Source organism: Delphinus delphis, chromosome 8, assembly GCF_949987515.2.
Source record: "Delphinus delphis chromosome 8, mDelDel1.2, whole genome shotgun sequence".
In the NCBI taxonomy this organism is placed as follows: Eukaryota; Metazoa; Chordata; class Mammalia; order Artiodactyla; family Delphinidae; genus Delphinus; species Delphinus delphis.
In genome coordinates, this window is record NC_082690.1 from 74,969,763 (window position 1) to 75,040,596 (window position 70,834).

General features: G+C 48.7%; 2 protein-coding genes across 4 annotated transcripts in view; both read left to right on the top strand.

Annotated features, from left to right (window-relative positions):
• The first annotated feature begins 353 nt into the window (after positions 1-353).
• On the top strand, positions 354-52,890 carry SLC6A5 (solute carrier family 6 member 5). Its single transcript, XM_060019686.2, has 15 exons — positions 354-869; positions 3,462-3,600; positions 6,165-6,296; positions 6,645-6,818; positions 14,614-14,755; positions 17,877-18,009; positions 26,352-26,486; positions 28,429-28,532; positions 31,955-32,079; positions 37,371-37,483; positions 38,222-38,353; positions 39,309-39,408; positions 46,061-46,161; positions 50,152-50,319; positions 52,735-52,890. The coding sequence occupies exons 1-15, from the start codon at positions 354-356 to the stop codon at positions 52,888-52,890; spliced, it is 2,370 nt and encodes a 789-aa protein (XP_059875669.2).
• Positions 52,891-70,031: 17,141 nt separating this feature from the next.
• Positions 70,032-70,834, top strand: part of NELL1 (neural EGFL like 1) — an 872,742-nt gene continuing 871,939 nt past the window's right edge. For all 3 annotated transcript variants that reach the window (XM_060017348.1, XM_060017349.1, XM_060017350.1), the window contains exon 1: positions 70,032-70,086. In XM_060017348.1, the coding sequence (XP_059873331.1) occupies positions 70,032-70,086 (55 nt within the window). The remainder of the gene's footprint in view (positions 70,087-70,834) is intronic.

Genomic DNA, 70,834 nt, shown 5'->3' on the forward strand with positions numbered 1-70,834 from the left:
AGGGCAGGGACCTCATGGCTGTAGGGTGATTTCCGCCCTCCGCTTCTCCCCCCTCCAAAAAACATTTCTGCCTCTTTCCTTAGTTCACCTTCTATCAGGGAGGAGAATATTAGTTTCTTTATGTCATCCAGTTATCCACAAGACGGACAGACTGAGAAATAATGATTACAGTTTTTCTTGGAGAAGGAAAAAAACAATCCAGATTCCAATTTGTTCTCTAGATATTATGTCTGGACCTGAGTTGTGAACATCTCTATAGGTAGATACAGGTATTTTTAAAGCTGCCGTGACTTTTTTTTTTTTTTTGCACGAACTTCACATTATGTTTGCAGGATTGCGGTGCTCCCAAGGAAATGAATAAACAACCAGCCAACAGCCTGGAGGCGGCGGTGGCGCTGGGCCACCACGATGGCTCGTGCGCACCCAGGACGAGCCCGGAGCAGGGGCTTACCGCGGCCGCCGCCGCGCCGCCGCCGCGTGTGCCAAGGTCCTCTTCCACCGGCGCCCAAACTTTCCATTTCCCCGACGCGCGAGCCTGCGAGGCCGAGCGGCCGGGAGTAGGGGCTTGCAAACTCGGTAGCCCGCGGGCGCCGGCGGCCTCGGCGGCTCTGCGGGACTTGAGCGAGGCGCACGGCGCGCAGGCTGCCCCTCCTTCAGGGGGCGCCGGGCCCGGCAACGCGCTGCATTGTAAGATTCCGGCCCTGCACGGCCCGGAGGGGGATGCGAACGTGAGCGTGGGCAAGGGCACCCTGGAGCGGAACAATACCCCGGCCGTAGGCTGGGTGAATATGAGCCAGAGCACCGTGGTGCTGGGCACGGATGGAATCACGTCCGTGCTCCCGGGCAGCGTGGCCACCTCTGCCGCCCAGGTAAGCAGGTCGCGCTCGAGCCGCGCCGCCTTCTGCTCCCCAGCCGCGCGAGAGGCGAGCCAGGCCGAAGCGGGTGCACGTGTGCTGATGGGGAGACCGGATGGCAGAGCCAGGTGATGGATGCGGGAGGCAGCTTTGGGGCTTCGGAAACTCGCACTGCGCTGGGGTCACTAGTTCAGGGCGCGAGGGCTGCAGCGAAGCTGCCAGAGGAACTGCGACCTCAGGACCTGCCGCTACCTGCCCCCTCCCAGCCTCAGTGGTAGCGGAAATCCAGGTGCAGACTCATTAAGCAGTTGAGGCATTTAGATTCTTGCCCCTTTCTGCAGACAGAACCCCGTCTTGCTAATGACTGGGTCTTTGTTTTTTTCCAAAACAATTCTTAATTTAAAAAAGGAGAAGAAAATACAGAGAAAAACCTGGGGGAATAATCACTTAAGTCCTGTAGGCTTTGCACTGCGAATTACATTTATCACATGAGAGCTCATTTGATGAGAGGTGGCTTACATGAGGCCAGTACTGAAGTTTAAGCCTCAGAGCCTATATTTTCCAAAACCTGGTACCTAACTTTGTGTGTATATATATATATTTTCTTAGAGTACCTCTCTCAATTGTATGAGCCTCAGGCCCCAAAAACCTGGATTCACCTGTGCATTTGATCCTTTACGCTCAACCAGAAGCATGAAAAGCCCACAAAGCAAATCCCAGTCCTGAGTTAGGGATGAGGCAGCTATTCCTGGAGGCCCCCCTCCCATATGGACTTTTGTCTTCTTCCATCTCCCTCCAGTTTCTCTCCCTCCTTCCCTGATTTCTTTCCTCCATCCCCTTTCACATACTTTAGCTCTTCCTTTCCCATTGCCTGCCTCTACTGCTATCTCCTCTCCTCCCCTGGGCTCAAGGGCTAAGTGTGTGTAGCCAGTGGTGGACTCTTGAACCAGAACATCTGCCTGTGTGAGATCTAGGGTATGTATAGCCCTTCTCAGTTACTCTAGTGTTTGTACACACACACACACACACACACACACACATGCCCACACAGCAAGAGCTCAGCTGTTACAATAACTAGAAATGGACATAAACTTAGGCTTTCCCGCTCGCCCTTGCTTTTGGGGTTCACCTCTGGAGCGTTTGACTGTGTGCATTAACAGCAAGTGACAGCATGTGCCCAAGAGTGTGACCTCAGGTAGAGGCAGAAAATTTGTTCCGCATGCCTTGCTTAACCTCCGCACTGCGGCAAAAGGGCTGGAATCCCCACCCTTCGTAGCCCCGGAAGAATTGAAGTGGGGTGGTGGTGGCTGGAGGTGGTCTGTGTGTGGGAGGAGTGTAGTGGGGTTATTAAAGATGTTCAGTATAGATCAAGCCCTGCCTTTGCCTATTTTCAGCTCTGCCCATCTTTCGGATTCTCGCCTTTCTGACACCCACCTCGACCCTCCTCCTCTCTCCCCAAGACTTCCTTCCCATTTGGGCAGCTGCTTCTTTACCCTCCATGGCCTGTGGAACAGTGTGGACGTGCCAGGTTGCTAGAATGAGGTGGAGGGTGACTGAGGAGGTGGAAGCTGTGCGGTGACTTGGGTCCCTGGCAGCTTTGTGTGGTGTCCAGGTGTCCTGAACATTTCCCAAGTTTATTTGAGGTGGCTTCACCTCCAGTTTTTTCTGCTTTCCAGTGAGGCATTCCAGAACCAGGGACTGCCCCAAGAAAGCATCTTAGTGTGAGCTTGGAGAGGTGAGCTCCAAAGATCCAGAGACTGCGGGAGCTGGGGGGTGCCTCAGGGGACAGTGATTCTGAGCCCCTCAGTTTACAGATGGGGACACAGAAGCTCAGCAAGGGCCAGTGGCTTGCCTGGGGTTATCCAGCTGGGACGATAAAGTTTCGACCAGAACTCAAGGTTTTCAATGTCCTGTCTCTTTGCATGTCTGTTTCTCCATTCTTCCTGTTGTTTCACCCCCGCGTCCCTCTCCTTCCCACCTCCCTTGCCCCACTGCTGAAAGGTGCCCCCTTCAGTGAGCTGACCAGGCAGGTCCTGCCCGTAGGCTTTAGAGAAAGTGAGGCAGGGGCTCTGGCTGGCTTCAGGCATTGCAGCTCTCCTTCTGGCCTTAGCATGGGGTCCAAAAAAAGAAAGGGCTGAGTAAGGGGTGTGAGGAATTTTGGGAGGAGGGGCTGGTTAGGGACCTGCTTGCTGGGGACTCTAGGCATGATATTGGGGGCCTGCTTGCCAAATGAACTCTTGGTCATGGGTTGGGGATGGAGGGACCTGCTTGCAATCCACCTACAGTTCAAGGTTTGAGGAAAGCTGCTTGCTGGTGTGATTTGACTGCAGGGAGAGAGGGGTTCAGGAGTCTATTTAGGATGGCTCTTCTGATCAGAATTGGGAGCCTCCTGCTGACAGACTCTCTGCAGGGTTGAAGGGTCAGGGCCCTGCTTGTAGATGCATCCTCTCTTCAGAATTGGGGTCCTGCTTGCCGATGCATCCTCGGTTGAAAAGTGGGGGCCTGCTTGCTGGGAAGGATCCTCAGCAGTGGGGGAGGGGCGGAATGGGGCCTGCTTGCAGACCTTCCCCGGGGCTGGTATCCGACCATGTGCTTTTCCGCCCCCAGGAGGACGAGCAAGGGGATGAGAATAAGGCCCGAGGGAACTGGTCCAGCAAACTGGACTTCATCCTGTCCATGGTGGGGTATGCAGTAGGGCTGGGCAATGTCTGGAGGTTTCCCTACCTGGCCTTCCAGAACGGGGGAGGTATGGCTTTTCCGCTCTTTCCGCCTGCGGCGTGGCGGGGCGGGCACTTGTGGGTTGGGGGGTGACACAGAGCCCTGGGACGGGGACCGAGGCTGAGAGAGGAGGCTCAGAGCAGCCTCTTCACACTCCAGTTCGTCCCCTGTGGGCATCCGTGTGAAGCCGGAGGGCAGGAGCTATTGAAAGAGGTTGGCACTAGATCCAGGAGGCTTTTGTCTGGAGATGGAGCTCAGAGAAGAGATGGGTCCGCACGCTTCCTCACTGGTCCAGCTTGGGGGGCTGAGCCCTGATTCAACTGAGCCTTGGTGCAGGGAAGTTCAAATCCTAATTTAGCCCACAGGTATTTCGGTACCCGACACACTCCCCACACTTAAACAACTTTAGAGCCAGGAGCTGTGCGATCCTGGACGCTGAATTAAGGAGGCTTTAAAATCATAACCTGGAAATCCGAGCCTACATAGGAGACTTTGGGAATGGGCGCTTGGGTCGTGCAGAACGCAGGATGCAGGCGAACCAGGAGTGGGGAGAAGAGAGGGGCTGGGGGTTGTGCTGTTGAAAATCTATTAGAAGCACCCCGCCACACACATCCTCATGGGCACAAGCAGGGCATATTCTGACTTTAGCAAAAATCGTTTTGCAAAAACGGTTTCCGTTTCATTTGTCCTCACTGGGTGGAAGGAAAACCGTTTCTACAATGGGGAGGACGCCAGTTAGGCCTCTAGGATCCTCTCCCCTGCCCACCGAGGAGGGACCCGGCACATTCACGGTCTCCTTTGCAAAGCGGGGCTAAAGTGACAAGTCAAACCCCCTCTAGGAATAGGAATTTGCACCCAGGATTCCCTTTCACAGCTTCTCAACTGGACCAAGGAGACCAGAGCTGCGCCCCTCACTCCATCGGGTTAGGCAGCTTAAGTTTGTTTGTTTGGTTGGTTTTGTTTTTTGATTTTGGTCTCTCGGTGCACTCCAGGCACAGGGACAAGGGACAGATGCAGCCCCACGTGATGATGAAAACGGAAAAATATGTTAATACCCTCCCCCTAATTCCAAATTAGGACACGTTGACAAGTATTTATGAGGAGCGCAGAGCGTTCGCAATCAGGGGTGCCCCGGAAACAGAAGAACGCATGCTGGCCACACACATACGGGCGCCCCAGCCGTGTTACCCCTTGGTTCTCTGCAGGGAGTCCCCAGACCAGGGTGCCGTGTTAAGCTTTACAGTACCAGGAAAGGGGGCGGGCACTCAGGTTGAGGGTGGGAAGGGAGTTCCAGTCCAGGGAGTGCGGCAACTTTGCAGCCCTGCTGCTCTCCCTGCTGGACAAGTCAAAAGGGTCCGTGCTTTGCTCGCCCGGGATCTGCGATCTGCAATCTGCGAAGTGTTGGGCTGCGCAGGGAGCCGGACGCTGGGAGGGTAGGCAACCTCGTCCGCACTGCAGCTCCGGGCCCCTTCGCGGCGCGGGTGGAGAGCTCGCTTCCTCCCTCCCAGCAGCAAAAGAGAAAGATTGCGCAATCTACATCTTTCTCGAAAACCCATTCAGGAGAGGATAAAGCAAGAGCCCTGGTTTAAAGCAAGAGCCCTGGTTTTGCCCCGACAGGAAAGGCCCTTCCAGCAGGAGGAAGAGACTAGAGAAAGATCAGCTTTCCTTCAGTGGAGCCCAGTGTTCTGGACTCTGGCATCTCGAGTCTGAATTGGTTCTGACTCTGCAACAGCACTCCCTCGTCCAAAGATCATGGCTATTCCCCAAGCCTCTACCGAACAACCTCAAAGAATCCTTGAGGATAAAGAACCCCAGAGAACCCTCAGGAAGTCTGCGGAGGCCTGCCAGCTACTGGTGCCCTAGACTGGGCGTTCTGGGGAATAGACGTGAAGGGTCAACATCAGGGGCCCTCAGTCTAGACGAGACGCCCACATAAATAGTGTCAAGTGCTTAGCGCCTGGGGAGAGGTACTGTGGGAGGACAGAGAAAGGAGGCTTCCTGAAGGAGGAAGCATTTGAGTTGACCTTGAAGGATGGAAGGGACTTCTAATGTGGAGAAGGAAGTTGAGACGTGTGTGATGGCTGAGGTAGTGGGGAAAGGGATGTCCCTGCCACCCGTCTGGCAGAGCGGGTCCAACCCTGGTTGGCAGAAGGTATGCAGGTAACAAGTTGAGGGCTCCTGGAGTCCTAGCTTAGAAGATTTTAAGGTTTTGGAGGGCTAAGGTGCCAATGAGATTTCACCAAATCTGACTCCAGTAGTGAATCAAAGGTGCGGATTTGTTGAACATTAGAAGAGCTTAATTTGGAGACACTGAGGTACTAGAATAAGGAAGAGAAAAGAAGAGAAAAGAAAACTCACCCAGTATGCAACCCCTAGCAACCCATCCAATGGGGAACTGAAAAAAAGAATGTGTTTGCAGGGTACCCTTGTACATTTCAGAGGAGGGCTCTTAAATGTCCTGGGTACCTGTGGTTGAGCTGGAATATCGAAAGCTTCCTAGAGAAGGCAAGGGAGCTTCCTCCTTGAGGGGGAAGGTGGAGCCAGCTGGCCTGGGCCTCCCTGGCCTCTCACCTCGCACTCTCTCTTTCCAAGGTGCTTTCCTCATCCCTTACCTGATGATGCTGGCTCTGGCAGGGTTGCCCATCTTCTTCCTAGAGGTGTCTCTGGGCCAGTTCGCCAGCCAGGGGCCGGTGTCTGTGTGGAAGGCCATCCCAGCCCTACAAGGTGAGTCCCCCGTGCCTTCCAGCTCCCTCAGCCCTCCCCTGCCCTCCGTGGCACCACGTGGCCCCGGGGAGGGAGACCTGCTTCTGTGATCAGGAGAACCCGCTCCTTCCTTCTCCGTTTGATCAGTTTCACCACTGGGGCCCTCTGGAGAATGGCCCAAGATCACCTCTGGCATGGTTCCGTTCCTGGCAGAATGCCTTAGTGTTCCTGGTAGACACAGAGTCTTTTCCACTATTAGTGTATCCATCTGTAAGAGAGAGCCAAGACCTAGGTCCCCACCCTGTGCCCAACTGTAAGGATTCCGCAGGATTTGGAGGGAATGAATCCCTGGAACTTTTGCTTCCACAGGCTGCGGCATCGCAATGCTGATCATCTCCGTCCTAATAGCCATATACTACAACGTGATTATTTGCTACACACTTTTCTACCTGTTTGCCTCCTTTGTGTCTGTGCTGCCCTGGGGCTCCTGCAACAACCCTTGGAACACGCCAGAATGCAAAGATAAAACCAAACTTTTATTAGGTAAGTTTGGATATACCTACACTAGGTGAACTATTCATTCATTCAATGAGGACGAATTGAGCACATATTATGTTTGCCAGGTTTTGTGCTGGGGGCACAGAGATTAAAACCAACATCAAATGTACTTAATTCTAATATTTAAGGAACTCATGGCCTAGAGGAGGGGTAATCAAATTTTTGTTTGCTCATGAATAGCTAGAGTGTTTGTTTAAAACGTAGAATTACAAGTCCACCAAATAGTCTGATTTACTAGCTTTGGCTGGGGTCAGGTCCCCAGGTGACTCACATGCACGGTACAACTTGTAAAGCAATGGGGTCTAGCATCTAGGGGAGCGATGCTTGTGATCCTGGGTCCACACTTCACAAAATGCTGCCCAGTGCATGAGGTAAACATGAGAAGAGACACTTAAACTGAGGACCTGTGATAGAAGACCTAACCTAGAAGAGGGGAAGGCTGCCCAGGGAGGCAAGGCGTGTGCCTGGGGGAAGGCTGGTTCGGGCCTGAAATCCACTGGGACTTGAGGACTTGGGGGAACTGTCAGCTTGTTGGGTCAAGGACAAGGGCGTGACGGTGAGGAGGAACAGCAGAGTGGCTGGCAAGGCTTCTGATCTGTAAGACGTTTTGCCCCTGATGGTGCATGTGTTTGTGTCAGGTAACTTCTCTCTGGATCTCAGTTTTCCTCATTTGAAAAATAGAACTACTAACAACATTCTTCATCCTACTTACCTCTGTAAGGAGAAAAGAAACGGAGGATATGATCGTAGTTGGAAAAACATACAAATAGAAGGTGCTAGTATCAGTTGCCTTTGCAGGTGCTCATCATTTTAATGGGCACCAATAAGCAAGTAGTTTCTTCTCTCCCCAGCGGAGCTGTTATTCCCTTTAAGCTGGATCTGGCTGAAGTCAGAATCTTGTGGTCTCTGTATGATTGGCTTTTAGTGTTGGTCCCCCAAACCAGCACTTTTGCCCTGACAGCCTGCACACTGCAGAAGTAGGAAGTTACTTAAATGCTTTGAGTGTGTAAGAGAGAAAGATGACCCATCCCTCCCACACCCCAGAGAGATGCACATCCCTAAAGGCAGTAATGCACACTGGAGTATTTTTCCACACATGTGCATGTATGCACACAACACGTCCAGCCTCCACCTTGAGAGGCTTTGAACGAGACTGCAGGAAAGCTGAAACCGGAAACGTGCGCCCATCAAATTCAAACCCAGTGCACCTGAGTGCTCAAGAATGGGAGGATGGGGATTTGTGGGGTTCCCAGGTGTGCGGCCCAGTGGAATGACCAAGAGTAAGTGCCTCTAGACTCTCTGGGCCTCAGTGCCCTCATCTTTACAATCTCCACGTGGACGGATTCTTAACTTAGCGCAGTGGTTCTCAGCCCAAGCTGCTACACAGGAGAATCACCTGGGGAACTAGCAAATCAAGACATCACTTAGGGTCCAGCCCAGACCAGCTAAGTTGGACTCTCTGGGGATGGAGCCTAGGAATCTATTTTTACAGTTCCCCAGCTGCCCCCAAGGGTAAGAACCACCAGGTTGGTGTTTGCCCACATCCCTTAATTAAGCTGCCCTTAACCATGTTTGGAATGGAGTGCCCAGCTTCTTTGCCCTGGAGTCCCTACCAACTCAGGGTCACCTCTGCAAAGCTGCTGTCTGAGAGAACCCCACTCAGATACCCCACTTAAGGTAGCTGTTCTCAGATTCACAACCAATAATCTGCTGCTGGAATGGATTCCCAAAAATGTCGTTTTGGCAAAGTGCATTTTCTAGGATGTGGGGCTGGAATGGAGAAAAACCTCAAGGTCATCCCAGTGCCCTGCCTGTCTTTCCCAGATTGTGTCTGGGACGGAAGTTACTTTCCAAGGGAGTACCTCTTCCAAAGAGAGCTGTTGCCTTGATCCAGCCTCCAAGGAAGCTTCCCTGGACACTTCCCTCAGGGGGTCACGTGTGTCCCACAGCTGTTCCTCGCGAGGGATAGGAGTTCAGAAACACGTTCTCCTCTGCCAAGAATATCCACTAATATGTGCGCAGCACCTTAATAATAATAGCCAGCATTACTTACTACACACCAAGCACCATGTTAAACCCTTTAACTCATATTATCAATGTTAAGATGGACAACAGGGGCTTCCCTGGTGGTGCAGTGGTTGAGAGTCCACCTGCCGATGCGGGGCACACAGGTTCGTGCCCCGGTCCGGGAGGATCCCACATGCCGCAGAATGGCTGGGCCCATGAGCCATGACCGCTGAGCCTGCGCGTCCGGAGCCTGTGCTCCGCAACAGGAGAGGCCACAAGAGTGAGAGGCCCGCGTACCGAAAAAAAAAAAAAAAAAAAGATGGACAACAAGCCAACATATGGTTTAATTATTATTTCCATTTTACAGGTGAAAAATCTGGAGCTCAAGTTTATAAAGCGAGCTCTGTGGTAGACCTTAGATTTGACCCCAAGTTTGCCTGCCTCCCAAGGCCACGGTCCTAACGACCAAGTTAAATGCTTCTCAGTCTACAAAGCAGCTTCATAAATGATGTCTCTGCTATTCCTAATAAGAGCTCTATACGTCCCAAGAGGCAGGTGACGTGATCACTATTTCACAGGTGACAAAGTGGACTCTAAGCCTTAGAGGGTGGAAGTATCAGGCCACAAGTCTCAAGGTAGAGCCAGCACAAGGATTTGGGTCTCATGACCCCTGATTCTCTGCTCATCCAGGGTTCCTGAAGGTTCTATTCTATCAGCCCTGGCAGAGTGACATCTGTCCAGTTGTTCCCTAACTGATGTTTTTAGCTGAGATTCTGTAGGTTTAAAAGAAAGCTCATTTAGGGGCTTTCCTGGTGGCGCAGTGGTTGAGAGTCTGCCTGCCGATGCAGGGGACACGGGTTCGTGCCCCAGTCCGGGAAGATCCCACATGCCGCGGAGCGGCTGGGCCCGTGAGCCATGGCCACTGAGCCTGTGCGTCCGGAGCCTGTGCTCCGCAGCGGGAGAGGCCACAGCAGTGAGAGGCCCGCGTACCGCAAAAAAAAGAAAGCTCGTTTAAACAGTAGTCTGACTTAGTAATTCCACTTCTGGGGATCTATTGTTAGAGGAAAATCAGAGACACAGGTAAGGACTATTCGAGATTGTTCATTGCAGTCATATTTACAATCTAGGAAAACACCGGAAACAGACGTGTAACAAAAATTCAATAATTCCATGGTTCAAATAAATCATAGTGCATCCATAGGATGAAGTATTCTATAGTCTTTAAAGGTGAATATTCATTAAACATAGGGAAATCGTCAGCATATCCTGTTAAATGTAAAAGCAGGATACCAATTTATAGTATAATTTCATTTTTACTAACAATATGTGCTGGCTAGAAAACATATAGGAAGGTGATATGCAAAATGTTAACTGGTAAACTTGGGGCCATTCTTTTTTTTCTACATTTTCTATCAGGGATGTGTATTTATTTTATAGTCAGAGAATATATATGTATGTGTACATGTATATATATATACACACACATATATATAGTGTGTGTGTGTGTTTTTTACAGCAAGCTGAGCACAGTGACAGGGCCAGGCGTGTGGGTGCAGGCCCCCCCGGGTTTTGTGGAATTTTTTGCCTGGCTCACAATATCCCAGGGAACATGAAAGGCAGAGTGAAGACATTAGACAGCTAAGCACCTTGTCGACTGGTATAAACCGTAAAAACGATGCAAGCTCTGAGCAGAGAGAGACAATGGACATTTTTCACTCTGTTCCCTGGAAACATATGGACAGGCTGGGCAGATCTTATTTCATTCTTAGCCAGTGCTTTAAAATTTTTTGTTTGTTTGTTGAAAATGGAGGTATCAATCCTTTCCCCTCTCTTAGTGGAGACCCTCAATCTGTCCTTCCCTGGGTTATCCTCACTTGACTGGGGCCAGGTATCCTTTGTGTAAGTATTGATCCTTTGGGGTCCTGGGGTGTCTTGGAAAAGGGGATGATGGCCTGACTTATAGAGACATGGATGGCTTTGTAGCCCCACTGCTCTGCTGGACAAGACCAGAGTCCAGACAGTCCCAGGCTGCCTCCCAAGTGGCCATACTGAGAGAAGCTTGTTTAGGAAATGGAAAAACTCCCTCCCCCAGGGCGGTGTTCCACAAATGACCTTCCAGGCTCACCCTCCCCCTTACAACCCCATAACCACCGTACCCTGTGTTAGTGGGAAGCTTGTCCCAGGAGATGGGGGTAGATTCCCACGCCATTATGACCTTCACTCATAGCAGGGAGGGGTTTATCCCATGGCCCTTCAGCTCTGCTAGGGACATACTGCCTGGGAGCCCTACCTCATCATTCAGATGCCAGGACCCTGTACCTGCTCCGGCCATGGGCAAAAGCCCTGGCTCCGTCCACCGTGGAGGCTGAGCTTGCAACACATTTCTCAGGTGTAGATTGTGAGAGAGGCTGTCTTCCTTAGGGGCATTCAACCCTCCAGGTATTTGTAATGTTGAAGGGCTAATCCATGGCCTGCCAAGTAAGACCAGCAACGGTTCTTTGAAATTGGGAGCTAGCTGGGTCATTTAAAATGCGAAGTGCACAAATATCATTTCTGTTTCTGGAATGGCTTAATTTTCATTAGAACCTTAATTCAGTGATTCCTTTTCTCCCCAGTCTTTCACATGCTTTCATTTATTCATAATTGCCCGCGTAAGGAGAATCTCATTCGAACAGCTTCCAATTCAGCACGATCCTTATCGCTGTTCTTTGTTCAGGGTTGCTGGGCCGCAGAGCTAGCCGATGACACGGCCCATCGTTTCTTCCGTTGCTGGCCGACCTGAAGGCGCAGTGTGCTGGGAAGCGCGCCTCTGCCGCCCAGTGGTGGGAAGGGATGTTGCAGGAGGCTTGAGGCTGCAGGGAGCCCTGCTGCAGTGCCTCAGGGACGCTGTGACCTTGCACTGCAGGGGAGAGCGGTGATCCAGAGACGCCCAGAGACGCTCTGTAGGGAAGCTGTCCATGTGCTTCTCAGTGCCAGTTTTGGAAGCAAGCGATTTGGCGTTTGCCCGTGTGTTAGCGATCTCGTCTGTCTTAGGGGACGTACTTTTGGGCAGGAGGGCGAGAAATAACTTCTGTGCTTGCTTACAGAAAAGGGCTATGGATGGCCCTTTAATTGTCTTCATTCTGGTGCCTGCTGGGGGAGACAAATGCTTCCTCGGTAAATAGTTGATAATTATGAGGTGAGATTCCCCCTGAAAGTCTCTGTTATTTGACTAAAGAAGATAGTTTTGAGTAAGAAGGTATTTTGAGGACTCTAATAGTGGTTGGTGGTTCTCAAACCTGGGAGATTTTGGCAGGAGACATTTGACAGTGTTCATAGACAGTTTTGGTTGTCACAACTGGGCTGGGGTGGGGTGGGGTGGACGGATGTTCCTGGCAGCCAGTGGGCAGAGGCCAGGGATGTTGCTAATACCCTGCAATGCATGGACAGCCTCCCACAGCAGAGAGTTTTCTCATCCCAAGTGTCAGTAGTACTGCTGTTTAGAAAAATTCTGGTCTAAAGGACTCATCAGAGGGAAGGGATTCTTTTAATTACTCTTTGCAGTTTTATCCAGTATTCTGAGATATTCTGGGGGATGTGTGGGAGGTAGTAGATCATTTACGGCTGGCAAGTGGGATTGAGAGGCGACGCTGAGGATTAGAGATGCTCACCCCATGCAAAGGTATAACAATGGCGAGTGCATTGCGCCTAAGTTTTACTGAATCCAGCTGTGTGCTAAGCATTGCATGAAATTTTTCCATTCATGATCTATCTCACTTAATTTGGTTCTTGGAGCAACCTTCAAACTAGATACACTATTATCAGAAAATGGAGGCTTGGACAGATTAAGGACTCATCCAAGCTCTCAGGGCTAGTGGAACTCCTGAACCCATGGTTTTACCCACTTTGCTGTTCCACAGAGGGCATAAATTGGGAGTCCATGCACCAGATCTAGGCTGCATGTGCTTTTTTTTTTTTGGTTTTGTTTTGTTTCGTTTTGGTCCACAGTGCTTAAAGACAATTTGGCCTTATTTCCAATGTTTTAAAAAGGAGAGATTTCATGTAAATATCCGGATTTTCTGCGTCTTTTATCAGGACACCTAGCAAAGCATGGCACTGATTGGCTGGTAAGTCGTCCCTCAGTATTAATGGGATTGGATCCAGGAGGCCTTTTGGATACCAAAATCTGCAGATGTTCACGTCCCTTATATAAAATGGTGTAGTACAATGAAAACAGTATTTCAGCCAGCCGCCATCGAAATTTCAATCCGTGGTTGATTGAATCCATGGATGTAAAACTGCGGATACGGAGGGCAGACCGTACTCTCTGTTTCGCCACCCCTTTTTACCCTCCATTTTATATCTTTCTAATTTGTGTCACCAGCCTGGCTTCTGAAGGTGTTTGAGTTTATGTTCCCTGCTCTCTGTTTCCCAGTAAAGTGGTTAAGAGCATGGCCTCCAAAGAGAGAGTGACTGTTTGCCTCCTGATTCTGCTGTGTGACCTTGGCAAGCAACCGCACTTCTCTGTGCCCAGTTTCTTTACCTGTAACATACAGATAATAACAATACCTACCTCGCAGGCGTGATGTGAGGCTCAAATTAGTTAATGCATGTAAGACATTTAAAATAGTACATAGTAAGTGCCATATAAGTGTTAGTTATTGTTGTTATTGTTACTTTTCATCTCTTTATAAATTAATATCCTTTGGCATTAATCCCGGTGGACTCTTTATCTAAAATGTCCATCAAGTGATCATAGAAACATTGTAATGTGGTCAGGAAGACTTCAGTATCTTCCTATTTCAAATGAGGATCATCATAGGCACCTCCCAGGTCTTCTGAGGCTTCCACAAGATAATAATTGGTAAAGCGTCCAGCACGGTACCTGACATGCTAAGACTCACCTGATTAGTTCCCTGTTCCCATCCCAGCCTAGATCAGGCATTCTCAACCTCAGCACTATTGACATTTTGGGCTGGATAATTCTCTGTCGTGGGACTGTCCTGTGCATTGTTGGACGTTTAGCAGCATCTCTGGCCTCTGCCCACTAGTTGCCAGTACCACCCTTTTCCCCAAATATGACAACTAAAAATGTCCCCCGACATTGCCAAGTGCCCCCTAGTGGACAAATTCGTTCGCAGTTGAGAACCACTGTGTTCAGTCCTGTTGCAGACTCACGAGCACATGCGAGTGTGCAGAAAGCGCGTGGCACACGTATCTTAGGGAACTTCTGTATGTCGGCCGTTGTGCCAGGCAGTAGGTTCAAGGTGGGCTTATTAGTGAGCCTTCTGTGGTAGAGCCCTTCAGAAGTTTTACTTATGTCTCATTAAAATTCATTTCTGCAAGCCATTTATTTTTTGTGGAGTCATAACGACCCGGCTTTGAATCCTGATTCTCTTCCTCATTAGCTGTGTGATTTTGGTAGAATGACCTAACCTCTGAGGCTTTTCCCTCATCTGAAAGACGGAGGCAGTCGTACCCACAGCACAGGCTGTTGTGAGCCTTACGTGAGATAATGCATGTAAAGTGCTTGGCGTGTAGAGAGCGCTCCAGAAATGAGAGCCATTGTTGCCAGGACCGGGCACTGCTGGGGGGTACTGGGGGCTCTGGGATGAATAGCACACAATTTGGGGGTTCATCTGCGTCTAGCTTTGCTCGGTTAATACCCTCGCAAAGCTACTCTCCAACATTTGGCAAATATGTTTGGCTTTTATTTTTAAGTTGCTAGAGAGATACACGTGTCTACTGTCTGTACAGATTTAACTGTGTTTTCGTTCCATCCTCTCCTGAACAGATTCCTGTGTGATCAGTGACCATCCCAAAATACAGATCAAGAACTCAACTTTCTGCATGACGGCTTATCCCAACTTGACAATGGTTAATTTCACCAGCCAGGCCAACAAAACATTTGTCAGTGGGAGTGAAGAGTATTTCAAGTAAGATTTTTAAAAAACTTTTCTAAGAGAAACCCAGTGAATTAGTGACTATCCAACTTGTAGACTAGAGGGATGGGTTGCCTCCCTCTGTACCTCCCTACCTACTCAGATGCTCAGGGAGGAAGATTTTTTTCCCTGGTCTGGCTTCTGGGAGCAGGTTACTGTGCCCTGTGGGCCTGGAGAGGAGAGTTGGCTGAATGCTGGTGGGAACAGAATTGGTGCTGCTGTAGTTCATGACGCTGATGCCAAAAACATTGCAAAACTTTCCTCCGATGCGATCTAAGCAGACCTTCAGTTGACTAGGTTGTTTTTTGTTTTTACTTGTTTTATTTTTTTCCTTCTGCACTTGTGAGGGGAAGAGAGACAATAATTCAGGAAAGTCAGGAAACAAATCATGATCAGTGATTTGGTTTAAAGAAGAACTAATTCTTTCCTTTTTTTTCTCTTTTAAACAGTTCTGTCTTAGTTTTCTACTTTCTTCATCCATTTTGCCAGACACTGGGGATTGAGGTTTGGGGATTGAGGAAATCCTCAGCCACCACAGGAAGATTTAATAACGTTCAGGGAATTATTTCATAAGGGAGGTAGATGGAGACAGAGTTCAACAGAGAGTAGATAATGTTCTCTAGCTAAGCCTTAAGTCGGGGCTTGTAAACTCAAATGTACTTGGGGGCTTGGTAGGGAGGTAGAGGTAAGACGATAGAGAATGGTGGGGACTGTGGCCAACGGGAGGGGAGGTCTGCCCAGTGGAAGGGAGGCTGCTGATGCTCAGCTCCAACTGGCCCCTGTCTTATGGGAATTGTGGGCAGTGCTGCCAGAGCTTCCATTTTACAAGAGAAGTTGGAAATAAAGTAGGAGTTTTTATGTGTCTCTCCCACTTTAAATGTTAGCAAACGAATTCAGATGAAACTGGGGTCACGTAAAATGCATGTGTCAGGGGGCCCCTGGTTTGTGGCCTTTACTTAGATAATAGGAAGTGGTTACTACTGTTCCCACTAGTTCTTCCAAGCTTTCTGTCTTGTGGACTTAGAGGGCACATGGATGTTTCCTGTAGAACAGAAGGGGCGCTTAGGCTGAATGAAGAAATAATCCCCTTTGAAGAAAACATAGGACCAGTGAGGGTGGGCCTTGATTCACCCTGAGCTCTGAGAAAGGAGTCTGACCTCGTGGTGGGCTGAAATCTGATCACATAATCCATGTGGTCAGGTGTATTATGAAGTGTTTTGCAAATCTACTTTTGGTGGCTTTGCTAATCCTCTGGGACCAGTCTTAGTTTCCAAGAGGGAATGTTATCAGGAGCTTCTTGGGGCCCATCCAACATCCCTTATTAAATCATGGAGTAGTTGAGATGGCCGTGGAATTGTTGGCTAGATGGCCTGCCCATTGTGGGGTTGGGGGTCCTTTTCAGTGTTTAGAAGTATGGTCCCTAAGGTTTGGAACAGGCTGGTTCCACCCTTGGTGACTTCTACTCTACTCTAGAGCCCAGGTTGCCCCAGGAGTTGAGACTAAAAGAGCTCCGGGTTGCTCTTGTGAACCGCAAAACAGCCTCTCACAGTGTCGCTGGCTAGCTGGCCAGAGGGGTGCTGTCCCCTTCACTTCCCTCAGCAGGTCAGGACACTCGGCCGTCATGTCTGCAGTCCAGTAGAGTCTGGATGCTGGCTGGCCCTTGATTCAGGTCACAGAAAGACACCCACCTACACGCACAGCACTTTCATCCAGGCTGTGTGACTTTATCACAGAGTTGAGGGGATTGTCCCATCTGGCGTCATGACTCATGGTCTCTGAAGCTGCTTCCTGTCCCCAGGGATGAGGCTGCCTGCTCGCCCTCTAGCCAGGGATGTGGGCGTCGCCACCTTCAGCTTACACACAGGTGCCAGCAGCCGCTACAGATGAGCGCCAGCCCCCTTCTGTGTGCGGCTGGTTGTCTGTCTTCGAATACGTTCCTTGAGTAAGGCCCAGCCAGCCCTGCTTTTACATTTCAGCCAACCTCAGCCCTGGGACATGCTCATCACAACCTGAACTGAAATGCACAGCGGCATTTTAAATTCTTTTACCATAATGACTCTGTACTGATTTTTTTAAATTTAAAGTTGTACAAAAACTATTGGGATACGTTCCCACAAAAGAGTAGAACAATACAGAAACACACAAAAATCATCCTTGACAGTTTAGAGTTTCTGTTACTGATGTGTCCTTATGTAAAGACAACAACCTCCATGATGCCCATTCCAGGGGCTGCTACACCAGGACCCCCGACGCTGTTGGATTTGTTGCACTGCTCCTGGGGCAGCTCCAGATGATGGTGGAGCTGACATAGCCTTGTTCAGAGCCCACCCAGGGCCATAAATAATTTTTTTTAAGTCGAAGTATAGTTGAATTATAATATGGTGTAAATTTCAGGTATATAGCAAAGTGATTCAGTTACACACACACACATATTCTTTTTTAGATTCTTTTCCCTTACAGGTTATTACAAAATATTGAGTATAGTTCCCTGTGCTAATACAGTAGGTCCTTTAGGGCCATAATTTTTTTTTTAATTTATTTATTTTTGGCTGCGTTGGGTCTTTGTTGCTGCGCGCGGGCTTTCTCTAGTTGCGGCGAGTGGGGGCTACTCTTCATTGTGGTATGCAGGCTTCTCATTACGGTGGCTTCTCTTGTTGCGGAGCACGCGGCTCTAGGCACGCGGGCTTCAGTAGTTGTGGCACGCGGGCTCAGTAGTTGTGGCTCACGAGCTCTAGAGTGCAGGCTCAGTAGTTGTGGAACACGGGCTTAGTTGCTTTGCGGCATGTGGGATTTTCCTGGACCAGGGCTCGAACCTGTGTCCCCTGCATTGGCAGGTGGATTCTCAACCACTGCGCCACCAGGGAAGCCCCTTTAGTGCCCTAATTAATTAAAAGCAGGGTAAATTCAGTTGGTCTCACCGCAGACAGCTGTGGGAGGGAGCCCGGATCAGCAAATCCCTCACAACCTGATCTGATCAGGTCCCTGATGGGGAGGGTGGGGATGCTGGGATTTTGTCTGAGGCTCTGCAGGAAGATAAAGCCTGCAGACTGTCACCTCCGCCAGCTCATCCTTCCCCTCCTTCCTCCCCTCCCTTCTCTCTCCTTTCAACTCATAGGTACTTTGTGCTGAAGATTTCTGCAGGGATTGAATATCCTGGCGAGATCAGGTGGCCACTAGCCTTCTGCCTCTTCCTGGCTTGGGTGATTGTGTATGCATCCCTGGCAAAAGGAATCAAGTCTTCAGGAAAAGTAAGAACTTGTATTTATCTGAGAGAAAGCTCTGGGACCCCCAGGGCTGTTTGTGTCATAGAGCAGCCAAAGGGCACTGGGATGAGAGTCGGGAGGTGTGGGTGGAATTCTGACTCGTCCCTGAGTAGCTGTGAGGCCTTGGACAAGTGACTTCACTGCTGTCTGTAAAATGGGATAATGCCTTTCTCCCCGGGAGGTTTTAAGGGTTAACTGAGACAGATGTACTCAGGGCTCCTTGTGGATGGCGGGGGCTCTGTGGTGAGTTTCCTTCCTTCCCTATTGGGGACCCTTCACTCAGCAGATGGCACTCCCCGATAGGATTCAATCTCTCCCGAAAGTCTAGAGTTGGTGCTGCCGGCTTTTTGCTTCTTGGTCTGGCTGCCAGCTCAGTCACTGCGCCTCCCAGGAAGCTGGAAGAAGATCAAAGTTGTGAAGGGGATTCCTTCTCCTCACTCCTGACCACGCCGTTCTCCGCCTTTCGTGCCCTTTCTCCAACCCCATCCCAACACTCTCCCACCCCACATGCCCCCAGCATGACAGGGCAATAATCCTGCCAGTGGGAGTTTGGTCGAGCACGTGCTTGGCCCCTCTTGCTAGATAGTCGCTTGGCAGGTCCTCTGGAGGTGGTGGGACACCCACCCCAAGCTCAGTTCCAAGGCACGGCAGGCACGGTGTGCAGGGTCCCTCAGGACATGCTGGATGTTGTGGTAAAGGTCCCAGTGTTTTCCCCTCATCTTCCTGCTGCTTTAGAAAAACCCCGTGAAACGGTTAACCAACCACTTTGATGATAACCAATACAAGTTCATCGTCTGGAGGGTCATTTGCATGTCTCAGCATGAAACCCCAAATGTCTTTAAGGCCCAGGGAATAGAATGTGATGGTGGACTCTGAGACCACAGGTTGTGGAGTTCGGCTTGGTCCAGTCGTCCAGGCCAGGGTTTACTGTGGTCACAATAGCAAACAACCCGTTTGGAAGGATCCAGCCTCACGGGAGTGAGGGTCCGTGCCGCCTCTCATCTCCCAGGCATGCTTCCCAGGCCCCACCAGGCACCCACACCTGGCACCCATCAGCTACAGAGAGCGGTCTGTCTTCTCCCTGGACTCGTGGACAAGCTCACGAGGGCCTTCTGATAACAATTCCTTCTGGTGCCCTCCATGTAATCTGGTTCCACATGGGCTTGAATGGTGGATTCTGGCAGCTTGGTCAGGGTCACCTGAGCCAGTGGTGCCCTTAAATGACATCAGGTGGGGAGAGAGCCAGACTGGGGGTTAGGAGACCTGGGTTCTAGCCCCCCAGCCCTTCCGTGGTGTTTTCTGTGTAGGGACATCTCCGCTTGGACGATGAAACCTGGTTGAGCTTTGGATTTGCCCTTAGCTTTTATTTATTTAGCTGATAAGTGGAAAGCGGATTTTCTTTGTCTTAGCTATTTCAGGAGGCTTCGGTTGTCTCATTTCTAAAGTGAAGGCAGTTGGATTGGGCGATGTCTAAGACCTGCTGGCTCTAACATGATTCTGTCAGAACACTTGCTGGGTGAGCTGGGGGTACTTTTCCTCTCTGACCTCTGTTTCCCCCTCTGTAAAATGAGAGCTGGGATTGAGGACCCTGCTAGCTCTGAATGAGTATTATGAGACTGGAGCAATTGTTTTTCTAGGGCAGCAGGAAGATGAGGAAATGTTAACATGACCCTCACAGTAACGTCCTGTGAGTCCTGAGGTTTCCTGGGCTCCTCGCCTTCCGTGACTTGGAACTGAGCTTGGAGTGGCAGTAAAGGGCCAGCCAGGGCTTCCCTGGTGGCGCAGTGTTTGAGAGTCCGTCTGCCGATGCAGGGGACGCAGGTTCGTGCCCCAGTCCGGGAAGATCCCACATGCTGCAGAGTGGCTGGGCCCGTGAGCCATGGCCGCTGAGCCTGCGCGTCCAGAGCCTGTGCTCCGCAATGGGAGAGGCCACAACAGTGAGAGGCCCGTGTACCGAAAAAAAAAAAAGGGCCAGCCAGGTGGTGATTGTTTAGCAAGAGGGACCATGTCTTTGCTCAGCCAAAATCGAACTGCAGGACCATCTCGTATAGCTAGAGATGGAGAGAGGGCACCTTCAACCATAATCGAAGTGGCCGGACAGGTCTCTAGCAGAATAGGCTAGAAGGTGTGATTGGCAGGAGAAGAGGTGTTAGGTGAGGAGGATCAGAACAGCAGCCTTGTTGGCGACATGAGGAAGGATGGCCTGGTGGCTTTAGAGTCAGACCAGTCTGAGTTCAAATCCCGTCTTGATCACTTTCTAGTTGTGTAACTCTGGACAAGCTGTTTAACCATTGGAACCTCAGTTTCCTCATCTGTAAAATGGGGATAATAGTACATACCTCGTAGAGCTGTTCTAAGATTAGGTGAGAGAATATATATATATATATAATATATATATAAATATATAATAAATATATATATATAAAAAATACCTGGCATATGATCAGTTCTTAATTGACATTAACTCTTTTCATTTTTGTGATAATGATTGGCTGATGTATTGAGTGGATATTGTCCCGTGATGACATCTTGAAAGCAGTGGCTCTGGTGGGAAAATGGAAAGAGAAAGAGAAGTTGGTTGAACACTCTGTGTGCCAGGCACTCTGCTAACTACTTCATCTGCATTAGGGCATTCAATCTGCCCAACAACCAGCTAGGTAAGGACATTTCTTCCCATTTTATAGATAGAGAAGCTGAGGCGCATCAAGGTAGAGTAAATTGCTGGAGGTCACACAGCTTTTTTTTTTTTAATGGTGTAGTATTTACATATAACCTACTCACAAACTCCTGAATACTTTATTTTACTTTATTATTTTTAAATTTATTTATTTATTTATTTGGCTGCGCTGGGTCTTAGTGGCGGCATGAGAACTCTTAGTTGCAGCATGTGGGATCTAGTTCCCTGACCAGAGATGGAACCCGGGCCCCCTGCATTGGGAGCGCAGAGTCTTAGCCACTGGACCACAGGGAAGTCCCGGTCACACAGCTTTTAAGTGGCAGCGCTGGGATTTGAACCCAGGTCTGTCTCCCTTTAAAGCCTAGACTCTTTCCACTACGTGACATCCTCTCCCAAGGAGGGGCTGTTAGGAATAGATGGAAATGCAGAATTCTGGAGCCGTCATTTGCATCTGGGGGGATAAAAGTCCCCCCACTGTGAATCAGGACCCTTGCACTGCTACCCCGTCCTGCTGTCAATAGCTGTCATTACCAGCTGGGCAAGTCCCAGGAGGCATCCGGGTCCCCTCTTCCACGTCTGCAAATTCAAGGTTAAGATAAATATTCTCTAAGATCCTTCTTTGCTTATCAGTCTGCAGTTTTGGGGGGATGGTGTTAGGATCAGTTCTTGGCATTGATTTAGAATTTAATCCTTGGTGCTAGATTTTCTGGGCTCTCTCTCTCTGAAATGGGGATTTTTGAGTAGCCCTGAGCAAGTCAGCTTTTCTTTTAGATCTGCTAAGTTATCTTTCTGCTTCATTGAGCGAGGCTTCCAATTAGGGTTCAATGATGGATTTTCTTTTAATGAGGAATACCACGGAAATAATGCCTCCCGGTTTATTACCCTGCCCTGGCTCGTGCAGACATTAATCACGGAGCTTTGTTTGGAAGCACGGCTGCAGCACCTCATTATGATGGGCTCCTTTGTGACCGAAGTTCCACCAAGACTGTCATTTCTAAGCAACAGAGATGTCCTTCTTCTGTTGCGGCAAGATAAACTCAGTTCCTCTTGTTCAGGGCCCTAGGAGACAAGAGTGGCCGGTTGCTTCCTATGAGACCTGAGTCTCCCTTTGAGCAGCTAGAATTCCAGAGGCACGGGCGACCAGCAGGCAGCCTGAAGGTCAAAGGCAGCCCATCTGACTTCAGGGGCCGCTCTGCCTGAGAGTTATGGCGAGGACACAAAGCCAGCTTAATTAGCTGGCACTGGCTGGGGTGGGGACAGTGGCCTTACCACCTGTTCAGGGCTCCCGTTGTGAGGACTGTGCTGCCAGGTGTCGGGCCAGCAGGCTCAGATCAACTCGTCATTGTCACTCCTGCCAAGTATAATTCATTACTGTTCAAGTTTAATTCTGCTGGCAGTCCATCCTGAAACAGGTACATTCTGAAGCCCCCGTGACACAGGAGAACTAGCTGTGAAGAGACCTCCACAAACACCTGACTAACACTTGACTCACATCGGAGGCATCCCCGGGATTTCGAAATGAAACTGTGTGCCCTTTCAGTTCACCGCAATCCCCATTGACAAAGTGAGTGCATCATTCCACATACCAGGGCTGGACCTGGTGAGGCAAGCAAGTGCCTAGGGTGTGAAATTTAAGGCGGCGCTCACTCCCAGGTTCCTGCATGTGCAGGCTCGGCCCCATGAGGGTGAGTGCTTCCTTAAATTGTGCACCCCGGGTGTTCCCTTGCCTCACTCTAGTCCCCCGCCCTGCCTCACACATTTCTGATCCTGTGGCCCAGCGAGTGGCATTAAAGGTATGGAAATAGGCTTTGTAGTTAGAAAGCTTCAAGTCTGGATCTTGGCTCCAGCTGGGAGACCTTGAGTGAGATATTTAACCCTTTGTGAGAGGCTTAACCTGAGCCTCAGTTTCCTCCTCTGTAAAATGGGACTGCAAAGAGCTGATCCACGGAGGGAACTCCAGAAATGCGCTGTCTCCCGCACTCAAACGGGAGCAGCGTCTCAGCAAGTTAGACTGGTGCCACTCTTGGGGTCTTCTTCCTGCCGGACCCCACTTTCTATGTCATCTCCTCTCCCTTGTCTCCTTCCACCCTCATCTCCCACCAGCTCCACATGGTCAGGAGGTGAGGAGGATATCCCTTAGTTGTCACCCTGCCCCTTCTGTCTTGGCGGGGCCCTGCCCGGCCCTGTAGCGTTCCTCTCCCCAGCCCCATCTGACAGCTGGGAGGACAGCCCGGGTCATCCTGTGGTGGGTGATTTTCTCCTGAGACGTCAGATGCCTTTGGGTTTCCTACCGTCTGTGTGTGGAAGGGTTTCACTTAAGGGGAAGGAGAGAAGCAGCTTTGGGGGTGGATAGGAGGGAGCAGGGAGCCCCCCCTTCATGGTCCCTGGTAATTCCAGTGCCTCAGGGCAAAGAGTGAAGGGGGCTGCTGTCCTGGGGAACGGGCAGGAGACTCCTGGTCAGTGGTGGCAGCAGTGCAGAGAAAAGGAGACCAGCCCATCTCTGGTCTGTAGACAGGAAGACTTTGGCCTTGACGAGTAATTGGGTTTAGAGGAAGAAATAACTCCTTATCTTTCCTTGACCTGCAGCCTGTCCCATTTCAGCTGACGGAAACTCTGCCCACCAGCTGCTGAGGCCACAACCTTTGGGGTCACCCTTGACTCCTGCCTCCCGCCCCCCTCACTCCACATTAAATTGGTCAGGAAGTTCTGTTGCTCTTCCTGCACGGTGTATCCGGTTTCTGATCATTTCTCCTAACTCCCTGAAACACCCTGGGTGGAACCATTGCTGTCCCTTGCCTGGACTGCTGCTGTGGCCTCCTAACCGCTGCCCCTGCAGTGTAAACGTGACGCAGCAAGCTGGCGACAGCTAAAACGTTAGATCGTATCACTCCTCTGCCCAAATCCCTGCAGTAGTTCCCCCTCCCCTCCCCACCCACACGGGCCCACAAGGCTCTGCAGGATCTGTCCCTGCCTCCACCCCTACCCCTGCCCTCCTCTCCCACCTGTGCCCCTGCCCAGCCACAGCGGCTGTCTGGCTGCCCCTAGAAGGCTGGCACACTCCCTTCTTAGGGTCTTTACTCCAGCGGTTCCCTCTGTCTGGAATGTTCTCCCAGATATCCAGTTGGCGCCTTCGCACTTCCTTCAAGTCCTGGGCAACTTCTCAGTGAGGCCTTCCCTGTCCTCCCCTTTATTATGGCCATCGTCCCAGCCACCCTGCCCAGCATGTGCCTGGAACATATTAGATGCTCAAAAATATGTGTGCCTATGTATGCATATGTGTGTATTTGTTGGATTAATAAGAAGTAACCCCGAGAGATTTATCTTCATCGCAACCCTAACTTTCCCTCAATCCATCCTTTGCAAGTCCTTGGATCAGTTCTCATCTCTTAAACATCCCAGTGCCTGCCAGTCACTGCCGGGCTGGAGCCCCTGTCAGGCCATGGGCTCTGTGCAGCCAGTGTGTGACGGGGACTCTATCTCCCTCCCGGAGGCAGGTGTTCTGGCTTCCCCAGGATGGAAGGCTGGGGGTGAGCACAGAGGGGCTCTGAACCAACAGTGCTCAGCCGGCTGTCTATGCCCATCCTGTGGGTGAGGATGAGGGAGGGTTTGGTGGTCCAGGACAGGAGCTTAGCCTCATCCTTCCAAGTGTCTCCTACTGTACTTTTGGGATGTAACTGGCCTATGAGCTGAGGGTTGCGAGGGTTATTAAATTTAGGAGTCATTGGCAAGACAGAAATGGTGCTTCCCTTTCCAGGGTCCCGGGCCTGTTCCGTGGCGTATGCGTCGTCCCATTGTGCTCTTCCAACAGCCCTGTGAGGAGTATGCTTTTGTTATTGCCACTGTGCAGGTGTGGACACTGAGACTCAGTGAGGTTAAGTCACTTCCCAAGGCGGCCCAGCTCATAAGTGATGGAGCTAGGGTTTGAACTCAGGCCCATTGGAGTGCAGAGCCCAAGCTCTTCCAGTCTGCTCTTCTCTCTGTCTACTGAATCCTGGTCCCAAGCCCTTCCTCCATTCTGAGTTTGTTTTTTGTTTTTTTTTTTTTTGCGGTACGTGGGCCTCTCACTGTTGTGGCCTCTCCCATTGCAGAGCACAGGCTCCGGATGCGCAGGCTCAGTGGCCATGGCTCACGGGCCCAGCCGCTCTGTGGCATGTGGGATCTTCCCGGACCGGGGCACAAACCCGTGTCCCCTGCATTGGCAGGCGGACTCTCAACCACTGCGCCACCAGGGAAGCCCCATTCTGAGGTTTGATTGACAGATAAGGAAGGTGCCTCTCACTCATCCCCATTCAACCACAGCCCCCAAGTTCTGCTGATGATATTTCCCAAATATTTCTTGGCTCTGGTCCTTCCCTCTCGTTCAGAATCCAGGAGCCTCCTTTGGCTGGTACTCAGGGCCTCCAAGACCTGTCTCCTCCCATGTCTCTAGTGCCCCATTGCTCTTAGTCTCAACTGTGTGCTGTGCTCCTAGTGAATTTAGGGCCTTGCCCTCACCCCTGCCTTTCCCACTTTCTTCCCTCACCTTCCCACCTCACCTCACCTCCTCTGCGTTGCACTTGGCCTCTAAGATCCGACTCGCACGTCATCGCCATGCATCTTTCTGTAATCTCCTGGACTGAACCCAGTGTCCTCCCCAGGACTTCACAGTGTCCTGTTTGGAACTGCTTAGCCCATTATTCAGACATTGTCTCTGGGTCTCCGAGGTCGAGTTCTTTCACCGTTATGCATCTAAGCCCTGGCACAGCTCCCAGGTCATAGTAGGCCGTGATAAATGCTTGTTGAACTTAACTGCATTGAATGACCATCTGTTACAAGTTAGGTGCTGTGCTAGGGGCCCATTTAATCCTCAATTATTTTAAGAAACGTGCTATTATCCCCAGTTTACAGCTGCAGAAACTGAGATTCAGAGAGCTGATTAGCTTGACCTAAGTCTCATAGCTACTCAGGGCCAGAGATGTGATTTTATTTGAACCTAAATATGTCTAATTCTAAGATCATGGTTCTCTCATGTCACTAGGCTGCCTCACTTAGGGTGTGTGTACAAACAAGGATGGAAAACTTAAGATAAAGAAATTAATCTCTAATGGTGGGATTTGGGGCCTGAAGCAGAGGGTGGGCTAGGAGTTAGGGAGGAGGGGGGCACATAACCTTTCTCTTTCAGTTGGTCCTTAGGGAGTTGTCCACTTCTGCGCTGCAGGCTGACTCAGTCCACAGTCTTGGGTGTCCCCCTCAAGATTTCATTTCTGGGCTTCCCTGGTGGTGTAGTGGTTGAGAGTCCGCCTGCCAATGCAGGGGACACAGGGTTCGTGCCCCGGTCCGGGAAGATCCCACATGCCGCGGAGCGGCTGGGCCCATGAGCCATGGCCACTGAGCCTGCGCGTCCGGAGCCTGTGCTCCGCAACGGGAGAGGCCACAATAGTGAGAGGCCCGCGTACTGAAAAAAAAAAAAAGACTTCATTTCTGGCTCTCTCTGATTCACCTTTGGTCCCAGTGCCTTCCTTGTGTCCCCAGACCTGGAAGAGTTTGGGGAAAAGTACCCTATCAGGCACTTGCGTCCGGGTGGCAGATCACACTCTGCCTCCATCGATGCTCGTTTGGTCACATCCCGTGTGTCTGCTCCTTCCTGCCCCCATGTCGGTGGCTTTTCCAGGTGGTGTACTTCACGGCCACGTTCCCGTACGTCGTGCTGGTGATTCTTCTCATCCGAGGAGTTACCCTGCCTGGAGCTGGCGCTGGGATTTGGTACTTCATCACGCCTAAGTGGGAGAAACTTACGGATGCCACGGTGGGCTTCTGATTTCATTTATGACGTGCCTGTAGGGGGAACGGCACATGAGGGTGGGTCCCGCTCCGGGACACTGTTTAGCAGAAGGGGTCAGACCTCTGCCCGCAGGGCATTTCACTGTTTGCCTTTACAAACTCCTGATAATCTTGAAATGTTACACACTCAGGAAGTTTTTAATGAGAACTGAGCAGCTGGGGGTTTCAGATTCCTGGAATAGTTGTCCTACGCCTGGGAGGCTGCAGAGGCTGAAATGAAGAATGAAATTCCCTTAATAGCTTTGGGCCGCCTCATGCCACTTATCTGTTGCTAATTATAGTGTGTTGGAAATGGAGTTTTCCTGGTTGGAAAATAATAGCACTTAGGCAAACCGCAAGCAATTATAATTTAAAGGGCTCAGACAGATTTGAATACTTCTGACGCACCGAGACACAGAGCCAGCACACACTTACACTTTCTCTTGGCATATTCTGTACAGGCATATCTTACTCTAAAATTCCCAACCCCCAGAACTTCACATGAGAGGGTGATTGTTTAATAAGAAATGCATTTTCTCACCTTAAAGAAAAATCTGCTTTTCCAGAAGATTTTAAGAAAGCATAACTAGGATTGAGTTTGCACATAATGAAAAACCTCCAGATAATGGCAGCTTTAACAAAAGTTTATCTCACTTGCAGCCCAGTGGTAGATAGTCAAGCCCTGGCTGGGTGGCTCCACAGTGTCCCAGGTTCCTGTCTTTCCGCCCCACCATCCTCAGTGAATAGCGGCCATGTAGCTGCCAGAGCTCCACCCATCATGTCAGCATTCCAGGTGGCACAAAGCAGTGAGGGAAGAGACAGAGATAGGCATCCTCCTTCTCTTTAAAAGAGGAGAAAGCCCAGAAATTCCACATAACACTTGATTTTCTCATCATTGGCCAGAAACTAAGTCATATGATGATTTCCCCTCAGCTGCACCTCTCCTTGATTCTGGGAGTTGGCCATTTGGCCAGACATATGGCTGCCTTTAAATAAAACCACAGCTTTGTTAGTGAGGAGCATGGGAGAATGGAGGTTGTGGTACAGGCTTTGCCAGCACACACTTGAACTTTCTCTTTGCATATGTTAAGCACAATTTAAAAAGCAGTTTTAATTAATAACAAGGATAGGAAGTCCATATCAAATCATATAAATCTATAGCTCAAACTCTTGAGTAGCTTTCTGGAGTTTAATGAGGACAATTAAAAGGAATCGCCAATGGGCTCCCCTGGTGGCTCAGTGGTTGAGAGTCCGCCTGCCAATGCAGGGGACGTGGGTTCGTGCCCCGGTCCGGGAAGATCCCCCGGGAGAGGCCGCGGCGCTGAAAGGCCCGCGTACCGCAAAAAAAAAAAAAAAGAAAGAAAAGAAATCGCCAAGATTACCAAGAGGTGTTGTCAGCCAAGTTCGAGAATGAGGAGGCACTGTAACATCCACTCAGCTGTGGCACAGAGCTTGCTTTACTTCGATGAGGGGCTACAGAATTTCAGATTTTTAGTAAACTGTCCTAATCTTTAGGAATGTCAATTTTATTTTTTGGGGGAAATGTCAATTTTAAAAGGTTTTCATTTTGTACCCATGAATATTTTTGCTGTTCCAAACTGTTTTTTTGAGTGTGTTTCCAGCTAAAGAAGGGGCTCTCCCCTTCTGTATAGCTTTACATTGTAGGGCTTGCAAGCATGAAATGTGTACATTGCTTATTGAGTTCCTCTCCTTTGATTAGAATGAAGTTAGAGTCTCCCAGGTCATTTACTGCCTTTTTGGCTTCCAGTGCAAATGACGTATGTTTCTTGTTTATGTTGGTGCCAAAGTCATCTTGTCCTGACTGCCTTTTCCCCTGGGGAGATGGTGTGGCTTTGGGAGACTCCCCTCCCCTCCCCTGGGCCAGCCTCCTTCAGTGACCTTAAATCTTCCCCTCTTTTGCCTCCCAGGTGTGGAAAGACGCTGCCACTCAGATTTTCTTCTCTTTATCTGCCGCATGGGGAGGCCTGATCACTCTTTCTTCTTACAACAAATTCCACAACAACTGCTACAGGTACGTGGAGGCACTTCAAGCCCCAGAGGTAGCGGGTGAATGGGACTAGGGCCTGGGGACAGAATCATGGGCTGTGTCATCAGACACCTGAGGCCATATCCTCACGCTTCACCCAAGGCAGAGCCAGACAGTTAGCTCTGGTGTAGGGGAAATCGCCTGCTAAGGCCTAGCTGCTGGCTTCTGGTGGCCTGGCTTGGACCCCAACTTGCACCCTGATTCTCATGCATGGGATGGAGTTGAGTTTCTCTGGAGGTGCCATGCAGCTTGTTGTGTCCTGGAATAGTCATTTGTGAGCGATCTAGTCCATGGATACAGTTGTATGGTAGTCGCTGATGAAGTGTGGTCATTCAGTCACTCGACAAACACTTTTCTAGAGAGCCCTGTAAGAAAGGCAGCATGGTACAGTGGAAAGAATACCTTGGTGATGGATGTGTTAATTAACTCAATGGTGGGACGCCTGTTTCAATGCATATGTATATCAAATCATCACGTTGTACACTTTAAATATGTTAAAATGTATTACAGTTTTATCTGTCAGTTAAACCCAAAGTTATACAAACTTTGAGTCTCCTCCCAGATTTAGGAAACAGAACATCTGGGAGGTCGGGTGGGCCCAGGAATCTACATATCGAGACAGGATCCTCAGGTGACTCTGGTGCAGGGTGACATTTGGATAGTGTGATATTAGGGGACTCTGGAACCCCAAAGATGTGAGAGAGCCTGGACAGCTTCTGGAGGAGGTGACATCTGAAAGTTAAATCCATCTGTGACAAACAGTAAGAAAATACTGAGGGGCTGATTAAAAAAAAAAAGGAAAAGAACCTTGGAGTCAGAGAGACTTGCATTTGTATTATGACTTCACCATTTTCTAAAACTCCAAGACATGGGTAAGATACTTCACTTCTCTGAATCTCTGTTTTCTCATCTGTAAAATGCAGATTATAATATTTTGTTGAAGGGTAGGAAATGATGTATGCAAAATTCCCACAGCAATATTTTGCACATCGTAGGTGCTCAGTAGACAGCAGTAGCCATTCTTATTATTTTTAATCATGCATGAGATATTTCGTGAACCAAAAGGAAGAGATTATAGTTAAACTGTGGCCTAGCCTGGCTGGGATGGCCTCACACAAGGGACATCTATGCTGGGCCAAATTTCAAAAGGTGTTAGGGGAGGAAGGGAATGTTTTCAGGTGGGGATGAGTGTGGATGGGTGTGATGGAGATGTGGGAGGGAGCAGGTTGATGGGACTGGAGCAGGTGTGTGCTCACCGGGCAAGAAGGAAATAGGGCCTGAGAATTGGCTGAGGCCAGACTGGAGAGAGCCTTTGTGCCAGTCTCCTGGGGCTGCCGTAACAAATAGCACAGAGTGAGTGACCTGAACAACAGAGATTAATTTTCTCGCAGTTCTGGAGGCTAGAAGTCCAAGATCAAGGTGTTGACAGGGCTGGTTTCTTCTGAGCCCTCTCTGCGTGGCTTGTAGCTGGCCGTCTTCTCCCTGTGTCTCTACATGGTCTTCCCGCTGTGCACCCTGATCTCCTCTTCTTATAAGGGCATCAATCGTATTGGATTAGTGCCCACTCTCACGATTTCCTCTTAACTTACTCACCTGTTTAAAGACCCTATTTTCAAATGCAGTCACATTCTGAGGAACTGGGGGTTGGGACTTCAACATTTACATTTTTGGGGCACACAATTCAGCCCGTAACAGCTAGAATGCCAGACTAAGTTGTCTGAACTTCTTTGGTCATAGTTGCTTATTAACTTATGACCCGCGAGACTCAGTCTGAGCATCGTCCAAAGGGGAAGCATTGCTCTGTGATTTATTAGAAATGAGGCTGTGTGGTGTGGCTAATGGGCAGGAAGTCTGGGTTCAAATCAGAACCTACCCTTATGAGCCCATTACCTTCCCCTGGGCCTCAGTTTCCCCATCAGTAAACTAAGGTCCTGGACAAGGTGGGCTGTATCCTGAGCACTTGCTCTGTGCCAGGCTCTGTGCGGTGCAGGCCTCATCTTGTTCTGTCCTCACAACAACCTGTGAGGGAGGTGGAGTCATTGCCACCATTTAAAGTCAGAGTGGAGAGAAGGGAAGCCTCCTGCACTGTTGGTGGGAATGTAAATTGATACAGCCACTATGGAGAACAGTGTGGAGGTTCCTTAAAAAACTAAAAATAGAACTACCATATGACCCAGCAATCCCACTACTGGACATATATCTGATGAAAACCATAATTTGAAAAGATACATGCACTGTTTACTGCGGCACTGTTTACGATAGCCAGGACACGGAAGCAACCTAAATGTCCATCAACAGAGGAATGGATAAAGGAGATGTGGTACATATATACAATGGAATATTACTCAGCCATAAAAAAGAACAAAATAATGCCATTTGTAGCTACATGGATGGACCTAGAGACTGTCATACTGAGTGAAGTAAATCAGACAGAGAAAGACAAATATCATATGATATCGTTTATATGTGGAATCTAAGAAAAGGGCACAAATGAACTTATCTACAAAACAGAAATTTTTGTAGAGTTACAGATGTAGGAAACAAACTTATGGTTACCAGGGGGTAAGAGGGGGAAGGATAGATAGGGAGATTGGGATTGACATATACACGCTACTATATATAAACTAGATGACTAATAAGGACCTACTGTATAGCACAGGGAACTCTACTCAATACTCTGTAATGACCTATATGGGAAAAGAATAAAAAAAAAGAGTGGATATGTGTAAAAAAATAAAGTCAGAGTGGAGAGGAAGTGACTTGGTCAAGGTCATGCCTCTAACATGTAAGAGAATTTGGCCTCACGGCTCCGACCCCTCTCTTGGGTCTGGGATGGACAGGGCAGGCCGGGAACGGCAGCCATATGGCCAGCAGAAGGCGCCGGCACCGAGGCGCTGGTCTCTCCTCTCCCCGCCTCCCTTGCCCTTCTAGGTCCCTGTACCCCAACCCCAGGCTGTTCTCATGCTTGGTGGCATTTGTTGGTCCCACTGCCTTCTCTTCTCTCATACATCGTTCCTGTCCCGGACTCTGCAAAAGGCCTCATCTCCTCAATTTCTGCTCTGATGGACAGACTTACCTCTGCCACTGCCAGGAGGGGAGATCCAGTTCTCGGGCAGGTGGAGCCAGAGCTCTGTCCCAGAGGCCCTGGAGCAGGGCTGTTAGGGGAGGGAGAGCTTTTTGAGTCTTTTGGTGCTTATCCACTTGGCCCAAGAGAGCCTGCGGTCAGGACTGGTGGTTCCTTTCCTTGTGAATAAGAGAGAACAAGACCAGCCTACAGTGAGTACCTATTTAGGAATGGGCATGTGGACGTGGGCACACAAACACGCGAGCACACATTCATGTGTCCCTGCCCTATCCCTTCCTCCTCACAAAGCACGCCTATTGGCAAACTTGTCTCTTCCTCCCAGGGACACCCTCATTGTTACCTGCACCAACAGTGCCACGAGCATCTTCGCCGGCTTCGTCATCTTCTCAGTCATCGGCTTCATGGCCAATGAACGCAAGGTTAACATCGAGAACGTGGCAGACCAAGGTACAGTGCGCTGGTCACCCTGCTGTCGTAGGGCAGGTTCCAGGTTCACGCCCTGAGCTCCTCATTCATGCTATGCTAGGAAGTTGGCCTTCTGGAACAGGCTGGAGAGGGGGACAGCCTAGGTCCCCCTTTGCGGAGAGACCCAGAACAGCTGGAGTCTGAAGCTCATGCAGGGTTAGATCTGGCCGGTCCTTCCCCAGAGGTGTGGCTATAAAGCCCCTTTCCTGCTTCCCTCTCCTTTCCTTCGTTTTCCTGTCCTCTGTTAACTCAGCTCCGGCAGAAGTAAGGTCTCTACCTGTTGGGCGCGGGGAGAGGATTCTCTAGGCAAACGATGGCTCCTGAAGCGGATGTAGGCACAACCTGCTTCCGGGTGGCTTTCCTTGCCGCGGGCTCTGTAGACACCAAACACTAATGCTCAGCGAGCGCAGCCTTTTCCTGGTGAAGCACTTTCCCGGTTGTCAGGTCAGATGTGTTCTCAGGGTCTTCTGCTTAGTTCGCAATGCAGACCCTGCAAATCGTTTCCCCAGTGGGTGGAAAGGTTGGACGGTGGTGGTGGGGGGGATGTGGAATACATGTTTACCTTCTGCCCGAGCGATCCCTCTATGAACGCTAACGTTTGTGTGGTCCCTCTGGAGTGTACAGAGAGCGCTCCTTTTTTATCTCATTTAATCCATATCTCTAGCGCAGAATCTTGCAGAGAGTGTGTAATACTTTTAGTTGACTTTTTACTTCCACCCAGCCTTGATCTACAGAGGGTTTGGGTGCTGAGCAGGCCTCAGTGATGGAGGGATTTCATCGTGGCGTCGTCTATCATGACGGGCATTCTCTAATCAGGCATTTATGGGCTGCCTTGGTGTAGGGACTGTGCCAGGGGCTGTGGGGACAGGGCTGTGGGCCTGGACGATCCAGAGTGTGGACCTGTCTGTGACTTCTCTGTGCAGTTATCTTTCTTCAAGGAGCTCACTGCAAGTCTCAGGTAGTGGCTCAGATGCCAGCACGAGAAAGAACTAGGCCCTAGCAATGTCATCTTCTTGGTGGGCTGCTGGCTGTCTTCTGGCTCCCTAAGGATAATTAATTACTGCTTCAGCGGTGCTGATGGTGCACTGCAGGCCTCCAAGGGTTAAAGAGCCAGCTTGTTGGTGGGGGGCAGCTACCTCTCCCTGCAGAGGGTGCTGAACCCCCAGGGATTTTGGTTCTGCAGCAGTGCACTAAATTAGAGGTCCCAGAGCTGAGCAAATGCCCTTCCCTGGTTGAAAAATTTAAACCTTCTGGGGAGCAGGGAGGTGGTGAGGGGGAGGGAGAGAGTGGCAGAGGCTTTGTTTTGGGAGTGCCTATACCACCCGCGCTGTCCTCATTTCCCTCCAGCAGCGTAGCTGGAGCAGGTAGGCCCTGCTCCACCTGCCAGCAGATCTGAGGTGTTCTGTTATTTTTGTGACATTACTGAGCTCCTTGTGAACCAGTGGCCGAGTGGCCAGAGATAGTGATTCTTAAGATGTGGGCCCCATTCGTTAACTCTTCTGAGCGTTTCCTGCCCCAGGAAAGGGATTTGGGGGCACAAGTTGCTAAAACCCAAATTAAATTTTGGTTTTCATTTATATAAAAAGCATCAGACAAATGGCCTGTGTTTCCCTCTGAAACTTCCCCTTTCCAGAATTTTTTCATTTCCTCTGATTTTAACAGGGAGAGAGGAGTACTTCTCACAGGTTCTAACGTGTTGCGTTCATACGGTTGACCCTTGAACAATGCAAGGGTTTAGGGGCGCCGACCCTCCACGCAGTGAAAAATCCGTGTTATAATTTAGAGTCAGCCCTTCGTAGATACAGTTTCTCTGAATCTGCAATTCCTCCGCATCCTCGGATTCGACCAACTGCAGATTGTGTTGTACTGTAGTATTTATGATTGAAAAACGTCTGTGTCTGGGTGGACTCGTGCAGTTCAAAACTCTGTTGTTCAAGGGCCAGCTGTACTTGGTAGTTTCTCATTGTCAACAGCACAGGGACAGTGGGTCTCATCTCCCACAGGGGAGGGGCAGTGGCCCGGGAGGTCTTCTCCCAGACCCGTGGGCAGCTAAACCTGCTCATCTGAATTCGCATACATTCTTACCTGTGATTAGCAGGCTTGTCTGATTTCCCCCGTTGTAATGGAGGCTCTGCAGAATACAGAGATCGGGGTCAGGCCTGCATCAGGTACCAGCCCCAAGCTCTCCTAGCTGGGCGTCATTGGCACGTGGACATTCAGTTCATTTTTGCTGACCCAACATTAGTAACTGTGCTTTGGTATTCAGTCAAAAGCAGGTTCTCTTTAATGACCTAACACTAGTCCATTTCGTTTACAGCCCCCTTGTAAGGGAGGCTCAAAGTCATTACCCCAAATCTAGGCCGTATCAGAGCTTTTGGGGGCTGGAGGGTGGGGTTGGTGATGAGACCAAGCTGTCCTCTGCTTTTATGATGGGCACAGGGAAGGGGGCGTGGTCTTCTCAGGCATCTACTCCAGAGAAGGAGCTTGCTGGGGAGTCAGCCTTTTAGAGTCATCTCCCAGCCAACTGCTGCCTGAGGAGCACTGACTCACGGTCAGAATCCAACTCAGAGCCCTACCAAGATGCTCACCCGCTAGCGGCAAGACTGGGTTGGACCATAGCGAAGGAGCACAGAGGTGCGTATTGCATATAGAGTCCCAGGTCTAGGTGGTAACTCTCAGGTAACCAGGCCACTAGGAAGTTCTGCCCTGGCTCCCTCACCCCCTCATAGTTCAGAGACCCTGCTGATGAAGATGAACGCTCTCAAACTGGACTGACCGTCCCACCATCTGTCTGTCACCTGGATGCCAGTCCTTCCAAAGGCACAGGAAAGGGTTCTGGTGTTGCGTCCTCCGAGAATGCATCCACATGTAGTGGGTTTCTCAGAAGAGTAACCACTCCCCGTGTGCTGCGGGTCGTGATGGGTCCATTGACCGGAGCCCCTGGTTCTGTCTTCAGTGGCTCTCTAGGACCAAGGAGGCTGTCACTGTAGGTCTCTGGGGGCCCCACCCAAGATGCTGGCATGCAGAACCCCTTTGATCCCCTCTCATGGGAAGAGTAATAATGGTCTATGCTTACTGAGTTCTCGCCATGGCCAGGCATGGTTCTGAGCCCTTTACTTGTATCAACACGCTTAATGCTCACAGAAATTCCCTGAGTGTAGGTGCTATTATTATCTCCATTGTACAGATAAGGAAACTGACGTTTGTCCAGAGTCTTACCTACGATCGCGCAGCTAGTAAGAGGCAGAGCCAGTTTTCTGGTCCATGGGCGAGAGAAGCCTGCGGTCCACCCACTGGGTCTTGCTGCCTACCAGAGGGAGAGGAAAGAGGCAGGACTCAGCCTCCATCAGACACGAGGGCCTAGCCCGGGGAAAACTCCTCTGTGGCTCGGACAGTCCATCTTTCTGAACTCTACAAAATGTTCTAAAAACGTATTTAAAAAATCCACTCTCTAGCCATCTTGGATAAACAGAGTTTGCTGAAGATGATGCCTTTACCCTGCATACTTTAGCGAGGCCGCTGAAATGGAAACAGGCCGAATATTTTGAAATCATTCCCCTCCCTGAGAAAGCAGTAAAGCCCAAACGGCCAGAATCCTGTTAAAGCAATGAGCCGAGGTCCTCCGGCAGTGGCCATTTGAAGACCTTCTTGTCCACTTTATGGGCCTAAACTGAACTGGCTTCCTCGGTGTTCAGGGCACTGAACTGGCTTCTTCGGTGCATTGCATTTGAGACCTATTTTGAACTGTAGCTTAATACAGATTTTTCTTTCATGGTTCACGCAGGGAGACTTCAGAGGCTGTCTCTACTGTCTGTTCAATAAATGCATCGAGCAGGGGTATCTTAGGCATTCCAGGCTTTATGTTGTAAATACCCAAGGCCCTAGGCAACACTGGGAGCTAACAACCTGATGAATTCCAGTTTAAAAAAGTGTCATTATGCTTGAGTTATAAAAACTCCAGGAGCTACGATTTCTGGCTTCCAGACGTGCGCTGGCCGTGGATTACCCCGACGTTCCCTGGTCTCTGCCCCTTATCATCTAGGTTTCTACCTACAGGGGAATTCACAACTGCCAGGTCTTTAGCCATCTTCCCAGGGAGGCTGTGAGGAAGACAGGAATGGCTGGTGGGGCTTTCTGTTAGCAGAGAAAACTGCAGGTCAGACACCCTCCACCACGACCACACACGATATTCTTGGGAAAACCGGAATCAGAGCTGCTAATTTCCAAGTTCATTGTCCACCCCTAAGAAAAGCTAATATTCTGTGAGTGCTGATGATGTGCAAGGCACTGGTCTCAGTGCTTTACCTGCGTTTCCTCATTTGTCCCTCATAACCGCCCTGTGAGGAACTATTGTTATCCCCATTTTACAGATGGGCAAGATTGAGGCTTACAGAAATTAAATAACTTCTCTAGGGTTGCACAGCTGGCAAGTCATGGCGTCTGAATTTGGACCCAGGTCTGTCTAACTATTAGAGACCAAACTCTCTTAACCCTTATATCATGCTTCCCTCTTCCCCACTTAATTACCTGTGGACTGACGTATCCCCATCTTTACCAAGCCTTTATAGGGCAAGTTCCTGAAAGCGTTGGACTGATTCATGTTTTATGTACATGGCTTCTCCTGGAGGAGTGACTAGGAACAAGGGTAACAAAATGGGGAAACGATGTCATTCTGGGCATGTTTAACCCTTACAGCAGGGTTTCTCAACCTCAGCACTCTTGACGTTTGGGTAGGATAATTCTTTGTTGTGGGGACTGTACCATGCATGGAAGGATGTTTAGCAGCATCCCTGGCCTTTACACACTACACACCAGTAATCATCCCCCATAACATCCCAGTTACGAGAATCAAAAATGTCTCCAGACCTTGCCATGTGTGCCTAGGAGGGCAAAATCACCCACTGTTCTAGAGGGTAATTATTACATTCTCCCCCAACTTATGAATACAAAGATGGAGGTTTTCATGTTATTTGCATGGGATATAGCCTGGCCTTAGAGTCGAGTTGGCCCCGAGTCTCTGCTTTGGCACTCTTTTTGAGCATCTCCTCTGAGTTCCCTGAGGTGTGGACCTAATTCCCCTGGTCTTTCCCTCCCGGGAGCTTAAGGTCTAATTGGGGAAATGGATAGAGAGGAGTAAAAACATAGCAAATAGCAGGAGCAGGAAATGATAACTAACAACTCGGGGCTTCCATGGAGAGAGGACCCTGTGGGCTTCCAGGAGGAGGGGGCCTTGAGCTGGACCTGTTTGCAGTCATGTGTCTTGTTCCTTCCAGGGCCAGGCATTGCATTTGTGGTTTACCCGGAGGCCTTGACCAGGCTGCCCCTCTCTCCGTTCTGGGCCATCATCTTTTTCCTAATGCTCCTCACTCTTGGACTTGACACTATGGTGAGCCCCTCCCCGCTTCGATCCCTGCTTCTTCTGAAGACTCCTGTCCTGGGTCCTGCATCCAGCCTGCAATGGGGTTGAGCTTAGTGGTCCTTAAACGCCCATCCCTGAGTGATGTAGGGGTTGTGAGGTACCTGTCCAGGGCTCAGGATAACCTTGCATTTGTGGGTGACTCAGGGGATGGGCGGAGGAGCCGTACTCTCTCCCTCTCTGTTCTCCATGCAAGTTTGAGCCTGTGTACTTCCTGCTTTTGGTGTCATTTTGCCAAAGCAAGTCCTTTGGGGCTGAATAAGGGAAAATAATATGAGGTCAATTTTAGGGGAATTGCTCTGGGGCTGAGACTACTACAGATCATGGTGACAGGCACTCAGGGTTTAGTAGTTGGGTGCAAAGAGGGTTTTTCCTCAAGCAGAAGATCAAATGCGATTTAAACGGGAGGAGAGGAATTTACATCTCATGAATACAAAGTGAAGCTTAAAGTGTCCTGATGGATGGGTATGAGTGCAGCCTCTGGGGGCTGGAAACACTGCTCTAAGGCCTACATCCTGCTTGGATTCCCCTCACTGGCCTTGTGGGTTGGACCCCAGCAAAGTCTTTCAGGCCCATGGAGGGAATGCAACCCTAAAACCCAAACCTCATACAAATACCACTTGGCCTGGTGGGAAACACAAAGGGCTTTTTGGAGCCTTTGGGGTTGGGCGGTGTGTCTCAAGTGTCGCTTTGCTGGCATCATTCCAGTTTGCCACCATCGAGACCATAGTGACCTCCATCTCGGACGAGTTTCCCAAGTACCTGCGCACACACAAGCCGGTCTTTACTCTGGGCTGCTGCGTTTGTTTCTTCATCATGGGCTTCCCCATGATCACTCAGGTAAGCTGCCTGCTGGGCACAGGCTTGGGATGGGGGCAGGTTGCAGGGGCGCCTGATGGCTCTCCAGCCTTTTACTCTTAGCTCCCGGACCTTATAACAACAGCCAAATCGTTGCCATTTCCACGTAGATGGAATCAGTTCATTAGGGATTCTGACCACAGAGGGAAATATGTCACCTTGGCTACTAATGATACTTCTAGCATCTTCGTAATTGAGATGTAGCCTTCTTGAGCCAACGAGACAGGTGTGTCCTACTTTAAGAAAATGGAATACATGAAAATACTGACTAGAGAAATTGATTACCTGTAATATACAAGACTTATAGCCATTTGAGTTCCTTCTAGCCCTGAGTGTCTGGTAAGTTGAGTATTAGCTTACCTGATATATATATATATATATATATTGCTGTCCCTGTGACCTTGAGCGAGTCACTACTTTGGGCCTTGGTTTCTGCATCTGTAAAATGATAGATTGAAAGGAGATGGTCTCTAAGCCTCATCTATTGTAGAGAGACTTAAAGAGTGAGCTGAAAATGCAGGGGGTTGCTTGAGGAATGCCCAGAGACACCTAAAGGTCATATGAAGGTCAGTCACATGCAGGTATATGGATAGAAATGGTCATCTATTTCTTAAAGCAAACATGAAGCAATCTGGCTACTTTCACATATACATCTTCAGATGCTGACCTTTGCCCTTTAAGAGTAAGATGTTAGATCACGTTTCTGGGCTTGTTCTATTGATTAGCTCGGAGTCTTTCCAGGGACTGCTTTGCTAACATGGCAAGGCCCCCAGCTTACATACCTGGCCAGCGTTAGGTTACTGATGTCAAGGGGAGGGGAGATCTTTTGACTCCTGTTTGCACCTGACCCAGCTCAGGATGGAAGGATTGACTGCTATAAGTGGGAGAGAGCCTAGATCCAGGCCTATTGATGTCGGTTGTTTCTCTCCCCTACCAGGGTGGAATTTACATGTTTCAGCTCGTGGACACGTATGCTGCCTCCTACGCCCTCGTCATCATTGCCATTTTTGAGCTCGTGGGGATCTCCTACGTGTACGGTAAGGGAACCACTGTGCCTCATGCTGAGGCAGAACTTAGTGTCTGTTGCCAAGCGTCCAGCAAGCAGGTCTCCCATATTAAGTAAGACAATGAAAGGGCTTCCTTACAGCTATTTGGGAAACATAAGAGAGCCGCACCTTTATTTCCAACTTGCCTCATGACCTCTGGGGTCTAGATTTAATAGAGGAACAAAAGACGGCTGATGGTGAAACTCAGTAGTCTTTGTACCAGAAACTACTAGGACCAGGACATGCCTTTGGGTGTGGTCTGGCAAGCGAACCGTCGTTAATGCCTGAGGACAATGGCCAGATTGGGTGGCGGGGGAAGGCTTCTTTTGTATTTTGAGGTCTTGGTAGTTGCAGTCTTCCTGTAGCTTGAGGTGAGGAGAAGCTTCATGGCCGATGCCCGGATACTTTAGTGAGAAAAGAGAACACAGGCCTCGCAGATCCTTAGGAGATTTTGTTAGCATCATGGGAGCCTGTGATACAAGATCTCAACCCCAGATTTTCCTAGGAAGAAACTGCCTGTTCCCTTTCAGATTAGCCCTTCTTAATATCACCATAGCAACCTGCATTCCATAATCAGCAGGGCCATTATCTAGAAGAACAGGAATGGTAAGTCAGCGGATGCTATCTTTGCCCTTCAGTGGAGGTGTCTGTGCGTGCGGGGGAGGGGTCTCACCGGGTGATCTCCTGGGCTCCTTGTGTGCCCCACCAGTCGGCACAAGCAAGTCCTATTGGATTCAAGGCACTGCTGACTTCCCTGTGCCTCGAAGTCTCAGAATCATCCCTAATATAGATAAGGCCTCCTTAGCAAATACCAGGAAGGTGAGAAATGCCAACTCAGATGATCCATCAGTACTTCAAAACCAAAAAGAGATGGTAAAAAGGAAGGCAGGGTATCACTTGGAAGCAGGATGTCCTTGGTATGAGCATCTTGCTTTTAATGTAACTGTTAGCCTCCTGTCCATCAGGGTTCAGCAGCTTCTTGCTTGCCTGAAAAACGCATTAAAATGGAGGGTGATGGGGAATGAAAATATAAAAAGGAAACCTCTCATGTAAACGCTAGGTGCCCTAGGAAGAGGAAGATACTGTAGTCATCGTTAGGTGTTGGCAGAAGGGAACTTTGTCTCAGCTGGAGATTACATCCCCACTGCAGGGAGAGTTTAGTTTCTGGCCAGAGAAGTGGGCAGGCATGCCAGCTGTCGTCATGGGATCAGAGGCCAAACTGCCAACACTTTGGGCTGATGAGACAGCCTGGAGCCTGCAGTAACACTGTGATTGAGGACCTGCATTTAGGGTGAGGCTACAAAGAGCTTCCTACCTGAGCAGAGAGTGGCAGAAACCCAGCCAATCTACCACAATCCTAACTTTCTGCCCAGATACCAAAGGCTTTGCCATGGAGAGGCCTCTGGGGCCCTCCTTTGGAAACTTAAGCCCTCATGGGTCCATATATAAGCTAAAGTCACCAGATAGTCTGTTGGCAAAGTCAGGAAAGCTCTTCGTTGCAGCACTGGCCCAAGTGCAGGTGGCCATATCATTGACCTCCTCTGCGGTCTGTATCCTCAAAAGACACATTTGCACAATTCTTTCCGATAGAACAGGGCTGTTCAGTGTGGTTTACAAGCATCATTAAAACAGTAACTTTGGGCTTCCCTGGTGGCGCAGTGGTTGAGAGTCCGCCTGCCGATCAGGGGACACGGGTTCGTGCCCCGGTCCAGGAAGATCCCACATGCCGCGGAACGGCTGGGCCCGTGAGCCATGGCCACTGAGCCTGCGCGTCCGGAGCCTGTGCTCCGCAACGGGAGAGGCCACAGCAGTGAGAGGCCCGCGTACCGCAAAAAAATAAATAAATAAAAAATAAAAATAAGGAAAAAAAAAAACAAAACAGAAACCTTTTAACGTCTCTATTTTTAGAACTTAAGTAGCTCCCCCCAGCCTCCATATAAAACTGGTGTAGATTTTTTGGTTCTGAAGGAAAAAATAAGTCCTGAGTGCTTCCATCCCTGGGCTCTGCTAATCTTCCTGGGAGACCACCCAGGAAATCACCTGGCCTCTAGAGGGCTGGTGCTGGGCCAGCTTCCAGGTCCAGGTGGACTCTGTGCTGAGCTTAAGGTGAACTTGACTCCTGCTGTGTCGGTTGTGGGTGTGAACCTCTGATTTGGACCTGGATGGAATTGTAAGAAGGGGCTCTTAGAAGAAATATTTGAAATAAGCTAACATAATTGTTAGAGGTGAAAGCAAAAGCCTGCACAAATATATAATGTACGCTCCAGAGGACACTGGATTCTTTACTGAGGTGATGAGGCCCCAAACAAATGCAAGGTTAGTTTAAGGAAGTTGGACATGAACCTGTGAAGAGTGAAAATGAACCCGACTGATTTGATTCCCCCCATCCTGGCTGCTGAATTTGAAAAACAAGTAGGTGGATTGCAGAGATTTGTGTTTTCTTCTTAGTTCTAAGGATCTCTAGATTCTAGAGGTTGGCATTCAAACATTTAAAATACAGTAGGTACAATTTTCAAGTTTTATCTTTAGATCATAATATCTGATTCAGGTTCTCAAGGCAACACTCTTCAAAGGCCAATATTTGGGTTTGAGGTAGCTAGAAAAGTGGAACTCCCTGAGTTTGGTGTAGGAACAATCCCTTTAACAGGCTGTTACCTAACAGAGTCGCTTTGAAGAAGTGATTCGCATTTTCCTGGGAGCCAATACAGGGACTTTCTGGCTGCGGGGACCATAGGACTGACCTGCCACCACAAAGCCCTGCTGCCTGCTTCTCTGCTTGGCCCCACACTGTGCATTTCCCCCAAATCACTATATGCTCAATTGTCTTGATCTGTTTTCTTCCGTGTTGATCAGTTACTTGTTTCACGTCCTACCCCACTCTGTCTTTCTCCACATCCTTGTGAGGGATGTTGGAGTCACACAGGCAATGACTTTTACAGGATGGAATATGCCATTCTCCAGTTCTGGCTGTCCATCCTGCAGGCTGAACACCTCAAAGTGTTTTTGTTTTTGTTTTTAGTATAAAAGAAAACAAAATAACAAAACAAAACACATGATCTCTCCGGAACCCCACAAATTCAAGCTTAATTTTATTCCTCTCTGGTCCCCCTCCCTGAGCTCCATCTTCACATATGTTCTTGGCTGAAATGTCACTGTCCACCTCTCATTCAGGGTGTAAGTTCCCCCAGCTCCATTTGCTGGGGTTCAGAAAACATTAGGAACAAGAGGTTTCAGTCCATTCATAACTCACATAGGTAAATGCCTGTGTTTAAATGTTATCTTTTTAAATTAATTAATTAATTTTTGGCTGCGTTGGTTCTTCATTGCTGCGCGCAGGCTTTCCCTACTTGCGGCGAGTGGGGGCTACTCTTTGTTGTGGTGCGCGGGCTTCTCATTGTGGTGACTTCTTTTGCTGGGGAGCACGGGCTCTAGGCGCGCGGGCTTCAGTAGTTGTGGTGCATGGGCTTAGCTGCTCTGTGGCATGTGGGAACTTCCCAGACCAGGGCTTGAACCCATGTCCCCTGCATTGGCAGGCAGATTCTTAACCACTGCGCCACCAGGGAAGTCCTCAACAGGTATTTATTAAGTGTTCACTGTATGCCCTGCATGTGGGGAGGGCAGGGGTAGTTTTCTATATTCACAGATATTTCCAACTAGCTGCCGGGAAGAGTGAATCTACTTCGTATATTGAGAAGAAGGCCAGTACTAAGCTGTGCATCCCAGCTGTGCGCTTTTGCTGCCCAGAGATAAAGGAGGGCCAGGGTAGCCAGAAAAACTTTGAGAAGGTGGAGTTTTGGAGATAAAAGAATATAAAAGTAGATAAAGACGTAATTTAGTGTTGAGTTTATTGCTAACCAAGGCAGGGAAATTCTGAGCCCACACATAGGGTTTTGGCTCCAAGAGATGCAGGCAGAACATTACATTAACTGTAAGAGAATGATATTTGAGATACATACAGGACTGGAGACCTCATTTGTGGGACCTAGTGCAAAATGAAAATGTGGAGCCCTGTGTTAAAAAATTGTCAAGAGTTTCAAGATGGCGACAGGAGAGATTAAGATTAATCCAGGGGTGGCGCCCTTCTGAGCACCAGGCCCTGTATGAGTGCTTGGCTCACAGGCTAGGAGGCTGGCCCTGGCCACACAGTGGGGAGAGCAGCCCCTGGAAGATCATACTCAGACCAAGGGCAAGGGTATGGTTCATAAAGACAAAAGCCACAAAGTTGCATGGGTGAAAGTGATCGGTTGGTTGAAGGAGGTCCTTGACTTGCAGTTCAGGATTGGCTGGTTATACGGAGGTTGTGGTGGGCACATTTCTGGGCACCAGATCTGTTGGTTTGAATCTAGAACAGTTGCTATGAGTTCACCACTTTTTTTTTTTTTTTTTCTGCTATTTTTCTGCTAATTCAGTGAGAAACAGTTGCTCTGATCCCTTTTGGAGCTCTCTTACCCCTCCACGTTCAGGGTCATGCCGCAGGCAAGTCTCCATGCACATGCTCCAGGCCCCAAGATCAAGTCCTCTGTCAAAAGTTAGCCTTCTAAATGGGAAGGAAATCCAAAAACGAGGGGTGTATGTATATGTTTAGCTGATTCACTTTGCTGTACAGCAGAAGCTGACACAACAATGTAAAGCAGCTGTACTGCAATAAAAAAAAATAAAAAGAGTTAGCTTTGAAGAGGGATCTGGACCAGCAGGCAGGATAGAGCAGGCAGAGGAAGCCGTATGAACGAAGGCGGGAGGGGAAGGTAGACACTGAAGCTGTAAGGGACTCAGGTGGGGGCGTGAGTCAGGGCGTGGGCAGGCTGTGCTGGGCGGGGGCTGGAGCAGCCAGAGGATGGAGGGACGGGAGAGCCTGGCTCAGGAATGAGCAAGCGGCAGGAGGCTTGCCTGGCGGCTCCCAGCTGGGGGGCCACATTTGTGGAACAAGCAGAGCAGTCAAGGGACCTGGAGCCTGTTGAAGGCAGAGGCCTGTCGTCCAGAGCCCTCGCGGAGGCCCACGGGGAGAGCTGACTTCCAGGGCTGGAGCTGACTCTGGAAACCAAGCCGTCTCCCTTTCAGTCCCAGCACTGCTCTTCAGCATCAAACCGCCTCTTGCTGCAACTGGGCCCCCGTCATCCACCCCTTCCTACAGCTCTGGGTCCAGCTCTTGGTCCCCTCTGGGGGAGCTTGAGCACTTCTACTGCCACCCCCTCCTCCCGTAGGAGGCTATCTGTATGTCTTCCTCTGTCTAACCTTGAACCCTGTCAAATCGATTTCCCCAGGTGAGCTGTGCACCGTCATCTCCTGGGGATGATTTAATAGCCTGGTAACAGGATTGATACTGATAATAGACATTTTTAGAATCTTTTTATTTTTATTTTTTTTGCGGTATGCGGGCCTCTCACTGTTGTGGCCTCTCCCATTGCGGAGCACAGGCTCCGGATGCGCAGGCTCAGCGGCCATGGCTCACGGGCCCAGCCGCTCTGCGACATGTGAGATCTTCCCGGACCGGGGCACGAACCCGTGTCCCCTGCATCGGCAGGCGGACTCTCAACCACTGCGCCACCAGGGAAGCCCCATTTTTAGAATCTTTTAAGAACTGAGGCCTGCTTTCAGGATCTCATGTGTGCTTCTGAGGGCCTCATCTTTGACCTTTGTCTCTGTTTTTGTTCTCACCCCTCACTTATGCCCAGAAGGTCTACTGTCCAGAGGCCACTCGCTTGAAGGTGTTTGATGACATGAAAGGAGACAAACCAACCAACCCAGAGATGGTCAGGTCAGCTGCTCAAAGTGTGCAGTTCTTGCCTGTGGTGGCCCATGATTTGGGGCCACCAGTCAGAACCGCCGACTATGAAAGGGCTTGAACTTGGGGCCCTTTCAAGTGCCTTCAGCATAGCGATCCCGCAGTTCTGAGAAAGCCGTGCTTCTGATGAGCTCAGGAAACAACACAGGAAACCTTTCCCTCCTCAAACGTCCTCTGTCACTTTTCCTTTCAGAGAGTGGATGCTGGTTACGTGGGGTCCTGAGAATAACTCTCTTGTCTGCTTTTTACTTTACGTAGTTATGTTGATCAGCGACCAAGCAGATCGCAATCCTCTGAGTTCCAACAAAGTGGGTGATGGCCACGTGGCATTCACTTTGGTTCTTGCCTGCCTGTAGCATCTTACATAGAGCGGAGTTAAACTGACTATGGGAGAGTGTCCTTGTGATGGTGAGGGGTAAAAAGCCACATACAGCGAGTCTCCCTCAAAATCCCAAGGCTTTCCTAATACACTGTGCTTATCGATCACAGTCTTAATTGGCTTTGTCAGAGTTGGTTGCTGAGCCCGTGAGCCTACCTCCAAAAGCAGCCACACGGGTGACGATGCCAGGCTGTGGCAGTGTGGAGACTCCCGGGGCAGGCCGGGATGGAGGTTTTTAGATGTCATGGTGGGATGACATCTCACTTTGAACTTCACTGCAGAGGGTGTTTACTATCTATTTAAATGTCCCATTTGCCTTAATCTTCCCGGCAGCGAGTCATTTGTCTGATGGTTTCCTGCATAAATAGGGGTCACGTTGACACCAGGATGGGGCCGTCCCAGCCAACGGCACTCGAGTGAGGGGCTCTCGCGCCGTCCCCTGCCGTGGCATCTCATGCTGATCTCCATTGGTCTCTTTGCAGGCTTGCAGAGGTTCTGTGAAGATATCGAGATGATGATTGGATTCCAGCCCAACGTTTTCTGGAAAGTCTGCTGGGCGTTTGTTACTCCAACCATTTTAACTGTAAGGACCGTGTGCCTTATTGCATGGGTAGCACCCTGCATGGATATGTGATGCTTTATGTTGAACAAGACCTGTGCCTACATACAGATGAGCCTGCGGAGCTGGTAGGATGAGTATTGCTCGTGTTTTTCAGCTGAGGAAATGCAGATTTGAAGAGGTGAAGCACCTTGCCTAAAGGTGCCTGACTGATCGCGTGCAGAGCTAGGACGCATGCACCGTTTGGAGCATCCCTAGGGAACATTTCCCATCATATCTGTCTGCCTCACGTGATCCCATTTCCCATGTGCTAACTGGGGTCCACGTTCTGTGCACAGTGCTTTATATTAGGGGTTCCCAACCCCTGGGCCAAGGACCGGCAGCGGTCTGTGGCCTGTTAGGAACCGGGCCGCACAGCAGGAGGTGAGCGGTGGGTGAGTGCGCGAAGCTTCAGCTGCCGCTCCCCGTGGCTCCCCCTCGCCCGTGTGACTGCCTGAACCATCACCCCCATCTGTGGAAAAATTGCTCTCCATGAAACTGGTTCCTGGTGCCAAAAATGTTGGGGGCTGCTGATTTATATGTATTACCTCATCTCTCCCTCACAGCCGCTCTGAGGGGTTGGTATTATAATCATCTCCATTTTACGGATGGGGAAACTGACACCCAGAGGTTATGTGACTTGCCTAGGATTGTACAACTATAATTAGCAACAGCCTGGGTTCAAACCCAGGCAGTCTGGCTCCAGAACACTTAATCCTAAACGCTGCTCAACACAGCTACTCTACAACGAATATGTATAGCAGAAGTTAGACTTTTATTGTTCATTTTTATTGCTTTTGGGGACTATCTTATCATCCTCAAGTGTGATGATGACATTTTGAGATCATCTGACATTCATCTTCTTAAAGATCAGAGCCCTTCATGTGTCAGTAAATCTGCATAGGGACTTGCAGGCATATCCTGTCACCGCCTTTATTGTGCCCCAGCTCCTGGCTTTGCCTCCATCTACTCTCCAAGCACAGTAATTGACAGAGACCTTGCCTTTCCCTCTCTTCCTCCCTGGCTTGAAGGTGTCATCTGGGCAAAGGCTGCAGGAAGCTGGCTGTAGCCCCTCCTGGGCCCAGCAGGTGGCACTAGAAACCAGATTAAGACCCTTTTACTACACTGTACCAGCTTCTTTAAAGGAAAACAAGACAGTAAAATTGTAGAGAAAACATATATTTTCCTAAAAAAAAAAAACCCAAACTGTCACAGGGTGAGTTTTAATCAAAACATCTCAATTTCTTTCTGAAAAGACAGAAGTTTAGACAGAAAAACCATTCAGCGTTTACCTCCCTCTGCATTGACAGGAAGACATCATACAGAAGCCCACATCTGTACTCAAATTTCAGAGGCTGTAATTTGTCTGAAAAGTCCCACCAGATTTGGGGCATGAGAGTTGAAAAGGACTAAGGTAGACTTTTCAGTTTCATGAATCTAGGACTGAAGTGTGTGTGAAGGATGGAGAATTACCCATCTCCTGGGAGGAAGACGGGAGACCCCCCTCCCCGCTGTTCCCTATCTCTGCTGAGCTTTGCCACGTCCCTCAGTTACTACTATACACAATTTATTCTTGGGTGGAATCAAAGTTAGAATCTGTTCCAGATTCTACCGACCTTTCCCTCCTGTCTTGGAAGAGATTAAGCTTTAGAGAATCTTATTATATTCTGCAGATGCAGACCACGTAATAATAATCAGCAGGATGACTTGTGGTAGCTGCTTTAGTAAGTATGTCTCTCAAGCTGCCAACCACTCTGATTGGTGGGTGATTCTTCCCCCATTTTACAGTTGCCTGTGCTGAGGCTTGGAGAGGCTAAGGAGCTTGCCCAAGGCCACACAGCTTGCAGGGGGCAGAATAAGAATGGAACCCAAGGCTACCTAGGCTTCAAGATAACACATTTCTAAATACATTTCTAATACATTTCTAAAAGCCTAGTTGCTTTCATCTCCAAGTGGAGTTTGGCCAATTCTGGATTAAAATAATCCTAATCTTCTTTAGGAGCAGAATGTCAGGGGAAAGGGATTCTAGGGCCTTGCTGTGTTTTTCTGAGAAAGTTCCTCAACGGTGCTGTGCTTTACTCGATTTCCATTATAAAACTCACCTCAGAAGCCTGTGGAGAGGTCCCTGGTTCGGTGGCTTAATTATCCTTTCTCATGGCCAGGTTCATCTGAGGGCAGGGTTTTTGTCAAACCTGACTTGGCAGAGGGAAATTGATAGCAAGACCAAGTTGGCACAGATAAATTTGATGTGATATTTGTGTCATAGGAAATGGGTATCAAAGGACCAAGGCTAACCCTTCTTTTTTTTGCCACTTGCCCTTCTGTAACATGGCTATCTTGTAGTAGGCTAGAATGAGCTGAGATTATGGGTTTAAATGACTTGAAAAACCCTGAAATGAAATTGATCATTTTTATATGTGCCTTCATGGAATTATAGAGCTATAAATATTCTGCATGCCATTATTGTACACATAGGCGATCACGTGACTGAAGTATGCACACACATAAGCAGATGTATTGCTATTTATATAGTAAATGAAATGGAGCAACTTACCATAATTACATGAGGCCATGCTTCCAACAGACTGGTTAATAAAGCTTGTAACTCTAGGGGCCGATATTTAAAAGGGGGCCTAGAGGAGAGATCTCTTATAGGAGCAGTTTTCTCAACCACTGTCTTCAGTCTCATGTTGCTTCGAATCCATATACTGAACTGCTGTTGCATTGAAACGATCACTTGCCCCGGCAGCCCGGGCTTTACAGCAATCAGGCAGATGCCTTACATTTGTCTAAGGCTTCACACTTTCCCCAAACACTTCCATATATTATCTCACCTGACATAATTCCCTCTAATCATTTTCAGGCAGTTCTTTTACTGCTTAAGATAGAATGAGAGAGCTGGGGAGGAGGGAAGGACTTAGGCAGGTACATTGTTCTAGGCGGAGGCTGGCATAGGCGGGATGAATACAGGGAAGAACTCACTTTTCTGAGGGCGGTGCCCCCTCCCCCAACAGAGGCTTGGCTAGAGGGTTAGGACCCCTCTTCTGTCCTTTTCGGTGCCTCTTTTTCCAGCATATCTGTCACCTTGTTCTTCCTCAGCTGCACTAACTAAGACTTCAGAGGGTTCGCGTCCCTGTTGCCAGCCAAAGTGTGCAGTGATGGGGGAAAACGGGGGGGCTCCTGAGTAAATACCAGACTGTTGTTCCCGGAAAATCCCTGTGTTGTGTACCTGGTGTGAAGTGGATCTGTTATATAGCAGAGAAGTCTGAGACATACAGGTCCCTCAGCCAATTAGTGGTAGAGCTGGGATTAGCCTGCCTGTCCCCGGCCTCTCGGCTCACGGGTTGCTGACGAGGCCCGTTCACCTCGCATCAGTTGAGGGGTGGGCTGGGCCTCCACTCTCTTTGTCCCACAGCTGATTATAGGACCAAACTTCCTGCTCAGCCACTGCTTGGGGACCTCTCAGTCGGCCTTAGAGGCAGCTCCTGCAGATGGGCTCTTCCCCATTCAAGGTGAAAGCAAAGTAGATTTTATTCATTTTTCACATTAATCTAATGGATTTTTTCCATATAACAAAAGCTTGATTATCCATTATAGACAGTAGAGACACCCCTCTCCTTAAAAACACCCACCATCCCCTCTCCTGCCTCCACCCCTCCGTCACCTCGGTGTATAGCCTTTAAAATCGTCCTCTCAGCCAGTCTGTGTGTATAGACCCCCATATGCATTGCTCAGTTTTTATGGGATGGCGAATGCAGCATCAGCGGCCCAGTGTGTGTCACGTTCATCTCTGTGAAATCCAGTTTCTTCATTTAGAAAATGAAGTAATAATACTTCCCTTTCAGGGTCGTTATTGGGGTAAAATGAGGTAATAGACAAAGAAGCAGCCAACTCACAGCAGGCGACCAGTACCTGACTGTTGAAGGAATACTTCACATCCCCACCCTAACGCGTGTGTTTCTCTTTTCTTCCCAGTTTATCCTTTGCTTCAGCTTTTACCAGTGGGAGCCCATGACCTATGGCTCTTACCGCTACCCTAACTGGTCCATGGTGCTCGGATGGCTAATGCTCGCCTGTTCCGTTATCTGGATCCCGATTATGTTTGTGATAAAAATGCATCTGGCTCCTGGCAGATTTATTGAGGTAATTGTATCAGCTCCCTCTCCTGCCGTCCCCTCCCAGGGCAGAAGCTCCGAGAGCTCTGTGCTTTAAAAAAACAAAAGATTTGGTGAACTTATTCTAAGGGGAGGCATGGTGATTAAGTGGTTACAGTTGCTACCGTTTCTATTAAACCCATTTTTATTACGTATTAGTCCTCTAATGGAGGGACTCAGCCAGTCCAGTGGCTGAGCAGTGGCTCTGGGGAATAAACGATCAGAGTGTCGCCTCTCTCCTGGTGCTTCCCCCTCCTCTCCCCTCATCCAGAGCTTAAATCCCAGTGTTTGGTTTTTAACCACACATCAGATTCCCCCTTTCCTGACGTTCCTCTCTGTCCGAGGTGCCTCCCCCCAAACACCTATTACGATTACGTTTAAAATCACTCCCCCTTCCTGCTATGCCTGTGTTAGGCATGGCTGAGGGGTCCAAGCTGATCAAAATGTCACCATCCCCGAAGGATGTAATGAAAGGTCCAGGGCATGCCTGTTATAAAGCATGTTGGTTGTCTTTGTCTGTTAGTCCCTTGCTGGACCCATTTCCCATTTCTAATGCAAAAAACTCCCCACCCTCACTCCAGAGAGGATGGTAAGGGGACTGCCACTTGCTGAGCCACCAGTGAAGTGTGGTCAGGCTTTTGTTACTCATGAGAAATCACGTGCTCAGACGTGTGAGGAAGAGATCGGCACTGCCTTGCCTTGGCGGTCCAGAGGGCTGCCATTTTGGTCTGGCCCAGGGACTATGGAAATGCAAATGATCGGCCTCCAACTCTGCTCCGCTGAACTAGACTCTCAGGGAAGTAGGACTCTGGCGTCCATTGTTTAACGAGCCCCCAGGTGATTCTGATGCAAATTCAAGCTTGAGAGGCATTGGATTAGACTCAGGCAAAGAAACACCTGCTGATGAGGGTAGTGAAGAACAGCTGGGTGGGCTTTGCTCTTGGTCAGCCAGATTGAGGAGGAGAGGGCCCTGGAGCATCTCTCGCAGGCTCCGGAGGGGAGAAGCAGATGGGAATAGAGCATGTGAGTAAACGCCTTACACGCATGTCCACGCGATGAGGAGGTGGCCTTTGTGGGGTTTTTTTGTGGGTTTTTTTTGCGGTACGCGGGCCTCTCACGGCTGTGGCCTCTCCCATTGCGGAGCACAGGCTCCGAACGCGCAGGCTCAGCGGCCATGGCTCACGGGCCTAGCCGCTCCGCGGCATGTGGGATCCTCCCGGACCGGGGCACGAACCCGTGTCCCCTGCATCGGCAGGCGGACTCTCAACCCCTGCGCCACCAGGGAAGCCCTGGCCTTTGTTTTTATTGGACTAAAGATGGAGGCAGAGTTGACAAAGGGAGATGCAGGAGTCTTCTTACTGAAGCAGTGTTCCAGTTTCCATCCTCAGGAAATTGTTATCTCCTTAAGGTAAATTGACTCAGCCCTCTCACCGCCAGGGATGGCTTGCCCGAGCCTCAGATGGACCTCCTACCCACTGACCCAGAAATCTCTGTCCCTCTGAACAGAAGCTGCTTTAGCCTCTGCTACTTTTGTCTTAGGCTGAAATCCTCTAAACTGATGAGTCGGCAATATACATTTATTATGGTTGGTTCGGGACACGAAGGTTGCAAAGTGATGATTAAGGGGAGATTAAACTGACAGCTATAAGAAGCATCTTCACTTTAATAGGTAATAAACACATACCTGTTCCCTCTTATGTAGTCAGAAATATGTTTTCTTTCCTTTTTCTAGAAAATGCTCCAGTCAAATTATGTTCTCCATGAAAGGTTCAGTTGACGGATTAGAGACATTCCCATTATTTTTAGCTTGCCTGCAAGAACCCACACTTCTGAACCAAGTCAGAAGCGTGTATTTTTGTCAACAGATAATTAAAATCTTTGCTCACTCCTGGCAGTGTATCTTTGTGGTTGAGGGTTTTTTTTCTGGCCATTTATATACTTTGGGGAAATATGCTAAACAAAATCCAATTATTTTGATATAACAACTCACTGTTGAGGCTACAGAACAAAAGTGAGTACATGTCCTTTGCAGACTGCATTTGGCAGTGGAGAGAGCAGCTTGTAGATCCTCTCCATTTGGAGGGGAAAAATGTATAATTAAAATCTGGGCCCTTTATTCTCTATTAATCTTGTGCAAGGCAAACCCTGGGCAACTGTAATATTGCTTGCAGGGTGATATAAATAATTTCCAGTGAACTGAACTAAGTCTCCTCTTAACTGCATCCCTGGCCTTGTTAATTAATGGGGCTGATCTTCCTAACTGCTTCTCTTGGTGGGGGACCTCTTGGTTCCAGGAGGCGTTCTGGCGAATGTGGTCACACGCAGTTTGGGGATGGGTGGGTGGTGCCTGGGGGAAGAGGGTGCTTTGCTTCTGTGACCCTGTGTGTCTTTGGCTTCTTTGCAGAGGCTGAAGTTGGTGTGCTCGCCGCAGCCGGACTGGGGCCCCTTCTTAGCTCAGCACCGTGGGGAGCGTTACAAGAACATGATCGACCCCTTGGGAACCTCTTCCCTGGGACTCAAACTGCCAGTGAAGGATTTGGAACTGGGTACCCAGTGCTAGTCCGATGGCATGGGTGGCCCAGACTTGATTCCGTTTCTGCTCTCTGCCTTCCCCTAGTGTTTTCCCCAGCTCTCTTCCCATTTTTCTTCTTCTCTCTCCCCACATCTCGGTTCATACCCGTGCACGAGAGTGGTGACTTAGAAAAGTAGGACATAGTGTCGCATGCTGTAGCCAGGAGCTAGATGGACCACTTGAAGAGCGGTTTGCCTGTGTCCATGCTGTCAGTTTCTGGTGGGGTTTACCCCGCAGGCTCGAATCAACTAGGGGAGCGCTTTCCAGCGAAGTCTCAAGTAGATGTGCGTGCGCTGGTCAGTAGAGAAGCGTCCTCTGTGGTCGTCACTGGTGGTGCCGGTCAGGCTTATGCAGCAGGATGGCAGGATAACCAGACCGTTAGTTTGGACTCATCTGAGCAACGTAGTGATTTCATTCCGACACCCAAAGTTCAGGACTGGGTACCTTTGGAGGGTCAGCAGTGGTCAGAAAATGGTTTTGAGTAAGACGAGCCCGTGGATTTGGACACCCCCGAGGTGGTGAAGTTCCCATTTCCATTCATGATTGGGGCTCTGTTTCCTTCATCTGGACCAACTGTCTCAAGTGTACCAAGGACTCAGATGCTTTCTCTCTGCAAACTGCAAATCTCAGTGAAGAGTTGGTTCTCTCCCCTCAGTTGTCTTTTGTTGGAATAACCATATTTGTGGATTCTTTGGATCCTTTCCTCCACCTCTGCATTGTATTTGTGCCCAAAGTTGTACATTCATAGCAGAGTGCCCTTTTTGTTTCTCCATGACGTCTAGCACTGTGGTTCAATGTCACCATTCCATGTTTCTTCTCTTCTAAATGTCTTTCTGTGAGCTGTAGCTACCTTGTCTTTCAGCCTCTGGGAAAACAAGACTTACCCCGGTTCTGTCTATATATTATATATATAAGACACAAACTCTTAAAAAACATAATGTCTCGGTTTTTACTCTTCATTTTTTCATTCACAGTCAATGCCGATTGTGGCCATAGAATCAAAGAAACGGAGAGTTGAAGAGAAAGCGACCACAGTATTCACTGCACTGGTAGTACATTTAGGTCACTGTATTTACAGAGATTTCCGATAGGTACAGGTTAGGTCAGTAGCAAGTGAGCTAATTAAAGCTATAGCTTTTAAGACTACATTTAGCTAATTCAATTGTAAGAGTTCCCAATTCACAGTACTCATAACCACACTCTAATGAGAGCGAATCATAAGTCCGCAGAGGTTGGTGAAGCCGTAACCTTTATTATCTTCTTGTATCCTGAACATACATATATGAGATTTCTATAATGTGATATGTGTTCACGTAGTGTGTACTCGCAGTGGTGTTTTCTGTCTTTATAAATATCTTATTAATCACTGTAGAGATGGTGAGTGTAGGATAGTGTAGTCTGCGTTTGTTTTTTTTTTCCCTTACAGTGATAATATCTAAACCTAAAATTGTTTCCTTAGGGGAGACCATTTCAATCATTTTCTTATTTGTCTTCATATTACAGGGTCTCAGGCAAAGTTTTCAGTTCAAATCTTGTATACTGGTGTGCCATTTTCATCCTGTTGAACAGTAATGAAACGCAACAATAGACCTTAAAGTAACACTTTTTAAAAAATGACTTCATTTGTTAAGGAAAAAGGAAAATCTCAACTCATCTTACTGAGCTCTCCCTTTTCTGGGGCAAATATTGTTGTCATTTGCCGGCACTGACGTGAACTTCCGGTTTTCAAGAGCAGCCTGTGGAAACTTTCAGAAAAGGAGACAAAGATGGGTTTCGAACTTTAGGTTTTTCATCTCTTTTGTCTGCAGGGCACGTTTGTTCTTCCCCCTCCTCGTTCTCTTCTTCTGCTTACCTCCCAAAGCTAGAACTTACTAGAATCCATCACAGAGACTGAATCCTAAGCTTCCCCTAGACTTAGCTTTAGGAAGCTGAGTTGTGGCTTCCCCTGTCCCAGTGTTTCCCATAGTGACCTGTCTGCCATTAACACTGGTTTCCCCAAGAAAGCCATATTGTAGAGAAGCCCCCTTTGCTGTAGCAGATTCTGCATAGTGGTACCAAAAATTAGCCTCTCCAGTTGATATCTGATGAGGTGGGAGAGGAAGGAAGCACTAACTTAGGTTTGGAAATGTTCTGCAGCCTTTCCCATTTGAAGGTTGAAGAAGAGAGCTGAAATCAATTAGCATTCTCCCATAGGACTGGTACGTTTGTGTCAGGATGAGTGGTTTTTGGCTTTCCTCTCTTGCCTCTTGGCTAAAACTTGAGTCTGATGCTGGATGCCAACCCAGTTTCTGTTAATTATTGCTGTTGTGATTAAAAGAAAGGGGGAAAAAACTCATGGATGCTGCCAGATTTGTTTTGTACACACTGCAAGTTAACTTAATTGTCAGAATGGGGACAGCCTCACTAGCTAGTGTGTTTTGCATTTGGGGGCAGCGACATCTGTATTCATTACAATTTGTCCAGTTAAGACCCAGGACCTGTTCCCTGAGCAGCTGGGTTTTTGTTTTTTTTTCTTTTTCCTACAACTTTCAAGTTTTATGTACAGTTTCCTTAAAGGTGGAAGGTTCTAAGCTTATCTGGAAATAGTCACCTTGTGAGTTTAGTTTTGCCAGTTTCTACAGTCGTGTTTAACTTTTGAGGCTTTCCTTGTCAGAGATGTGTTCAGTATCTGAGCTGTTTCTAGTCATCACCAATCTACTCATGCTGCACCTCCCCTAGACTTGGCTGGGACGCTAAGAGCTGAGATGCGTATGACCAGATGGATGTTTCCATGCTATTAAAATGCACAGTCAAGTGGAAGGGAATAAAATGAATGAATAAAAATAAAATGAGCAGCATTGTCATAAGGTACCACTTGAGATTTCCCCTTCAAACTGAGGCAAAAACCGAGTTGCTGAGGAAAGACTTTCATTGGTTCACTGTGCAGAATGGTGGGGTATTTTCCACTTGTGAGATTATTTCCTAATACCAACAAATGCCAGAAACCCATCCAGAGAAAAAAAAAAGCCATATGTTAAAAACAGTAACGCTGTAATATCCTTAAAGGAGAAAAAAATGTATATGTCTTAACAATTGGTGGTGTGGCTTCTTATGCAAACATTTGTCTTGCATATTAGTAACTTTTAATCTCTTTAAGGCTGTGTGTTTGCCACGTACAAATGTGTCCAGTCTGGTCTTTTTTCTCTTTTTCTTTTATATTTATTTATTGCATGAAATCTGTGGTCAATGCAAAATCTGGATGACCTCAACGTCTTTGAAATTTCCAATGTGTTTTTAGTATGTCAGAAATGGAATCAACTTGTTTTTCAGTGAGTGGCACTTTAAAAGGACACTGAACGCAATGACCCGGAAATGGATAAGACTGGGGTTGTCTTTGCTAATGTTGCACTGGAGTGGAGTTTTCCTTTAATTAAGTTCTAATTTTGTTATCTACATGTGCCTCAGTGCTTCCTGATAACCTTAACCTGTCAGCATGGTTTGCCCATGCCTAAAATTAAGCTATTTTTCTTTCCTCTTTGTTCCCTTGGCTATCGGTATCGGTCATCATTCTCTTCTCAGAGACTTGCACAATAACTGTTACTTAACGTAGGTGTGATGGCACGATCCTACTGCTGCTGCACTTGGATTTGGGTCTGTGACACGCTTCTCTGAGGCAGATGACTCGAGCAAGGGCAGGCTGGGCGGTAGGTTATCTTGCAGAGAAATAAAGACCAAGGCCAACGAGTGGCATGAGCGTTACCTATGTTTCATACCAGGTATCACGCAGAAAACCTCCAGGCTGGGAGCAAAGGTTTGGGTGATTTAATCTTGATACTAATTTTTCTGCAAAGTGGCCCTAGGATTTGCAAAAGTGAAGCTTCCTATCTTTCCTGGATTTTGCTTCAACTGTACAGAAAGGCCAAGTCATTTTGAATTGTGGTCTCTGCTCGGGTCACCTCTGAGCAGCCTGCAGCGAAAGAGGAAGGGTTCTCGGATTGGGCGTTCATCGCCTCTGAAGAGCAAGCAGTGGTTTGATTTGCCTGCTATGGGTTAAATACATCTTCAGGTAACCATTTGCCTTATAGGTGTATTTTATTGTTAGGGTGATACCTAGTAACTGACTAGGAGCTGTTTTGTCTCTCATTTTTTTGGTCTTTTTTTGCACTTTATATGGACCTATTATGGAATAGGTTTATTCTTAAATTGTGTACTTGGCTAATGTCCTAAATGCAGGCACCTTACATGGTCCTGTCGCCTATGAATAAAGATATGTTCCGTAATCAGGTCCTTATATTTTTTCATTAACTGTACTTGAAGAAAATATATTACGTTATAAATGATGTATCATATATATATATATATCTTATAGAGTACATATTATATACTGTGCATTATTCATTTAAGAAGTCATTATTCTTGAGGCCCTACCTCAAATTTTGTATTTATGTGTACCAATGCAATTTATGGTATTATATATTTGCCTATTATATACTGATATAAATTAGAATTTATCCTAATAATGTATGAGTTCACAAAACCCTAAATAAATGTCAGTGTTTAACCTGATGATTACAGAATTGTGTCTATTTCAAACCCGTTACCCACATTCTTTCTTTCTTAACAAGTGGCCTTCAGGTATTCCCAGGATTGATCTGTTTTGTTGGGAGAAACCTGGAACAGAAATGGAAAACTGCCTTCTTGGGAAAATGAGATATTGCACTGCTGCAGAAACAAATATCAATGAAATTGTTATATTCTTAGCCATCGGAATACACTAATCATCCCTCCTGGGGAAGGAGAGAGAGGGAGGGAGAGAGGATCTGAGTGAATCTGAACAGAAGGATTGGGCAAGTTAAATCCTTGGGTGTGTTTTAACGACCATTTTGTCAGTCTTCAATTCAACTTTATTTCAGTTCTGCAAACATTTACGTTGCTCCTCCACTGAGTCAGACCCCAAGCAACACTGAATAAAAAATAAAACAGTCCCAGAGCTCATGGAACACAGAGCTTAGCAGAAAGACTACCCATATTAAACCGACACACAAGCAAATAAACGTCATTCCTCTCCTTTTAAGTGTGTGGAGCCCGCACATTCCCTGCCCAGGGAGGGGCCCTGAGCTCTGGTATCATGTGTAGAGACTGGCAGCTGGACACTCCTGTCTGATCATGTTAACCCGGAAGCTTGACCCTGTCCTCCTCCAATAAACACAGACACTCGCATTCCACCTCCAACTTCAGCTGCCACGTGGGCAGGCTATGGGCATGAGCTGCACCGCTCTTGGTGGGAAAAGAGATGCCCTCAGAAGCTGATGCTGCAAACCCCAGGCCACGGGCATAGGTGTCCATCCTGTGGTAAGGAGGCTTCCACACACCCCCTCAGGCTTGTCCATAATACTGTGCTTCGGCAGGCAGATGGAGCCGCAAATACTAAACTCAGTGAAGACCTCATCTTGAAAGAAGAACGCTCCGTGGCATCAGAATTTGGTGCTGGCTTGTCATCCTTGATTTCCTTCCTGTGATGTATTTGCTCAGTTGTGTTTTAACTTTTTCTGGAAAATTCTCAAGCATATATAAAAGTGGAGAGTGTGGAAAGATGAACTTCCATGTCCACATCACTCAGTTTCAACAATTATCAACTCATGTCCAAGTTTATTTCATGTATCCCTCTCCCCACTCTGAACTGAAACTTTATTTCTTTGGTGTATTTCAAAGCAGAGCCCAGACACCATGGAATTTCACTTGGAAATGCGCTGTTGTGTTTCTATAGCCCTATAGTATTTATTTTTTTTATTGAAGTATAGTTGATTTACAATGATGTGTTAGTTTCAGGTGTACAGCAAAGTGATTCAGTTATACGAATGTGTATGTGTGTATACTTTTTCAGATTCTTTTCCATTATAGGTTATGAGAAAATATTGAGTTCAGTTCTCTGTGCTATATACAGTGGGTCCTTGTTGGTTATCTAGTTTATATATAGTAGTGTACTATGTGTATGTACTCCTTTAAACAGTCTTTCCCTAAATGGGGATAATGCAATGTGGGAAGCTTAGCGCCCACACATCTGTAGCAGGTTGATCTACTCTGGGCTGTTAAAGAGGGTACAAGGATCTTTCTGGAAGGAGCTAACGGTGTTTGCTCTGATACCTCCCCTGGCTTCCTGCGTCCAACCTTTCATCTCGTTTTCATTTGTTTGGGGACTATTCCTCCCCCTGGGCTTTGTGGCTATTTTCCTAAGGAGCTCAGTCCTGCCCCTTTGTTCTCTGCTTTTGTTCATGCCTCCTTCCTGCATCTCCTCAGATGTCTCTCCTGGAGCCAGACATTCAGAATCTCACAGCTGCATAGAAGTCCAAGGTCATTTATTCCAGCATCTCTGATACACAGATTCTTCTATGACAGTCTGTTTTGTGGGAACTGGATTTACAAGGCAATGCAAGGAGGGTGGGTAGTCGCTGTCTGAAAGGTTCACCATGGGAGCCTTTTACAGGAGAAAGCTCCTCCCGTGCCTTTCTCAACTTGACAAAAGTGGATTTACTTCTCTGAGTTACACATTCTACTGCATAAACTGAGACTGTGTGTGGTTTGGGCTGCTCCTTTCTTGCCTTTTAGTGTAATCTGTAATTTTATGAGAATTTTCATATTGTACGTCATTGAACCCAGCCCCATTCCCTTTTGCAGAAAACTTCTCCTGTTGCTTGTAGGATGAGGAGAAAATAACATCTGGAATAGAGTGTGGATCGGCATTGAAACAGAATCACATTTTCATCATTATTGATCCATTCACTCATGTATTTATTTTTACACTCGACTCAAGTGTCTTAATTATGTTAAGATGTTAATATAGTTCCAGTACCTAATAATTTGTGACACAGTAGGTAATAAATTCATTTTTTATTCAAATGAGCAAATACTGAGTACTGGCTCTGTACAAGGAACAGAGCTCAGTGTTATAACATGTAGGAAAAACACGAGTAAGACTTGGTCTCTCCCTCCGTGTTACTCAGAGTGAGTGGAGCTTTGAGACAGGTACACACGTTGCCATAACACACGGTGGCAAGTACCAAGTGTGGCCACAGGATTTAGGACAAGAACATACTGAGGGGATGCAGAGGAAGAAATTCCTTCTGGCTGAGAGGATTAGGCAGGACTTCAGGAGATAGGGACACGGGGAGGGTTTTGACCATGAGGAAGGTATTAGGATGAGCTTCCCAGGTGGATGAAAGCAAGTGAGTGATGGTATGAGGATAGGACTCTTTCAAGGAAGAGTGGTGGGCGAAATTGGAAAGCATCACATATGCTTGTGGAAGTGAGAACTAAGGCTGAAAACAGAGTTTAGGACTTGACAGGCAGGTGCCTTCAGTGGCAACAAGAAGAGTTTAGAGGCTACCGGGGACGGTTATTCAATCATGGAGAGAGATCTCCTGGCAGAGGCATCCATGATGCCAGAGACAAAGCACTGTCCCGAGTTCAAGTGCCAGCTCTGTATCTTATTAGCACAGTCTCAGTTTTCTTACTGGTACAGTTGGAAAACATACCCATCTCACATAATTGCTGTGAGCATTAAGTTAAAATCTGTATGTGCAAATTTAACACCACAGATAAATGTTGGATGTTTACTGTTATCGTCAGATCTGTGCATTCGGAATATTGACCTGGTCACAGTGTCAAGGATCGGTGGAAGTGGGGAGAGACCTGGGGCAAGAACACTGGTTTGATTGTGCAAGAAACCAGCCTTTTCAAAATGTTAGAAGAAACACCAAGACACCAGGTCGTAAACCTAGAAACATAGGGGTCTGTTTACCGGTAATCTCCTTTCTGACTCATGTGACTGGGGCCATCAGCGGTTATACTTAAAAATGTGAGCAATCAGCATGGAGATGACACCAGCCAATGGGGACAGAGGCTGGAGCATGGTCCTGCAGACTCTTGCCCTGCCAGGTGCTGCCATGTTAGTTTCTGGATCTCGGCAAATTCTCAGAGTCCAGGGGAGGTGCTGGGATAGGGGTGGGGCTTTGAGGAGGGACTCAGGATTCTCAGGACAGCCTGATGTTCTTATCCCATTACTCGGTTCCTCCTGCTTTCTCCTCTCACTCAGGAAGGGGAGGCTAAGGCATTCTGTGGTTATTTATGAGGGATACTCATTTGTACCATTTGCAACCAGACTGCATGCCATCTGCATCCCATGCTGGTGTTGGGGAGAGAGGCACCGAGAGAGCTTTGGGTGCTACCTTCCAAGGTTGTATGAATTTGATCTTTCTTGCCTGTGGGTTTTGAGAAGAGACCATAATAAAAAAAATCACTCTGCCCCACTTGCTTGAAAGTGGAGAGCACTGCTAAGCGTAGGCTTGTGACAGTCTTGGTGTGCGGTCCGTCTCTTTTCCTGCCTTCAGGTGAGTGTTTCTTATACACCCTGTGTCTTGGGGTGAGGGTAAGAATGATGATGAACTCGCACTAGACCAGTATTGGTATTTTGCAAAACTGGAACAAGGTGAGGGAGTGCCACAGAGACTGAATTTCTCTGAACTTCTGTTCTAGCCTTACTCAGGAACATTTCTGACTTTAGCTAGGCTTGTCACCCATTCAAAACATGACGTTCCCTAGTTCCCTTGCGGCCAGGTACGGTAGATGGACTACCGGCTCTACTTGTCTTCACCCCGATCCGAATCACACCCGGGGTTTGTCCTCATCGTGGACGGATTGTACTTGTCCCTCGACTTTACTAGCATGTAAGCAGGAGTGCCAGTGTGCCAGTTTTGAGTCTAGACCTTAGGAGACCTGGCCTGTTTTCACATCCTCTTTGTGCTATGAGAAGAACATGTCCTGACATGTGGGACAGAGTCGTTCAGCTGACACACAGACCTGCTGTGAGAAGTGGGATCAGCCCCGCCACTGTAGCCTGAAGCACACATGCCTGAATGAGACTGAATGAGCTGAATCCTCACCAACCTGCAGATGTGTAGGAGTAAGTGCTTAGTGTTGGATGCCACTGAAATTTAGTGGTGTTTGTTATGCTGCAGTAGCTAACAGATACATAGGGAGTGACCATGTGACTAGGTTCTGCCGAAGTTTGAGTGGAAATGATACATGGGGCTCCTAGGCATACCCTTCTCCTTCTCATTCTCTTCCATATTTGCTGTCTGGAATGTGGATCTAATGGCTGGAGTACCAGTAGCCATACTGAGCCATGAGGGCAAGAACTACGTTCTAGGAATGATGGAGCAGAGATCTGGGAAGAGCCTGGCTCCCTGTGGACTTCATAGAGCCACTAAATTAAACCTGGTTCATTCAACTCTAGGATGTTTTGTTTGCCTGAGAGAGTCTTAAACATCTCTTATGTAAGTTATTACTTGGGAGTTTTTCCTGTTATATGAAGGCAGATAGAATCCTTACTGATATAGGTAATAAAATGAACTGGGCTGACTGGAAGGAGACCCAAGGAACCGCTGGGAGATGTGGGAGAGTTTAATGTTACTTTGTTGGCGAGGAGAATTTTCATGGCCTGTGACTCTGGAAAGCAGTCTTAAGAGCGTTGGAAATGACCATTTCTGTTTTATGTATTGTAGATGGGCAGAGCCAGTCTCAAGAATTGATGTGATAGGTTGTTGCCTAAAGTACCTCGAGCAGGCTATCCCTGTTCAAAAATACCTCTCCCACTATAGTATCCCACGGCCTGAATTTCCTCCAGTTGATATTCATTGCTTTGTGTCAACAGGCCAGCTCATTGATGTGGTACTTTAGTGAGGGATGCCCCATCTTCCCTAATTCAGTGTAAGTACAAAAGGATGCCTTCCTCCTAATTTTCCTGCAGAGTGATGGTAACACTGTGGAGCACATGGGCCTTCTACCAGGCATAAAGGATCATTTTCGGCCCTGGAAAAGGAGGCTGGGTGAGCACTTTGTGGGCAGCCCAGGGCCACGGGACAGTAGAAGGAGGCTTTATGGAGGAAAGTTTGAGAGTTGATCAAGAGGATCATATCTTCCCCAGTATTTTGGTTTCCATGTGAGGGATTTTCCTTAGACCCTCCTGGCCCTTTACTACGCTCCCTACTCTCTCCTCTTTTATAGAGGAGGTGGATGGCCACTGGTCCTCATTTCTCAATGAGCTCTCTTTCACTTTCTTTCTCCACCCTGATCAGTGAGAGCAGACGGCTGTGCCAAGGTCCAGCCTGGAGGGAGGGCAGATGGCCAGTCCGTTCTGGCTTTCACACGAGGCTGTGCTCTCCCAACACCGTCTCTATATTCATAAAGGCCATGTTTGGCCTCCTGTTAACTCTTTTATTTCTCGGTTGGTCAGAACTCATGCAGGAAATAGGGCTGCTTTGTATTATTAATCTCCCACAGGACCTCAACAAGGAGACTGAATCCACAGGCTTTAGCCCAGGAGAAGCGGTATAGCTCAACTGTTAAGTACACAGATTCTGCAGTCCTACTGTCTGGGTTTGAAGCTTTGCTCGGGCATATGTTTGACAAATGGCTCAGTTTCCATATCTGTAAAATGGGTATAATAATCCCACCTACTTAATTGGGCTGCTTTGAGGAATAAATCCATAGAAAGCACTTGGCTCAGTAACCCACACCTAGTTACACTTAATAAATGGAGCCATTATCATTCTGGTTAGTGTTGGGGCAAGGTCTGCCTCTAGGGCCTGTTAGACGATAGGGTTTCTGCTCTTCCCTGGTTATAGGAATGGACATGTACTTATATAACACTGAAAACCTGGATATTGTGTACACCTTGGTCCTTATCCTCAGAAACTCAAAACTCAGATTATTGATTTTATGGATTAGGAGAGTTTCTTCCGAAAGAATTATGAAATGCCTTTATCTATATGTCTATGTACAGATTTTTCTATGTCTTCCTGCGGACTTACACCTAGCTTTGTTCTAAAATGTGTTTGAAGCTGCAAGACAGAAGGACAATAGTTATCTTCACAAAATATGGGTCCCTCTAATCTGGATGTCATTGAAATTGATTGTAGTAATTGGAGTAGGGAATACATTTTTTGTGTGTAGAATTCTTACATTCATATTGAAACAGAGGTATGGGCGTGAATATATTCACTCTACCCCTCTTTACGATTGCACGTGCATTTCAGGAAATGAAAATACCCACCCAGGTCCAGGCGTGCATAGTTCTAGAGAGTTTGGGGCTTGCTGGGTTTGTGAAGGAAACTTGGGGGTTTTTGCACTTCCCTGGGCTCTGTCAGCAAATTGGCACTTGTGTTAGTTTCCTAAGGCTGCTACAAAGCACTGTAAATCGGAAGGCTTAAAAACAACAGACATTTGGTCTCTCTCAGTTCTGGAGGTTTGAAGTCTGAAATCAAGGTGTTAGCAGGTCCATGCTCTCTCCAAAGCCTCTAGGGGGAGGATCCTTCCCTGCCTCTTCCAGCTTCTGGTGGCCCCAGGCACTCTCTGGCTCGCAGCCCTTCAGTGTCTGCCTGTCACATGCTGACATCTGTTACATCTCTGTCTTCACATGGCATTTTCCTCTTCCTATAAGGACACCAGTCACATTGACCTCATCTTCACCTGATGATGTCTGTAAAGACTCAATTTCCAAATAAGGTCACATTCATAGGCACTGGGAATTAGGACTTCAACATATCTTTTTTGGGGGACACAATCCTATCCATAACAGCACTATCCTCTATTCTCTCCAGTTTTACAAGGAAATGTGCTGTGCACCCATAAATATGAAGGTAGTTGGAAGGCTGTTTGGACAAAGGAGAGTGACTTATGGAGGGGACTGGAGGGCAGTATATGAGATGGAGAGTTTCTCAGCCTTGGATACTAAGGAGTCTTCCTCATTCTTCCTCTCTGGAATCCGCTGCCCTACATAGAGTCAGCAGTGGAGCAGCTCCGAGGGTCAGTGGGACATGGCAGTCTTACTGTTGCCTTGGTGATGGTCAATGAGAAATGTCAGTTCTCTATGCTGCTTCCTGGGAGAACATCCGTTGATTCATTCAGCAAAGGTTTATTGAGCTCCTAAAATGTGCCAGGCACTGTTCTAGGTAGAGAGATATGGCGGTGAACAAGGAAGACGAAAATCCTACTCTTGTGGCATTCTCTGGGGGGAGACAGAATAAATGTCAACAAATCAATTGATAGTTCACATAGTAATAAGCACTATAAAAACATGAAGCAGGGTTAGGAGACAGAGAGCCATGGGCGTGAAGTGAGAAACTTCTTTAGGCAGGTCTCCCCGAGGAGTTGACATCTGAGCAGAGATGTAAGTCAGGTAAAAAGTGAACCACACAAAGATTTATGGAAAGAATGTTCCAGGCAGAGGAAGCAGCACATACAAAGACCATGAGGAGGGTGTGAACTTGGAATGTTTGAGGAATAGCAAGATGCTGGAGTGAATGAAGGGGAGAGGGAGAGAGAGCTGGGAAGGTGGGCAGAGACCTTGTAACATGTTTGGATTTCTTCAAGATATGATGGGAAAATGCAGGGGAGTTTTGAGCAAGGGAACGTGATCTGATACATGTTTTACATGTTTACATGCCTGCTGGGGGATGGCTGAATTGTCAGGGGCAAGAGGGGAGGCTGAGAGAATGATTGAGAGTCTAGGGCAGTAGCCGAGGGAAGGGGTAGTCATGGATTGGAGGAAGGTGGGAGTAGTGAAGGGTGGTGAGAAGTAGCTGATTTGGGATTTTTCTTTAGGTCTAAGGGAAAGCAAGTCAAGGATGACCCCACGTCATTTGGTTGGAATACCTGATGAAGGCTGGTACCATCTCCTTAGAAGGCAGCAGGAAGGGAGTTTGGAGGGGGGGGAATCAAAGGTCCTCATCTGGCCACATTACAATTTTTTTCATGATCATTAACAAAGTTTTTTAAAAACAGGTTTATTGATATACAATTCACATATTATACAACTCACCCATTTAAAGTGTACAGGTCAATGGCTTTTAGAATATTGTGAATATCTGTGAGAGTTTTACGTCCATCACCACAATCAATTTTAGGACATTTTCATTTCCCCCCAAGTAAACCCTGCGTTCCTTAGCTGGCACCCGCCAAGCCTTCCTCCCCCTTCCCCCTGCCTTAGGCGACCAAGAATCTACTTCCTGTCTCTATGGATTTGCCAATTCTGGACATTTTATATCAATGGAATAATACGACGTGTGGTTCTTTGTGACTGGCCTCTTTCACTCAGCATAATATTTTCAAGATTCATCCCTATTGTAGCATGTATCCGTACTTCATTCCTCTTTATTGCCGAATAATATTCCATTATGTAAATATACTGCATTTTACTTACCCACTCGTCATCAGCTGATGGGCATTGGGGCTGTTTCTACTTTTTGGCTATTATGAATAAGGCTGTTACGAACATTTGTGTACAACTTAGTGTGTGGCCATATGTTGTCAGTTCTTGTGTATGTACCCAGGGGTAGAATTGCTGGGTCACATGGTAACTTTACGTTTAACTGTTCGAAGAACAATTTTACATTCTTGCCGACCAGCAGTATATGAAGGATCTAATTCCTCCACTTCCTTGTCAACATTTATGATCTGGCTTTGTGATTTTAGCCATCCGAGTGGGTGTGAAGTGATACCTCATTGTGGTTTTGATCTGCATTTCCCAGCTCGCTAATGATGTTGAGCATCTTCTCATGTGTTTACTGGCTGATTGTATATCTTCTTTGGAGAAACGTCTATTCAGATCCTTTGCCCGTTTCAAAACTGGGTTACTTGTCTTTCACTATTGAGTTATAATAATTTTTTTTTTTTTTTTTTTGTGGTACGCGGGCCTCTCACCGTTGTGGCCTCTCCCGTTGTGGAGCACAGGCTCCGGACGCGCAGGCTCAGCAGCTATGGCTCACGGGCCTAGCCGCTCTGCGGCATGTGGAATCTTCCCGGACTGGGGCACGAACCTGTGTCCCCTGCATCGGCAGGCGGACTCTCAACCACTGTGCCACCAGGGAAGCCCTATAATAATTTTTAATAAATACAAGTTTCAATCAGATATAGGACTTGAAAATTTGTTTCCCATTCTGTGGGTTGTGTTTTCACCCGTCATGATGTCCTCTGAAGCACAAATATTTTTAATTTTGATGATGTGTTCATGTTACAATTAAGGCACCTGATAGGTAGTTGGGTATGTAAGCCTGGAGTTCAAAGGAGAGGTGGGGACTGGAGATACGCATGTGAGAATTATCCATGCGTAGATAGTAGTTAAAGCCAGGAGGCTGGATGGCAACACATAGGAGTAAGTGTGGCCGGAAGAGAAGAGGACTGGGGACTGAGCCCTGAGTCTCCCCAGTATTTAGGGGTCAGGAAGAAGAGGCAGAGGCATGATCAAAGGAAGCCTCTGGTTCCTGGAGAGACCGTGGAGGGAGGCCATTCAGAAGGGCAGGGTGGACTTGGGATATGGTATTGGGTAAACCAAGCCTCATCACTGCTTTCGCTGAGCATGGATCCCATTGCAAGATCCCAACATCACAGCCACGTGGTCCCTTAATTGACACCACAGAAATTTGATAGACGAATTCTGTAAAGGTTACCTCAGGCTACACACTCCAAATCCCTCCTCAAAGGCATTTATAGGAGGAGATTGAAGTACTTAGTTATCTAGGAAGATTTATGACCTTGTTAAGATTAACACTTGTTACTGCTAATGGATGTGATGCTGCAAAGCTTTGACAGAACATATGCCTTGCTTTATTTTTTAATGGAACATGCTAAAAGCTCCATCCCACAGGACCAACTAATTACACAGAAGCTTTAACAGAGAGAAAGCTCTAAAGGTCTGACTCAGACTACCTTTTCCCTTTGTTGGGGTCACCGTGACTTCTAGGATTTCTGAGATCAATAAAAGGGCCTTTAAAACAACAGTTCAAAGCCACGGAGGGCTGCTCCTGCTGAGGTGTATTTAAAATCCGTGGAGAGACAGGGGGCCTGGGTCTCACAACACAACATGGTGTAGGGGAGTTCTCGTTCATCAGGCTCAACTAAACGTGGGGAATCCAATTTTCTGAAAGATGTGTGATTTTAATGTTAGCTTTAAATGTAACATGCTCCAGGTAGAAGGAAAAAGTCCTGACTCTGTAATGAAAACACACAGAGAGAGTCAAGGCAGACAGATCCCCTCTGGGCTGGAGCTGATCCCAGAAGAGATGGAGAATCAGTTCAGCCTTGACGTCAGTTTACCTCAATCCTTCAACTCAACTTTGGAGTGGCAGTACACTTCTTTGTTGGCTTCCCTTCTTCTACTTCAGCTGGTAGGAGCTGGAATTTATCTCTTGTTCATTTCCTTTTTCATCTGCTAAGGGACCACAATGCAAAGGGCCTAGTGGGACAGTGGCTTGCATACAGAAATATCCAGAAAAATAGGGCAGAGATCAGAAGAGTATGCAGATAAAACCTTCTCTTAAGGGCTTCCCTGGTGGCGCAGTTGTTGGGAGTCCGCCTGCCGACACGGGTTCGTGCCCGGGTCCGCCGGGAGGATCCCGCATGCGCATGGGAGGATCCCGCATGCCGAAGAGCTGCTGGGCCCGTGAGCCATGGCCGCTGAGTCCGCGCGTCCGGAGCCTGTGCTCCGCAATGGGAGAGGCCACAAGAGTGAGAGGCCCGCGTACCGGAAAAACAAAAAACAAAAAAACCCCACCTTCTCTTAATAAACTGTGTTACAAGTTTGGTGACCTTCAGTGGTGGATCCTGGGATCATAGCGATGTAGGGGTTAGGAGTACAGGGAGTGAGAGGGGGCACGAGAGGTGAGAAGGGCAGATCCTTATTAGTGAAGAGGATTCTGGAATGTTGGAATTGTCTCCTGGGAAATGAGGGAGGGTTGTGTTCAGAGAAGTTTCCCTTTCCTTCTCTGGGATCCCTGTTGCCAGTATCAGAGGTGTGGGGTGGACTCGGAGAGGGGACCAGTGCGAGCAAGCTGAGGAGTTTTAAATCACGTGGGGCTCATTTGGTACAAATCAAAGGTTCTGTCATGTCTGATTTCACGACTCTGCATCCTAGTTATAAATAACATTCCTGGATGGAAGTGCGACAAACCTGGGAGCTATTTCTAGGGAAGGCTCGGTTCCAGAAGGGGGTCACATAGGAGGAGGACTTGAGTTCTTTCCCACACTCCTAAAACAAAGCCCAGCTTTTCTCTCCGGGGAATGGTGCTCGGGAGGGTCCCAGAGGGACTGCGGGACAGGCCTAAAAGTGACTATGATGGCTTTTGACAAAACCATCGAGAAAGTCACTCAAGAAAAAAAAAAAGGTTAGGAATTTCCCCTAAGTGGCAGCATCTGACCTGCGGAACCGGAAGGCTTGCAAGTAGACCCCCCAAACCCCACCGTGGCTCGCTCGGGTTCAGCGACCCTTTTTCTGGGCCCCCTGCCTCAGCGTCCTCTCCCTGAACCTCCAAAGCGTGTACCCAGTCAGAGGGACCCACCGGGCAGAGGGGACAGAAAGTGCAGGTGGCGAGCCGCGACTCGGCCATCATTCCCCTCGGGGCCCTACTCGCCCCTCGCCAACCAGTTGCCTAAGCAAATCCCGAGTAATTGTTTTCCGGGGAGGGGCTGGGCGCGCTCTTTGGCGCCACCTGGGTCGGGATTCCCCCTGGAAAAAAACCCACCCGCGGGGGCTCCGCGGTTCTCAGTCTCGACCAAGATGAACTAGGGCAACTTCTGCAGTCTCCAGCGCGGCACGGAGGCAGAGACAGCGGCGGTGGCGAGGCCGGCTCGTCTGGGCTGGAGAGCGTGAAGCCGAAGGGGTGCTTCCGCCTCCAGCTCCTCCCTTTTGCCCGCGGGTCCTGGGACTCCAGCTCCGGTGCTCCGAGTGGTAGCGGCTGCTGCGCCGTCCGCCCGGGTCTTCGCAGCGGAGGGGAAGCCGCTCCCAGCGCCGAGCGCAACCTGCCGGAGTGGCCGAGCCCCGCGCTCCCGCTCCAGCTCCGAGGAGAGCGCAGCCGCAGCGGGGGCCGGGGCCCGAGCAGGGTGCCGCCGCCCGCTCTGGGGGACGGGCTGGGGGCGGGGCGGCCGGGGCCGCCTTCCTGGGCGCGATCCCCGAGCGCAGCACCCGGCGCTGCCGAGCCACCTCCCCCGCCGCCCGCTAGCAAGTTTGGCGGCTGCGAGCCCGGCGCGCCTCGGAATCGAGGCGCATTTGTTTCCTCCTGGCTTCCGCGCGCCCGGTTCGGCGGGGACCCTTGGGAGCGATGCCGAAGGATGTGATCTTAATTGTGTGGTTTTGTGTGTGCACCGCCAGGACAGGTAAGCACGGCTGTGGCTGTCGGAGGGATCCAGGGATAGGGGGGAGCCGCGCCGCTGTGCCCGGCGCCCACCTAGGCGTGAGGAGAGCTGGAGCTGAGCTCTGCACTGGTCCGGGGAAGGGCGTGGATGGGTCCCTCGAACCTCTCTGCCCCGGTCCAGGTGAAAGGGTGAAAAGTGGGACTCACAGGCTGGAAGATGCCCCCCGAGGAGTGCCCCCTTCCCGGAGGACACGGCCTGGCGGACGCAGGAGTGAGGGGCGCGGCCATTGGGGCGCACCCTCCTGCTGCTAGTAACCGGCTTCCGGGTCGAAACCCACAGTAGGGCGGGTCCGCGAGCCCCACACCCGTGAACTTGACAGGTGCGGTGGAAACCGCTGTCCTTGCGTCCCGCCGGGCCGCAGAGGGAGCGCTTCCGGCCGGCGGGCGCTGCGAGGGCCGGGAGGGCGCGGCGCGGGGTGAGGGCTGCGGGCGATCCTGGGATTCCGCGATCTCTTCCTCGTCCCCTCCTGACTCTTCCCCAGGGGAACTCCAGGAGTGGTCTCTCTTGCCACCCCTATCCCCCCCTCCCCCAGAGGGCAGGACAAACTGGGGGGAATTGGAACTGTGGGAGCAATCCCGGGGAGATTCTCTCAAGCTCGCACTAGTTTTCCCGTGCTATAACTGCACGTTGGGGGTTGTAAAGGGGAGGCAAGGATAATTGGCGTAATTTTCTGAAGTCCCCACTTCTTTCTGCCTCCAGAGACGCAGTT

Coding starts and splice junctions, on each gene's coding strand:
- SLC6A5 (XM_060019686.2), top strand. CDS start 354: ATGAATAAACAACCAGCCAACAGCCTGGAGGCGGCGGTGGCGCTGGGC. Junction 870..3,461: donor TGGCCACCTCTGCCGCCCAG/GTAAGCAGGTCG, acceptor TTCCGCCCCCAG/GAGGACGAGCAAGGGGATGA. Junction 18,010..26,351: donor GAATCAAGTCTTCAGGAAAA/GTAAGAACTTGT, acceptor TGGCTTTTCCAG/GTGGTGTACTTCACGGCCAC.